This window comes from Myotis daubentonii, chromosome 2, assembly GCF_963259705.1.
Source record: "Myotis daubentonii chromosome 2, mMyoDau2.1, whole genome shotgun sequence".
Classification (NCBI taxonomy): domain Eukaryota; kingdom Metazoa; phylum Chordata; class Mammalia; order Chiroptera; family Vespertilionidae; genus Myotis; species Myotis daubentonii.
Window position 1 is genome coordinate 91,008,607 of NC_081841.1, and position 72,089 is coordinate 91,080,695.

The 72,089-nt window shown below is 40.4% G+C and overlaps 1 protein-coding gene across 8 annotated transcripts; it reads left to right on the forward strand.

The window, feature by feature from the left end:
- Positions 1–531: 531 nt before the first annotated feature.
- MRPL42 (mitochondrial ribosomal protein L42) lies at positions 532–29,322 on the forward strand. Of its 8 annotated transcripts, none has more exons than XM_059683790.1 (6): positions 532–623; positions 2,581–2,747; positions 8,960–9,023; positions 12,247–12,331; positions 17,541–17,704; positions 23,890–27,325. In XM_059683790.1, exons 2-6 carry the CDS (start codon positions 2,678–2,680, stop codon positions 23,975–23,977), a joined length of 471 nt encoding a protein of 156 aa, XP_059539773.1. In that variant the 5' UTR covers positions 532–623; positions 2,581–2,677; the 3' UTR covers positions 23,978–27,325. The 8 variants fall into 8 exon arrangements, with proteins under 8 accessions (XP_059539773.1, XP_059539771.1, XP_059539772.1 ...); XM_059683788.1 differs by having other exon boundaries at positions 2,638–2,747; XM_059683789.1 differs by having other exon boundaries at positions 541–630.
- Positions 29,323–72,089: the final 42,767 nt, after the last annotated feature.

The window sequence follows — 72,089 nt, forward strand, 5'->3', positions numbered from 1 at the left end:
TTGGGTGTGAAGTTAAAAGGGGGAAGTGAGAATCACCCATCAGCTCCCTCCTGCATTCTCCACACTGGGGATTAAGCCAGCAACTCCCCCAACCCCCACCCCGCCCCCCTCTCCTCCGCAATGTGCCCTGACTGGGAATCGAACCATGACTCCTGATTCATAGGTCGATGCTCAACCTCTGAACACACCGGCGGGACTCTAATTATTATTATTATTATTATTATTATTATTATTATTTTTAAATTTCTTTATTGGTTAAGGTATTACAAATGTGTTCTCATCCCCCCATTAGGGACTCTAATTATTAATATAAACTTAAATAGAATACCGGTTGCTACTCTCTAAAGATGTGTGCGTGGGGCAGCGATCTTGTGTTTTTTTGTTTGTTTTTTTGAGTGATGTGAGTCAAGTTGCTAGCAACTAACTGGAGCATGTTAGGTGGCTCCCGGTACGCCCCCCCCCCCCCGCCCCGCCCTGCCCCCGCCCCGCCCCCGCCCCGCAGGGAGCTCTTTCCCGCGAGACTACATTTCCCAGAATGCCCGGCGGCCAGGAAAGCACGTGGAGTGGTTGTCCTAGGACCCGGCTGGGGGAAGATGGCGGGCTCGCGGTGAGCAGACGTCAAGGTAACCGGTGCCTTTTCCTCCTCCTGTCAGGGAGTCCCTGAAAGCTGAGTCGGGCAGGCCTGGAGGTCTGCCCGCGGTTGTCGCGGCCTCCCGCCTGTGGTTCGCGGCTGGATACAGCCTCTGGCGCCGCCAGTCTCGGGCGTCCGTCCTGCCGAGGGGCCGGCGCGTGGCCGCGCGTGTCCTGTGAGTACCAGCGGCGAGCCTGCGCCCGGCGCCCAAGGACTCCTCCGCGCCCGAGTCTGTGGGATCTGCCCCCGGATGTTGGACCCCGCGCTCCTGGTAGCCTGTCCCTCAGACTCAGGGCCCTCCGAGGCTCTCTGCAGTCTTTGCTTCGGGGCTGAATCCCGGGCCAAGGGATTGACCCTCGGAATTACTCTCCCCGGGGTGACTAATCTGACCCCCCTATGGGTGAGCTGCCTCGGGGCTCGGGCAGAGGAGACCCCCCCCCCCCAAATGTCTTGTTCTGGGTTTGTGCTCAGAAAGCGGGTTTGCGTACCACTCTGGCCACCGACAAAGCACAGGTACGGTGGGCAGCATCGTCTGACCTCTCTGAACCTCTGAGTGTGCGGCATGAAGATGCCCACCTCACCGGCCGGTGGAAGGGCGCATGAAGGGTAGGAAGGTGGGTGGTAAGCTGGGAAAAGCACACTGTGAACTCAGGAGAGCGGTGCTCAGGCACGGACAGGGTTAGGAATGGACCTGCGAGGTCAGGCGAGCAGGCGGGACCGCGTGCGAATCCCGTGTTGCCCGTGTGGGGGAGGGGAGGAGAAAACAAGGGCTGTAGCCGTGCTTGTATTCTTTCATTCGCAGTAGCCATGGACGTTGTGGTTGTTTCCCCATTTACCATGGAAGAAACTGAGGGTCATTCAGTTAATAACTTGCCCAGTGTTTCCCAGTTTGCGACCGACTCTTGGAAGTTACTCATTTAAAGTTTGTACTTAGTTTCATAGTGAATCAAAATAAAGATACCTCTCATGGTTAATATGAGAGTGAGATGAAATGGTAATGAAAGTACCTTGGAAAATGAAAAACCGGTAAACATACAGGGTGGAGCTAAGGTAGGTTTACAGTTCATATGGAAAATAACAATACTCCTTCCTATATAATAAAAGCATAATATGCAAATCGGCTGAATGGTGGAACAATGGGTCAGCGGTAGGTGGGGCCAGCCAGCAGGCCGCTCCAGGCCAGCCAAGGCACATGCCAGCGGCCAGAGGGAGGGGACGGCCATGGGGGGCAGCGGCTGCGATGGGGCCACAGAGGGAGGACATCCCCTGAGGGCTCCCGGATTAATAGGGGGCGCAGGCCAGGCTGAGGCCAGGCTGAATTTTAGTGCAATGGCTTCTAATAAATAATAATATACGAATAAACTATCATGTACTCACAACTGTTGACCTACTTTTGCCCCACCCTGTATATAAGATGGTGAAATTATATTTGGCACTTTAGGGTGTTAATCATCTAAGTATTTTTTTTTTTTTAAATCAGTATTTAATAGGCCACGGATAGGCCTTGTTTAATACTTCCTTTAGTCGGAAACTGAATACCACTTTCAGAGCTGTAATAAGATCCTATGTATCGTACTTGGGACGTTGTACACAGACACATTAGCATATGAAAGAGGATGCTCTGTGTAGCATGTGTGAGTGACTGTTTCTAAGGGTAATTCCACATTTACTGAGCACTCATGAAGTGGAAAGAACTATACTAGGTGCTGAGAACTTTGCATTTAAGAGAAATTGTAAAGGACCTAGTTCTGGGGTTTCTGGTCATGTATTTTGATAATGTTGCTCTTATGTAACATGGAAATGGAAAGCTGTTTAAAAGTTTTGCTTTAGGTGATTGTGGTTCTAGGTAGTGATTCCTATCTTGTCCTTGTAATGGTCAATATATTGTGTCACTTTAATTTACCATAGGGAGCAGTGATTGATTTATTTATTCTTTATCTCTCACTCAGGGATGAAAATAGGTATGCCTAGAAGCAAATTTTAAAAGCATTTTCTTTTCTCTTCAGATCTTTTTCCATACCACCTGATAAAGCATCTTGATTCACCATGGCCATATCAGCAGTGAAATGGGTGCTATCAAACAGAACTTTTTTGAAACATTTCTTTCCGATCCAAAGTAAGTGAGTATTTAATGTTTAAAAAGAGTTTTAAACTTTTTCAAATATAGAAATATGTATTCATTATAGAAAGTTTAAAGCATTTACTTATTGTATGTCTTAGCAGGAGGACTAAGTGGACTCTGTCCCCGGTAGGGGGTGTGCAGGAGGCAGCTGCTGGCACTCGATCTTTCTTTCTCACATTGATGTTTCTTTCTCCCTCTCTCTTAAAATCAATAAAAATATATTTTTTAAAGTATGTCATAGAATAGTATCAATTGTATGATCCCATTTGTACATATAAAAGGTAATTTACCAATATATGTGTGTGTATACATGTACAAATGCAGAATAGAAAGTATGGACCAAGTGGATTATCTGTGTAGACCACAAGTGGGGTTTTAGCTGAGGGCAAGTGAAAGATTGATAAAGAGAAACAAACTTTCTCTGATTTGAGTCATATTTACTATATTTTCACATTATTTTTTTTACATATTTTTTAGTAATAGTAAGCATCAGTAAATAAAGGGCAAAATTACAATCCCATCTTACAAAGATAATCAGTGTTAATGTTTTGGTGTATTCTCTTTGTGTTTTTATATATTTAGCCATTTAAAAAATGTAAATTTTACCTACCATTTCTAAAGAAATGCAATGTAATGTGTGTTTTTTCCCCCCCAAATCTATTAATACATGTTTGAAAGCCAAAATATCAACCCAAATAAATAAGTAGATTATTAAAATCTTATTTCCCAGCCAACCTTACTTTCACCCTTTTTCCTCACTGTCTGAACACTATTCTCCCATTTCTAAAGTAGACATAGTGAGAGAGTTCCCAATGGTTTGCTTTTGCATGTTTAGCTACATCAGCCAAATTTTTTATTTTATTTTATTGATTTTAGAGGGAAAGCTGGGGGGCAGAGAGAAACATCAATTGGTTGCCTCCCATACATACCCTGACCCGGGTAACCCACAACCTGGGTATGTGCCCTGACCCAGGAATCGAACTGGCAACCTTTCCAAGCTTGGGCAGACGCTCAGCCATGTGAGCCACACTGGCCTGAGCAGCCTATCTTTTATGCATTTCTGCCTCATTTGAATATCTTTGTTTATGTTTCCTGTTTACTCTCATTTGCAATAGAGTGTTTATTGAGTTAAGGGGGAAAGAGTTTGAAGAGTAGGATTAGAAGTATAAGTAAAAATATAATGATCTGCCAAAACCCGTTTGGCTCAGTGGATAGAGCGTGGGCCTGCAGACTGAAAGGTCCCAGGTTCGATTCCAGTCAAGGGCATGTACCTGGGTTGCAGGCACATCCCCAGTAGGAGATGTGCTGGAGGCAGCTGATTGATGTTTCTCTCTCTTCGATGTTTCTAACTCTCTATCTCTCTCCCTTCCTCTCTATAAAAAAAAAAATCAATAAAATATATTAAAAAAAAATAAAAATAAAAATATAATGATCTAAGTAAACGGAGGAGGAGATTGCTAAGAGACTTTTGATGTAAAAATCAGAATCAAAACAAAACAATAGTCAGCCCTTGATTGCCTGGGAACATTTTTGTGGAGAATTGTGAGTGAGACCCCTGCTGCTTAGCCTCCCCTTTGCCCTGACAGAAACCCAGCCCCAAGACTGATGGAAAATCAGACCTAATCAGTTTTTACCTAATCCATGTCCTGAAACAGCAGTTAGTCCTCACTTGGGTTAATCTGTCCTAGGGTAAGTGACATTTGTCTATGTGTACTTTACCCACTAGATTGTAAATTTGTGCACTAATTTATTTTGGTTTCCTCAGTGCCTCTCATTCATGGTAGGTGATAAATAAGTGTTGAACTGATCTGAATGGATTGGAGTTGTCAAAATTTAACTAAAAATTAATGTAAGTTACCCCGGAAAATTGTTCCATTATCATCCTGGTACTCAGTGACTACCTGACTTCTTGCATCCTAAGCCCCTATACTGCATAATTTCTATTACTATTATTGGAGTATAGAATTAATATTATTGCTATTTTATACCAAAAGGAAGAATATTAATATTAGAGGCACAGCAAAACCATGATTAAGGAAGAAAATTAATGAGCAAAAATAAAAAGGCCTCCCTATATTTCAGAAGGAACTTCTTAAACCTTCCAAAATATACAGTCAGCATGAGAATGTGGAACATTTTCTCTTTTTTAGCATATTAAGTTGTTTGATCTTTACAACTTTGAAGATGAAGGAACTTGAGTTCTCTGGCCTTCAGAAACATACCCAGGGTTGTATAAGTGGTAAATGAGAATTGTGATCAAAACCGAGGTCTCCCCATCTTACTTTGTCCAATACACTTCCTGCTGTACCGCCTTACCTGTAGTAACTTAAAATATTGAACATGTGTAGATTAAGTGGGGTTATCACCTTTTATTTTTTAAAAAAAATAGAGAGCAAAACATGGATCAGTTGCCTCCATGTACGCACCCTGACTAGGGGACCAAACCCACAATTTGGGCATGTGCCCTGACCAGGAATCAAACCAGTAACCTTTTGATGCACAGGATGATGCTCATCCAACTGAACCACACCAGCCAGGCTTAGCTTTTATATATCTTATTAAAATGCAGTTAAGCATATTTATGTAACAGTAGCCCATAAGTTACAGAGAACTGACTCTTCATTGGAATTCTTTTGGGCACATTTAGTTGTTTTGGGTTGATTGATGTTAACTTGTCCTAATGATATATTTAGAACCTCTGGTACTTACTGTAACTAGAATTTTCCTCTTGATAAAATGTCATATGAGTTTTTCAAGTATTAATTATGCAGAAATTAACATTTTAGAGGCAGTTTGGCAGCCACTATTTTTTAGTAGCCACTACAGTATGAGGGACACATTAATGTACATGGTGTGGTTATTGGCCTTAAGGAATTTACTTAGATTTGTAGGTGAAACAGACATCTATAGAAACTAGAAATATCTGGAGAATGAGGTAGAATGTGATGTATGTCATGAGGGTACAGATGTCTGTAAGTGCAGAATAAGAATTATACAGAGTTTCTTGTTGAACTAAAGCACTGTTGTCTTGTGTTTTCCCTCCTGCCTAGTTAAGAACACTTAATAATGTGTGGCCTGCCCCTGCCACCCAACCCTGTTTCTTTCAGCGAGCATGTACCTCACCTAGCTGGTTTATATTCAAAGACTAAAAGTTCTTTTAAAATTAATCCAGGCATAATTAGGAAGATCCTCCATAGTGCAAAACAAGAAAATATAAATCGTGTGAATGTTTTTTTTACTTTATCCTCTGATTTCTCTTACTGACTGCTTCTTTGTATTAGCACAGTTAATTGAAAATTAATGAATCTTTTGAGAGATGAGGTTAGATTTCTAATTCTTTGTATTTTGTTTTCTTACATCAATGAATTTTGGGGTTGACATTTTGCTGAACATTCTTGTATGATAATAGTGAATTTTGTTAAGGTACTTTTTTTTCTTTGGGGTTAGAATTTATATTTAGACCTCTAAATATAATGTAATCCTTGGAGAAAGGGTAGGTATACAAGAAGGAAGAGACACATCTTTTTTACATATCTTAATACACCTCAATAACAGATACAGAAAAGATTGCAAAGAAGGTATAGCAATGTCATATGAAATGTTGGTTGTGGGATGTATATAATAGACAAGTCTCCCTTCTGTAATGGAGGTTGTTGCATGGGGAGAGGGTAAGGATTTTTATGCAAGAATAGCATTTGACTTCGAAGGATGAGTGATACTTGAACAAAGTGGGGATTGTGTTTCATACTGAGGAGCAAGAGGCCCAGTTGGGCGAAGGGAGAGAGAGATATATAGCCCAGATATATTTGGAGCTTTTAACTATACTGAGCTACATTTACATTTTTTCTTTATATTTAAAAGAACACCCTTTCCCTAAACAGGAGATCCTTTCAAATAAACTTTTTAAAAAGTAATTATGGCTCTTAAATTTGTAGGTATTCTAAAAAAGAAAACTGTGCTTTGAAATATGAGCATTTTGATTAATGGAAATTAATTTTGAACAATTTATTTTGTATTTTATTACTTAACACTAGAGGCCCAGTGCACAAAAATTTGTGCACTGGGGCGGGGGGGGGGGATCCCTCAGCCCGGCCTGTGCCCTCTCGCAGTCTGGGACCCCTCGGGGGATGACCACCTGCTGGCTTAGGCCCGCTCCCTGCGGGACTGGGCCTAAGCTGGCAATCAGACATCCCTCTGGCAGCCTGGGAGCCCTCGGGGGGATGTCCACTTGCCAGCGGGGAGCAGGCCTAAGCTGCAGTTGGACATCCTTAGTGCTGCTGAGGAGGTGGGAGAGGCTCCCACCACCACTGCTGTACTGGCAGCCATCAGCCTGGCTTGTGGCTGAGCAGAGCTCCCCCTGTGTGAGAACACTGGCCACCAGGGGGCAGCTCCTGCATTGATCAGTGTGTGTGATAGTGACCAGTCATTCCTAGTCGTTCTGCTGTTAGGGTCAGTTTGCATATTACCCTTTTATTATATAGGATAGAGGCCTGGTGCATGGGTGGGGGCCAGCTGGTTTGCCCTGAAGGGTGTCCCGGATCAGGGTGGGGGTCCAGCCTGGGTGCCTGGCCAGCCTGGGTGAGGGGCTGATGGCTGTTTGCAGCTGTTCACACCCCCTTCAGAGTGGGGGTCCCCACTGGGGTGCCTGGCCAGCCTGGGTGAGGGGCTGATGGCTGTTTGCAGCTGTTCACACCCCCTTCAGAGTGGGGGTCCCCACTGGGGTGCCTGGCCAGCCTGGGTGAGGGGCGGATGGCTGTTTTCAGGATGGCCACACCCCCTTTAGGGTGGGGGGATCCCACTGGGTTGCCTGGCCAGTCTGGGTGAGGGGCTGAGGGCCGTTTTCAGGCTGGCCAAGCCCCCCGGCGACGGAAGCTCCCAGCCTCTCCTTTTTTTCTTTTTTATTCTGAGATTTATTTACCTTCTACAGTGGGGCCTTGACTTACGAGTTTAATTTGTTCCATGACGGAGCTCGTAACTCAAATTACTCGTATGTCAAATCAAAAAGTGAATGAGTGAGACATGTGATGCTGGGCTGATGTTGTGGCGTTCACTGTGACGTTCACTGCGCCAACTAGCGGTGGGGTATCTGAAGCTGGCTCGTAACCCGAATTTTAGCTTGCAACTCAAAGCAAAAAATCAGCCAAGAATCGGGTCGTATCTTGAAAAACTCGTTAGTCCGGACACTTGTAAGTCAAGGCCCCACTGTATATCGAAACTTTGTTGCCTTCAGTGGAGCTCAGAGCCTGCCAGGAGGGGTGGGAAGCTTGTCTTCCTCCATCACTGGAGCAACCAAGCCTCCTGCTTGCTCCAGCTCCGTGGCTGCCGGCTGCCATTTTGTTTGGGTTAATTTGCATATAGTTGCTCTGATTGGCTGGTGGGCGTGGCTTAATGCGTAGCGAAGGTATGGTCAATTTGCATGTCTGTCTTTTATTAGATTAGATGCCCCCTTTATGAACTGTGCACTCCATTCACGTGAATGTTTTTAGAATACCCATATTATATTCTTTGTTACCTCTGGTCCTAAGCACTTGTTACTCCTTCTGCAAGCAACATTTTACTCATCCCGTACTAACTCCTATTTATTTACTCATCCTTCAGAATATCTTAGACATCATCTCCACTGAAAAGGCATTCTTGAGCCTATACAGTTCTGTTTTGTTTTTTAATCCTCACCTGAGGATATGTTTTTATTGATTTTTTTTTTTTTTAGAGAGAGAGAGGAAGGGAGGGAGGGAGGGAAGGAGGGAAAGAAAGAGAGGAACATAGATGTGAGAGAGAAACATCAACAGGTTGCCTCCCAAATGCTCCCTGGGGGATGGAACCTGTAAGCTAGGTATGTACCCTGACCAGAATCAAACCCACAGCCTTTTGGTGTATGGTAAGACACTCTAACTGAGCCACTTGGCCAGGGCTATACAATTGTGTTTATAACTTTTCTGTGTTCCCTTCTCTTTCCAAATACTTAATCCATCCTAACAGGGCTTATTTTTTTATTGGAAATTGTTCACTTGTCTGTCTCTCACCAGACTTGTACCCTTTCTTAGGGCAGGGACTGAATCTTACTTGTTGAATCCAGGGCCCTTAATACATGCCTACTTCATAGTAAATAGTTACTATCGATTGAATGAATGAAGCTATCTTTACATTTATGTGAGAACATATCCTCAAATTAACAAAGTCCATTTTATTTTTTTGGGTTTTTACAGATGGAGCTTTATACTGTGTTTGTCATAAATCCACATACTCTTCTCTTCCAGATGACTATAATTGGTATGTATTAAAATTCAATTGAAAAAATAACAGTCTGTTAGCTGTATCTGAATTGATTTAATTTTATTTCTTATTTGGGGTTTTTCTGCTTCTTTTTAGTATTCTTTCTTTCTTCTTCTTTTTTTTAAAAATATATTTTATTGATTTTTTACAGAGAGGAAGGGAGAGAGACAGAGAGTCAGAAACATCGATGAGAGAGAAACACCGATCAGCTACCTCCTGCACATCCCCCACTGGAGATGTGCCCGCAACCCAGGTACATGCCCTTGACTGGAATCGAACCTGGGACCTTTCAGTCCGCACGCCGACGCTCTATCCACTGAGCCAAACCGGTTTTGGCTAGTATTCTTTCTTTAATTTTGTTTTTTAAAATGATTTCAGTGATCTTGTGTACCCAGTCTATGGGCTTATAACCATTTCAAATAAAAATCATTACCATTGTATTTCAGTAAATACTTTATTTTAAGACAGACATACTGTTAGAAATGCTATCTTTTTTTCCTGAAGCATTCTTTAGAAGTTTCTTGAAAAATTTAGTTTTTATAGTTTTGTCTTAGGGTTTATATCTATTAGCTTATGCAGTTATTTATCTTATCTTTTGTTTGTCATTGAATAATACAAATCACAAATATTAATTCAACCACAGTTTATTCTAGTCACTATGCTAAGAACTGGGAATAGCATGAATAAGATGTTGTCTTTTTTTCTCTACAGCAGAGGCTGATGTGCAGAAACCAACATATTTTCTTAAGCTACATTTTTTTATTGCAAATTTTAGTAAAAATATATTTTCTTCCCTGTTGACACTATATAGTTTTTTTAAAAAAATATGTTTTGTTTTTCAGTTTTAAATGTATTTTTATTGATTTCAGAGAAGAAGGGTGAAGGAGAGAGAAATAGAATCATCAATGAGAGGATCATTGATTGGTTGCCTCCTGCATGCCCCCTACTGTGGATTGAGCCTGCAACTTGGGCACGTGCCCTTGACTGGAATTGAACCCGGGATGCTGACGCTCTATCCACTGAGCAAAACCAGCTAGGGCAAAAATATATGTTTTTATTGATTTTAGAGAGAGAAAGGAAGGGAGGGAGGGAAAGATAGAGAGGAACATCGATGAGAGAGAAACATTGATCGGCTGGCTGCCTCCTGCATGGCCCCCACTGGGGATTGAACCCAGAATCTGGGCATGTGCCCTGACCGGGAATTGAACCTCCTAAACAGGAACCTCCTGGTTCATAGGTCGATGTCCAACCACTGAGCCACACCCACAGAGTGACACTATGTAGTTTTAATTGTACATTTAGTAAGTGTCTAAGATAGTGATGAAATTAGACAAGGTCTAATTTGACCCTGAAAAGAATGAATCTTATAGGTGCATTTGATCCTTCATCAAAATAATTTGATAGATTTAATGTTCATTGTATTTAATCTTAAATGTTCATGGTATTTAATCTTAATAACATGGTGAAATAACCTTATCCTGTGTTAGCTAAAATACACTTTATAGTTTAATTGCTGGTCTTGCTCAAATCTGGTTGGTGTTGAAATACTAGAAACTTAAATTTATATATACCTAGGAAGCATATGTTTAATAAAAGCTGAATGCTGTGCTCCTTAGAATGTCTGTAGATCTAAGTACAATATTAGTTGCCAGTTTTTGAAAAAGAAACTTGGTAAGTTGGTACCTGAAAGAATGAATTCCAGTCAGAGCATTCCTGGAAGTGTTTAGAGGAATACTGCCAAAATGTGTTCTTCTGAGGGAATTAATGGAGAGAAGGGATAATATTCAGTAGTTCCCAAATTGGTTTGACCATAGAATTCTTTTTTTTTTTAAATTTATTTTATTGATTTTTTACAGAGAGGAAGGGAGAGGGATAGAGAGTTAGAAACATTGATGAGAGAAACATCGATCAGCTGCCTCCTGCACACTCCCTACTGGGTATGTGCCTGCAACCAAGGTACATGCCCTTGACTGGAATCGAACCTGGGACCCTTGAGTCCGCAGGATGACGCTCTATCCACTGAGCCAAACCAGTTAGGGCCATAGAATTCTTTTATTGGAAGTTTTTTACAGTTGTACTGTTTGTCAAAGGAACTTGAAATGCTGATCTAGACAAATGTTTCAATCTTTATGACTAGAAATTCAAGTGATCCTTTACCTGGAAGATTATGTACTTCGCTGATCTTCACCTTTAATAATTCAACCAAGTAATGTCCTCTGACTTTTTGAAGTTGTTAGATAAGAAAAAGAAGTTCTAATAATAGTGACAAACATGAAGGTCTCTTCCAAAGATCTGGATAGTCTAAAAAACAAATAATTTGAAGAGTACCTTAGATGTAATAATGAGTGAGGCCTTAGAGGTTTGTTGTGGTAGTAAACTGACATGTTTTGCGGGGTGGTTTGAGTTGTTATCTATTATATGGTACTAGAGGCCTGGTGCACGAAAATTTGTGCACTGGATGGGGGGGAGGGCGGTCCCTCAGCCCGGCCTGCCCCCTCTCACTGTCCAGAAGCCCTCGGGATGTCCTACTGATGGCTTAGGCCCATTCTCCATGGGGAGTGGGCCTAAGCCACAGTCTGGCCTCCCTCTACAGGAGGCAACTGGGCTGATCAGGGGAAGGCACAGCTCCCATCAACCCACTGCTGCTGCCACTGCCAGCCACAGCGGCTCTGAGGCCCGAGCCTCGGGCCTTGTAGCCGCCGGGGCTCATGGCTGCTTGAGCCCATGACAGCCCCATGCCTCGCAGCCGCTGTGGTTTTGTCTGGATGGATGTCCGGAAGACGTCCACCCTAATTAGCATATTACCCTTTTATTGGTATAGATCATATCAGTTTGCCGGTCCAGTAAAGTGGCATCTATTCTTCAGGGATTCATGAGTAATTAACCCATTGTATGCCATAAGCGTTTGTAGACATAAGCGCCACACGCCACGTGTGTCTATAAAAAAAAATGTTTTCCCTAAGTGACAGTCCTGACCAACTTTAAAATCATTTTTCATGAGAATTTTGAGCTGAAAATATTCAAGAACACCTGAATTGTGAATATTTTATCTATTTTTATAATATTCATTGCAAATTGATTTTTTTAATTCAAAATATCGTGGCGTGTTGGGATGGTTTTTGTTTTGGACGCCTGGCAGTTAACTGGTTAATTTTAGCACCCAAGAGTATCATTCTGCCTTGAATACAGTATACCTCTGTTTCTGAAACATTCTTTTCAGCAAAGTAGAACTTGCTTTGACATCTGATGGCAGGACGATAGTTTGCTATCATCCTTCTGTGGATATTCCGTATGAACACACCAAGGTATGTATGAAAAAATCATATAGCTTTAATTTGCTGTTAGAAGTATTCACATTTCCTGTGGTATCTAAAGAAGGATTTCCATGGGGAGCCATGGATGTTTTTTGTTTATTTGTTTCTCAACTAATAAATTGTAGATTGGACTGTACAAATAGAAACATTCTTTTTTAAAAAAAATATATTTTAATGATTTTTTACAGAGAAGAAGGGAGAGAGATAGAGAGTTAGAAACATCGATGAGAGAGAAACATCGATCAGCTGCCTCCTGCACATCTCCTACTGGGGATGTGCCCGCAACTCAGGTACATGCCCTTGACCGGAATCGAACGTGGGACCTTTCAGTCCGCAGGCTGACGCTCTATCCACTGAGCCAAACCGGTTTCGGCAGAAACATTCTTGAAAACATTTTAATGTTAGAATAAAGTATGTTCTTTCTGAACCCGTATTCACAAATCTCATGATGATAGTATATAACATTAAATAAAAATCCTCAAACAAACTAAAATAATAATATGAAATAAAATCCTCAAACATGACTTAAAATTTAGACTTGACTTACAATGACTCTTTTCTCCAGGAAGTAGGCCCTTTGAGTCTCTAGACCAGCGGTTCTCAACCTGTGGGTGGCGACCCCTTTGGGGGTCGAACGACCCTTTCACAGGGGTCACCTAAGACCATCGGAAAACACATATATAATTACATATTGTTTTTGTGATTAATCACTATGCTTTAATTATGTTCAATTTGTAACAATGAAAATACATCCTGCATACCAGATATTTACATTACAGTTATGAAGTAGCAACGAAAATAATTTTATGATTGGGGGTCACCACAACATGAGGAACTGTATTAAAGGGTCACAGCATTAGGAAGGTTGAGAACCACTGCTCAAGACCCTGGAAAGCATATTGTATATAAAGTTCCTAGTCATGTGTAGAAATACCAAGGAAGACTGGCTTTAAGAAAGTTAAAATGATTTGTATTTTTGCTTTTCTGGTCATTTATATTTGAATCTAGAGCATGTTGATTATCTTCCATAGATCCATGTAGAAAGATCCTTCTTTTTTTGCTTCTGCCTTGGTATATGTTTTATTAAAAATACTAATATTCTAGTCTGGCCAGTATGGTTCAGTGGTTGAGCATTGACTTACGAACTAGGATGTCACAGTTCAATTCCCAATCAGGGCACATTTGTGGGTTGCAGGTTCGATCCTCAGTAGGGGGTGTGCAGGAGACAGTCAGTCAATGATTCTTTCTCATCATTGATGTTTCTGTCTTTCTCTCCCTCACCCTTCCTCTCTCTGAAATCAATAATATATATATATGTATATATATATATATTTTTAAATATATATATTTTTAAAAACTAATATTCTAAAAATGTTTTCCAAATTTAGGATTTCTTGTTTAGGAAAATAAAGATACTCCACCAGGGGCAAAAAAATAATGATTGGAAAAATAAAGTAAAAATATAAGTACTAGGCAGTTCTTTTTGGTGATTGATGTAATGGAAATTTTTGAAAATCACATTTTTAAAATTCTTAAGAAATTAAGAAAATTCAGGATGACAGTTACGAATGTTTTATGAAGTTGATATTCAGTTTTATTTTAGTTTTTCCTTTTTACTGAAACATTCATGTACCCTTTCTTTGAAGTTGATCAAGAAGATCAAATACTGCCTAATAATCAATTCTGAGTCTGCCAGAGGCTCTTGGTATAGACTTCGAAGAATCCAGTAATTCCTATGTCTTTTATCTGTATACCCAGAAAACAAATCTCTTTTTACTCATATACAACAGAGAGAATTTGTGATGTGTTAGAATTGGGTCTGCTTGGGAATAGGACCGTAGACCATGAATATTTATTAACCCTTGAAAATCACTTAACTTCTTGATAATGTTTAAAACATTTAATTTTTAACAGTAAGTTTAATAACCTGAAAGAGAGGAAACTGTAGGTTCCATTCCCATATGTGCTGATACCTCTGTGGATCTGATAGTAGCTTGCAAAGACATTTATTAATATTTTACTTTACAAAAAAGAGATGATAAAGTGTCATAAGGAGCACTTTTTCTTTTTTTTAAAAAAAGTAGGTTTTTATTGATTTCAGAGAGAAAGGAAGAGGGAGAGGGGGGGAGGGTAGGAGGGAGGGGGGAGAGAGAAAGGAGAAAGAGAGAGAGAGAGAGAGAGAGAGAGAGAGAGAGAGAGAGAGAAATAAACATCAATGATGAGAGATAATCATTTATCGGCCTCCTACACGACCCACACTGGGTATTGACTGCAGCGTGGCCATGTGCCCTGACTGGGAATCAAACCATGACCTTTGGGTTCATAGGTGGACCCTCAGCTGGGCAAGGAGCACTTTTTCTTTAAAATACATTTATATAACCTTTTCTGTTTGAGGATATAAAATAAATGTTAATAGCTACCTACCATTATTGAACTCTTAGGTAATGAGAGACAGCTAAGCATACTCTATATCAGTGATGACGAACCTTTTGAGCTTGGCGTGTCAGCATTTTGAAAAACCCTAACTCTGGTGCCGTGTCACATATAGAAATTTTTTGATATTTGCAACCATAGTAAAACAAAGACTTATATTTTTGATATTTATTTTATATATTTAAATGCCATTTAACAAAGAAAAATCAACCAAAAAAATGAGTTCGCGTGTCACCTCTGACACGCGTGTCATAGGTTCACCATCACTGCTCTATATTATTTCACTTAATCCTCATCAAGTCTTTATTAGGTATCTATTACTTCTCTGACTTTACAGAAAGGGAAATGAAGAGCTTAAATAACTTGCTCAAGGTCACAGAACTAATAAGTGATAGAATCATAGGCTGAAGCCCAAGTCCTTTACCTCTTCATTATACATCCTCCTGATTCCCTCCCACACTACATTAAGTGTTTCCTTATTTCTGCTTCTGTCAAATTGTTACTTCTAAATCTAACTTTGAAGGCCTTTCATAATCTGGTTTCTTGAGATCCACATTTTTGTTTTTAAACCATTAAACGTTTACTTTTGTTTATTTTATTTTATAAAAAATATTTTTATTGATTTTAGAGAGGAAGGGAGAGGGATAGAGAGATAGAAACATCAATGATGAGAGAGAATCATTGATCGGCTGCCTCCTGCACGCCCCCTACTGGGGATGGAGCCCACAACCCAGGCCTGTGCCCTTGGCCAGAATCAAACCTGGGACCCTTCAATCCGCAGGCCCATGCTCTATTCACTGAGCTGAGCCAACCTGGTTAGGGCTGTATTTGTTTTTTAAATGTTTTTATTGATTTGAGAGAGAGAGAGGAAGGGAGAGTGACAGACAGAAACACTGATGAGAGAGAAACATTAGTTGGCCGTCCCCTGCATGCCCCTAACTGGGGGGTGGCGCCCAAAACCCAGGCATGTGCCTTGACTGGGAATAGAACCATCAGTTTTTTGGTGTAGAGGACAAGAACCAACTAACTGAGTCACACCAGTCAGTGAGATCTTTTTTTTTTAAATGACCTATTTATTTTGTGTTCTTACCTTTATTTCTTTACTCATAAGGTTTGGTTATCCCTTATAGAATACATTCTACCCTCTGACAAGTCTCTGATTTGGCTCCCATTCTACTTCGCACTGATATCTTTGTTACTTTGCATTTCTGATAATCTTGTGCCACCTTCATACATTTATATATTGCCTTTTAAAGAGGTCTTATTGTTTCATGTACATAAGCTAAGTAAATGTAAGTGTATGCTAAAACATTCTCAAATTACCATAAAGAATCATTTTTTGGCATTTCAGTCATCTAAACACATGGAAGTTTTTCCTGCTTCCATTATATATAAGAAATTTTCTGCCCTAACTGGTTTGGCTCAGTGGATAGAGCGTCGGCCTGTGGACTGAAGGGTCCCAGGTTCGATTCCAGTCAAGGGCATGTACCTTGGTTGGGGGCACATCCCCAGTGGGGGGTGTGCGGGAGGCAGCTGATCGATGTTTCTCTCTCATCGATGTTTCTGACTCTCTATCCCTCTCCCTTCCTCTCTGTTAAAAAGTCAATAAAATATATTTTTTTAAAAATGAAAAAAAGAAATTTTCTTCTTTTATTTTTACACAATTTTCTTTTTATTTATAAGGAAATCAAGTATATACTCACCGTGTCCAGGCTGTCTAGCCCAACCTAAGAAATGTAATCTTTTATTTTTTTTAATATATTTTATTGATTTTTTACAGAGAAGAAGGGAGAGGGATAGAGAGCCAGAAACATCAATGAGTGAGATCTATCAGCTGCCTCCTGCACGCCCCCCAGTGGGGATTCGCCCACAACCAAGGTACATGCCCCTGACCAGAATTGAACCTGGGACCCCTGAGTCCGCAGGCCGATGCTCTATCCACTGAGCCAAACCGGTTCGGCTGTAATCTTTACTAAATCAGTCTTCAAACCCACCCCTTTCCCATGCTTTTTACTGGCATTTCTTTTTTTTTCTTAATTTTTTTTATTGATTTTTTTAGAGAGAGAGGAAGGGAGAGGGATAGAGAGACAGACACATTGATGAGAGAGAATCATTGATCGGCTACCTCCTGTACACCCCTACTGGGGATCAAGCCTGCAACCCCGGGCATGTGCCCTAACTAGGAATTGAACAGTAGCCTCTTGATTCATGGGTTGATCCTCAACCACTGAAGCATTCCAGCCAGGCTCTTTTTTAAAAATTGAATTTATAGGGGTGACATTGGTTAATAAAATTATATAGGTTTCAGATGTACAGTTGTATACTACATCATCTGTATTTTGTGTTCACCACCCAAGGCAAGTCTCCAGAAATGTCCTTTTCAATGAAAGATTTTTCATGTATTTTACTTAAATTTTATTCAAGGTAGAGACTGTAAACTTTGAATTAAAAATAATAATAGACGCTATTTACAGTTTTAAGAAATAGAAATTAATATAATAGGTCTTTTTTATTGAGGGGAAAACAGAACTTTAAATAAGAACTTTATTATTGGAAAAGAAACCCAAAACTTGATGTGAGAAGAAAAGTATTTCTTATTCTTTAATGAATAATGCAACTAAGTGAAGCTCTGTTCTAATAATTCACCTATCCACCTTGAGGTACTGTAATGAATTCTTGAGAATCATAATTGTTTTATCATAAACTCTATCAAATGCTGGCTGATATTCCCATATTTCGATGCTATTTATTGCTGATTATTTTGTAGCCTATCCCTCGGCCAGATCCTTTGCATAATTATGAAGAAACACAGGATCAAATACTGAAAACCAGATTAGAAGTAAAAGATGAACACTTGGAGCAAGGACCCATGATAGAACAACTTAGCAAAATGTTCTTTACTACTAAGCACCGTTGGTATCCTTATGGACAGTAAGTTGTATTTTCTTTTTTTCAACTTGCACTAACACTGAAAGAACACGTAACTTACCTTGCATTAACACACTTCTGCATGGTGAAATTAACATTGAGGTATAATTGACATTAATTTCAGGCATACAGCATAATGATTTAATACATATATTTTCTTTATCCATTCATCCATTGACGTACACTTAGACTATTTCCATGTCTTAGCTATTATAAATAAAAATGCTGCAAAGAACATAGGGGGCATATATCTTTTTGAATTAGTAGTTTTGTTTTCTTTGGCTAAATATCCAGAAATTTCCTTCCCCTTCCTCCCCTCTCTTCTCTTTCCCCTCCTCCTCCTCCTCAAAAATCAATGAACATGTTCTTGGGTGAGGATTAAAAAATTTTTGTTTTCATTCTCTGATAGTCATTTAACCTATTGTTTTTATCTTCCTGATAATTTATTTTGTTTTGACCCCTTAATCCAGCGGTTCTCAACCTGTGGGTCGCGACCCCTTTGGGGGTCGAACGACTCTTTCACAGGGGTCGCCTAAGACCATTGGAAAACACATATATAATTACATATTGTTTTTGTGATTAATCACTATGCTTTAATTATGTTCAGTTTGTAACAATGAAAATACATCCTGCATATCAGATATTTACATTACGATTCATAACAGTAGCAAAATTAACAGTTATGAAGTAGCAACGAAAATAATTTTATGGTTGGGGTCACCACAACATGAACTGTATTAAAGGGTCGAGGCATTAGGAAGGTTGAGAACCACTGCCTTAATCCATTTCTTTAACAGATTTTGTTGCAAAAAAACAAAACTAGGGTACACAGCAAATAATTGGGCAGTATATAGTGTTCTCAATTCCTTTAGTAGTCTACAATTGCCCCTCTGTTAGTTTGTAAGTGCTAACATTTTATTACATTGATTCTGACCCCTATCTGATTCTGGCTTTAATGTGTTTTTCTCTCTCCGCTACCAAAATATGAGCTTGCTTTTTTCATTGTTTATGTTTGTTCTTATTCACTGTGTCCACCAATAACCAGCAGTGGGCTGGCATGGCACGTTTATGGCTCAACATGCTGTGGGATTAATGAAAATATATTTATTGAGATGTCCTAAGTGCTAGATAATCAGATGCACAATCCTTATTTTCAAGTTGTTTATTGGCAAGGAGGAAATGGAGAGTAAAAAACAAGAGTGGTTGAACCTTGAATTAAGCCATGGGGAATGGGAAAAAGGCTCCACTGGCAGAGAAAATATTATGTGTTAGAATGTACTGGGGAATTTGCAAGTAGTTCAGCTTGGATAAGACCCAAAATATGAGAAGGGAATGTAGGAAGGGCCTTATGAAGGATTTTATGTTGTGCTGAGGAGTTTATATCATATTTTCATTGCCAAGTTTTAAGAAGCAAACTGACATGCCCAAATTTTGTACATTAGAAAATCATTAACTAGGCTCTGGGATAAGGTGATATGTAGAAAGGTTGGAGTCAGAGACCCAGTAAGGAACTATTATAATAGTCCTGGTAAAAAATGTTGACGATATACCTGACTGGTGTGATTCAGTGGCTAGGCATCCACCTATGAACCAGGAGGTCAGGGTTGGATTCCTGGTCAGGGCATATATCTGGGTTATGGGCTTGATCCCCAGTATGGGGTGTGCAGGAGGCTGCCAATCAATGATTCTCATCATTGATGTTTCTATCTCTCCCTCTTCCTCTTTGAAATCAAAATATAATGTATGTATATTGTATATATATTTAAAAGACTGCTTTGGCTATTAGAGTCCTTTTGAATTTCCATATAACTTTTAGGATTATTTTTGTTCTATATCTGTGAAAAATGCCATTGATATTTTGATAGGGATTACATTGAACCTATAGATTACTTTGGCTATTATGGAGATTTTAACGATGTTAATTCTTCCCAACCATGAGCAAGGTATGTGTTTCTATTTAGTTAAATCTTCAATTTCTGCCCTGGCTGGTGTGACCCACTTGGTTGAGTGTCGTCCCATGCACTGAAAGGTTGTTAGTTCAATTCCCAGCCCAGGCACAAGCCATGGTTGTGGGCTTGTGCTGGGGTCCAGCCCCAGCAGGTCCAGGGGTCCCCAAAGGTGTGGATGGAGTCGGCGAAGAAGGAATGACACAGAGACAGCGTTCAGTTGATCAGCAGCCTAGCCAGGATCTCTAGCCAAGTTCTGGTCTGGATCTCCGGCCAAGTTCTGTTCAGGATCTCCAGTGAAGTTCTGGTTAGGATCTCCAGCCAGGTTCTGTGTCCATGTTCTCTTGCTAGGTTCTCCAGCCAGGTTCCCCGGTTCTCCAGCCAGGTTCTGTCCAGGTTCTCCAACCAGGTTCGGTCACCAGGTTCTAGTCAGGTTCTCTTGCCATGTTCTATCCAGGTTCTGTAGCCAGGTTCTGTCTCTAGGTTCTGTGGCCAGTTTCTGTCCAGGATCTTTTGCCATGTTCTCTCTCTAGGTTCTGTCTCTAGGTTCTGTCTCCAGTTTCTGTCCAGGATCTTTGGCCATGTTCTCTCCAGCGAAGTTCTTCTGTCTCTAGGTTCTGTGTAGGTTCTGTCTTCTAAGTTCTGTCTTCTAAGTTCTGTCTCTTGCTGTCTTGTTACATCTGTATTTATACCAGTTGATTCAATCCTATCAATCTCTATTCCAAAGGTTAGGGCGTTTCTTATCTCCATTCCAGGGAGTAAAGATTATGTAGCTTAAGCATGATTGTTCATAGTTAAAGTGATTAATTACCCGCCTGGCACTTAGTTGAGGGGTTTTATTCCCTCCCTAACTTCAGGGGGAAATCCCTACCTGGGGAAACAACCTTTCTCAGAGAGGAGACCTTGGTTAAAACACATAGTGCCAAGAAGGTGAGCAAACATTTTAAGAACAGTATGTCATATATGCTAGGTCCCTTGAAACAGCAAGGATGGACCGGCTCCCGGCAAGGCTTGTAGGACATAGCCAATTGATGCCTCTCTCTCTCACATTGATATTTCACTCTTTCCCTCTTCCTTCCTCTCTCTAAAAAAAGAAAAAAAATGAATAAAAGTCTTCAGTTTCTTACAATTTTCTAAGTACAGTCTTTTACCATCTTGGTTAAATTTATCCCTAGGTTTTTTGGCGCAATTGTAAGTGGGATTGTTTTCTTTTCTTTTCTTCTTTATTTTATTTTTTAAGTTTTTATTGAATTTGGGGAATTTTTTTTTTTATTATTATAAAAACCATGTTTCAACATACAAGGGATTCATTTTTAAACTCTCAATTTTAATTTCTAATACAGTAAATATCAATATAACCGTTTTCTTGATTTCTCTTTCTGATAGTTTGTTATTGGTGTATAAAAATGCAACTGGCCTGACTGGTGTGGCTCAGTGGTTGAGTGTTGACCTATGAACTAGGAGGTTTCAGTTTGATTCCCAGTCAGGGCACATGCTGATTCCATCCCCAGTAGGGGATATACAGGAGGCAGCCAATCGATGATTCTCTGTCATCATTGATGTTTCTCTTTCTCTCTCCCCCCCCTCCTTCCTCTCTCTGAAATCCATAAAAACATTTAAAAATGCAACCAATTTCTGAATATTAGTTTTGTATCCTGGTACTTTACTGAATTTATTTATTCTAGTAGTTTTTTGGTGGAATCGTTAGGGCTCTCTATATACAGTATCTTGTCACTTGCAAATGACAGTTTTACTTCTTCCTTTCCAGGTTGGATGCCTTTTATTTCTTTTTCTTGTCTCATTGCTATGGCTAGGACTCCCAGTACTATCTATATTAATAAAAGGGTGATATGCTAATTAGACCAGGAGACCTTCTGGACAAAGCCATGATGATGATAGCCGGGCTGAGGCAGAGGTGGTTAGGGGTGATCAGACCAGGAGTGAAGGGCAGTTGGGGGTGGGGAGGCATGTGGGGAGGCAGTTGGGGGCAAGCAGGCGGGCAGGGGGGGTCAGTTGGGGGCAATCAGGTCAGCAGGGGGCGCCAGTTGGGGGTGATCAGGCCAGCAGGGGGGCTTTGGGGGCGAGCAGGCTGGTGAGGGGGGCAGTAGGGGGCAATCAGGCTGGCAAGGGGAGGCAGTTGGGGGCGAGAAGGCTGGCGGGGGCGGCAATTGGGGGCAAACAGGCTGGCAGGCAGAGTGGTTAGGGGCGATCAGGTAGGCAGGCAGGTGAACGGTTAGGAGCCAGCAGTCCCGGATTGCGGGACTCACAGGGATCGGGCCTAAACTGGCAGTTGGACATCCCCCAAGGGGTCTCAGATTGGAGAGGGTGCAGGCCGAGCTGAGGGAGAATTCCCCCCACCCCCCCTGCCCCCCCCTCCCCGCAAGAATTTCATGCACTGGGCCACTAGTGTTGAATAAAACTTACTAAGGTGGATATCCTTGTCTTGTTCCTGACTTTGCTCTAGATTTTTTTCTTGTCTCAGGAATGCATCTTCTGTTTTGTGATTTTCCATAAGGCCTCTAACACAGTATTTTTAGTACAATGTGTGGGTGCTAAGTTATGGTGTGATGGAATATTGTCTTACCTAATTATCTTCACACCATCTTGAAGTTGTTCAATTTCTTTTTGAAATAGTAGTTTATTTACGGTAGTCTTCATGATGGCCAACTGGTAAATATCCCAGTGGTTCTTGGAAGTTTTATTCCCAGAGTTCAGCTATCAAGTTATGTGGGTTCAAGCCTAGCTGATAAGCTGCTGTCCAGGTTGGGGGTCCCTGCCACAGAGAGGGGCCTTGGAGAGCTCTCTTTATTGCCTCAATTCTATGGACATCCTTGCCCTTTTGAAGGGAGGAGGCTACGACTTGAAACTGGGCTCTTGTTTCCACGACTGCACCAGCCCAGGACCTGGCTGGTGAAAACCCATAAGTCCTAAAAACTAAGTTCTTATGGTTTATGGCTTGTGGTAAAAAGAGCAAATGTGTTATTTTGCATTTTCAGGAAAGTTATATTAATGTTTTCTTAAGTTGCATCAAATGAGCGTATAAGCAATGTCCCTTTGAAAAGAGGTTTAAAACCTTTCAGGTGCCCTGCCCTGACTCTTCAGTTTTCTCTTCCCATTCATTAACCACTGTCCTTTGTATGCCAGTGTCTCTGAGATGTCTCTAGGGGAAAGATGGGTAAGAGACAACTTTGTTGATACCATTCTTTCTTATAGTGCCTCCTTCCAAACCTCAGTTAGGTTATTTGCCCAGACTACCTCTCATGGTTTGTTTTTCATTGGCCTGGCCTCTGCTGGGCAAATCAGAGTTGGGATTGGAGGCCCCCTACGTCAACTTTTAGACCTACTTTTTTATATATGTTGGGTCTCCTGTTAAAAAGAGATTCTTATTTTAAACCTTTGAAAGTAAAAAATACAAACATAAGAAAATTTATGTGGGTTCATCTAATTTCCATTTGATCTAGGAAGGTCACAAAGGTATTCCTCATTATCTGATTCTTAATCAAGGTCAGCAAAAGATTTATGATACCAAGGTGTTGCCCCACTTCATTCAGTCATACAATACCTGCATCTAGTTATTGGCCTCACCCAAGGTGGGTGGGTGGGTAGGAGTGTAGGTAGTATGACTGTACAGAATTGATGCTAAAATAGTGGCCATTAAACGTTGGTGATTAGGTTATCTGAAGTAAAAATTGTTACTGCTAAATCTGTGAATTGGATTTTGCTTTTTCCTGATTCTAGTGATTTGTTTTAGGATGGCAATTCGGAGTCTTAGATTTGGGCTTTATACAGAGACTGAGTGCTAGAACTGTTTGAATTGTTAGTGTGGGAAATGACTAATGAAGAAATCCAGGACAGTGGGTTTGCGGTTAAATTGAACTTTTAGTTTCCTTCCCTCTGCCTTTGCCTGAATTACTTTTTTTTAAATTCAATTCTGCAAAGATTGATTTAAAAAATAACATATATATCCATGAGGCTCCTGCTGCTTCCTTTTTGATGATATCAGAGATAATGAAAAAAAATTAAACTGGCTTAGCTATTACATTATATTTACTTGAAGTCATGAAACTTCGAACATGAACATATTCTTTGAAAGGTACTGCTTATGTATTAGTAAATCCATTTGTTTTGTACTGCTTGCAGTAATTTGCTTTTGTTAGCCACTCTAACTAGTTTTTGAGGACATGATTCTGAGTTTCTTTGCTCTTCACAGCTAACCCTGAGGTATCTCTTGTTGGCCTTTAGTGTTGCCAGTATCTGTGCCCAAGTTCCTCTTGAGTCTTCAGTTGGCATGAAAGAAATCAAAAGTGATGGAGCATTCCTTACAGTATAAGTATTTCCAGAATACAACATTTAGCAGTGTTAACAGAGTTCCTGTATTTGAGCATGTTATTTTTCTCATTAATTCAAACTTAACAACTTTGTTGAAACTCTTATATTTCTAAAGTTCATATATTACCTTAGTTTTTCTTGCTGATGCCCTGATTCCTTTTCATCTCCCCAATCTCTAAATTTTTGAGTACCGTAGGATCAGTTCTTGGATCTCTCCTCATTTCTGTCTGATTCTTTAAGACAGTGATCTTATCCAGACTCATGGTTTTTAAGTACCATCAGAATGCTAATAGATTCCAAATCTATCTCTGGTCACTTCTCCTCTGATCTACAGACCTGTTTATCAGTCTCCTAATAGGTATCCCTAACTTACTGTGCCTATAACTGTACTTCTGCTGGTCCCCCACAAACCAGCTTCTTCTTTAGCCTTCCCTATCTATGTTAATGCCATATCCATGCTTTTAATTGCTTGGCCAGAAACCTTGATGCCACTCTTGGCTGTTCTCCGTCTCACACTCTACATCTTGTTTATCAGCAAATCCTGTTAGCTTTGTCTCCAAAATGTATCCCATTTGACTACTTATCACCTCTTACTCTGCCACCATCTCTTGCCTGGCTTATTATGTATAGTGCTGTTGCTGTTTCTGCTTTCACTTCCCTGTAGTGTATTCTTAGTACATAGCCAGAGTAACCCTGTTAAAACTTCTGTTAGTTCTTATAATTTTTCTCTTGAAAACCCTGCAACTGCTTCCCATCTCACTCAGAGAAAAGCTATAGGCCTTAACTAGTACCTACCAGAACCTACATAATCTGACCCCATTACCTTTCTACCTTCATTTCCTACTGATCCCTTCCTTGTTTACTCTGTTCCAGCCATATGGCCTCTTAACATGGCCTTCTTTTCACCTCAAAGCCATTGTACTTGCTGTTCACTCTGTGTAAAAAGCTCTTCCTGCTGATATCAGCAAAGCTAGCTCTCTCGCTTCCGTCAGGTTTTTACTCACTATAGCCTTCCCTGGCCAACTTATTTATTTTGTTTTCTGCATTGGAATGTAGTCTTCATGAGGGTGGGGGGTTTGTCTTGTTTTGTACACTACAGAATCCTTAGCACCTAGAAATAGTACCTGGCACATAGTAGATGCTTATATTTAAAAATGAATGAACAGATGAACGAGTGAATGATTCTGATTATTTTCTTTAAATTTATTGGGGTAACATTGGTTAATAACATAAATTTTATGTGTACAACTTTATAATACATCTCTGTATTCCATGTGTGCTCATAAATACGAAAGTAGTAAGTAAACACATTTCCACTAAATGTAAAGTGGAAAGAAAGGATTGGAAGGAGGCTGTATGGAAGATAAGACGGATCTGGAAAGTAAATCTAAATTTCTGAAATGTAGACCAATCCTGTAAATGTACAAATAACAATACTGTTTTATTTAAATAGCTAGTTTAGTATTTTCCATGGAGGAAACAAATATTAGCTGGTATCATTAGTAGGAAACAGATTTGGGAATTAGCTGCAGTGTGAACCAGGAGGTAAAGTTTTACTCTGGATTAAAAATTGTGGACACATATTCCAGATATCACTGAGTCATTATGTAATTTAAGAAGGGTAATGATATACCTATTGATTTCAGGAGCACTCTCAGCTTAACTCTTTTGTTATTATAGGGTGGGTTTTATTCTCTAAAGGGTCTTACTCTGGATGATAAGTTATAAAGATACTCTAAAATTAATGTACTTATTTCTGGTTAGTGATTGTAGCACAGAATGAAAATCCATGCATGATAAGACATCTATAAATGCTATTGGACTATTTGACATTGAGCATATTTTAGAACTTGACTTTGTTAGGTTTAGGGCTATCAGGGTCTCAAGCATTTTGAAGTCACTCTTGAATAGTGAAAATAGTTGAGCAATGTAAAAGCTGGATCACATTTAGTATTTTTTTAAAAATACATATTTTATTGATTTTTTTACAGAGAAGAAGGGAGAGGGAGAGGGATAGAGAGTTAGAAACATCGATGAGAGAGAAACATCGTTTCAGCTGCCTCCTGTACACCTTCTACTGGGGATGTGCCCACAACCAAGGTACATGCCCTTGACTGGAATCGAACCTGGGACCCTTCAGTCTGCAGGCTGACGCTCTATCCACTGAGCCAAACCGATTAGGGCACATTTAGCATTTTTAGGACCACAGACTTCACTGAGAATTTGATGAAACGTGAATCCATTTCCCAGAAAAATGCATATTCTAAATTTTATAAATAATTTCAAAAAGTTTATGATTTCCCAAACCCCTGCTGCATTGAGTGAATACCTTTGGGGATTCTATTGCATTAGTACTGTGCCAATATAAGTACGTGTAGAAATGGTTACATGATTTGCTATACGTATTTTTTTAATATAATTTTTTTCTATTATAGTTGACATTCAATATTATATTAGCTTCAGGTGTATAGCATAGTGGTTTATATAACTTACAAAATGATCCCTCCTAATAAGTGTTGTAGTACCTACCTGGCACTATGCATAATTATTATAGTATTATTGATTGTATTCCCTATGCTATACTTCACATACCTGTTACTATTTTGTAACTCTCAGTTTATACTTCTTAATCCCTTCACCTTTTTCACCCAGCTCCCCAACTTTCCTCTCATTCGTTCTCTGTGAGTGTATTTCTGTTTTGTTTTTTTTTTTTTTTAAATCCCACATATGTATAAGTGGAATCGTACGATATTTGTTTTTCTCTGGCTGACTTGTTTCACTTAGCATAATACCCTCTAGGTTCATCCATGTTGTCACAGATAAGGTGTATGTATTATTCTGTAACTTAATGTTCCATGTTAGTATATATAGATGTACTTACTTCTTTTTAAATTAATTTATAAATTTCACAAGTTTTTAATTTTTTAAAATAGTTTATTGAATTTTAGAGAGAGAGAGTAAGGGGGAGAGAGAGAGAGAGAGAGAGAGAGAAAGAGAGAGAGAGAGAGAGAGAGAAACATCAATGTGAAAGTGCAACATTGATAGATGGGCAGCCACCTGCACGCCCCCTACCGGGGATCAAGCCCACAACCCATGTATGTGTCCTGTCCAGGAATCAAATTGGCAGCCTTTCAGTACACACTGGCCAAGGCTATATTTCACAAATGGTTAAAAAAAGTCAACATCAGAAAAAATGTATAGGAAAGTTGCTTATATGAAACCTTAAAATAAGCAAAAAATGCTTTTGATATCTTTTTTGTTGTTGTTAATCCTCACCCAAGGATATTTTTTCCATTGATTTCTAGAGAGAGCGGAATGGAGGGAGGAGAGGGAGAGAGAGAAAGAGGGAGAGAGAGATGGAGGGGGGGGGGAGAGAGAGAGAGAGAGAGAGAGAGAGAGAGAGAGAGAGAGAGAGAGAGGAGAGAGAGAGAGAAACATCAATTTGAAAGAGACACATGAGCCACATCCTGACTGGGGATCGAACCTGCAACCCAGGTACATGGCCTTGACTGGTAATCGAATCTGTGACCCTTTGTTCTGCAGGCTGACACTGTAACCACTGAGTAAAGCAAGCCAGAGCTGTTTTTGATATCTTAATCATCACAACTAAAGAGCATAATATACATCTATCATCATTTATGGTATAGAAATCCTTACATTGTATTTTTTTCATATTAGATTTAAAAAGTTAAAGAAACAACCTTACTCAGAGCAACTTGCCAAAATCTGGTTTTAGGGGGATTTTTTTTAAGATAATTCATCAACAAAAACCACATGTACTCTGCAGAAATTTTCTTAATAGAGAAAATAAGGTAATGCAGACAAGCAAAAAGAAGAATTCTTCATGGTGAATTTACTCAAAGATGATCACTGCTAACAATGCATTTTATTTTACTTTGTATCTATACGTAAGTTGTGTTAGTTTGCTTTATATGGTTTTATTTATACTGTAACTTAAATTTGTATCCTGTATTTCCCCCGCCCCAATTAAAATTTTAACTACTTTTCTATATTGCTTTAGGATAGATTTCCAGAAGAGGAATTACTAGATCAAAAGTTATGACTTTTTTTTTTTTTTTTAATATATTTTATTGATTTTTTACAGAGAGGAAGGGAGAGAGATAGAGAGTTAGAAACATCGATGAGAAAGAAACATCGATCAGCTGCCTCCTGCACATCTCCCACTGGGATGTGCCCGCAACCCAGGTACATGCCCTTGACCGGAATCGAACCTGGGACCCCTCAGTCCGCAGGCCGACGCTCTATCCACTGAGCCAAACCGGTTTCGGCGACTTTTTTTTTTTTTAAATATATTTTATTGATTTTTTTACAGAGAGGAAGGGAGAGAGATAGAGAGTTAGAAACATCGATGAGAGAGAAACATCGATTGGCTGCCTCCCGCACATCTCCTACTGGGGATGTGCCCGCAACCCAGGTACATGCCCTTGACCGGAATCGAACCTGGGACCTTTCAGTCCGCAGGCCGATGCTCTATCCACTGAGCCAAACCGGTTTCGGCAGATGACTGTTTAAAAATTAAAAAATATATATATATTGCTAATACTGCTTTTCAAAAATATTTTACCAGTTAATACTTCAATCAATCAGGTCTAATATTGCTTATTTCACCACTCCTGTGCTTAGATTGGGCAGTATGAATTTAAAAATATTTGTAATTGCAAACAATAAAAGTTTCCTCACTTTTTAAATTTTCATTTCTTCCATATTTTGTGATATTGCACATTTTTCCATAAATGGATTACTAACTATAACTGTATCCTAGTGTATATTAAAACATACTTTTGGAGCTTGAGCCCTCCGTTTAGAAGAAAAAATCCCTTTTCAAATAAAACTTTAATAGAGCATGTTGACAGTGTGCTTTCTTTATTATAAAGATAATTTTTAGTTAATTATTAGGTTTTAACAATCATCCAGGTTGCCATATTGAAGTTATCATCAAGATCTGAATGAAGATTTTCCAAAATGTTTAATTAATAGAAAACAATTTTCACTCTGGGGAAATGTGGCTTATTAAGAACTAAATGAGATATAGCTAACAGCATATGTATGTAGTTTGATTTCATTGAGTACTAATTAATAGATGGCAAAATAATAGAAATTTGATATTTCTGTCAGAAACACTTTTACTAAAATAAATTATCTTAAATATTTTTTTCTTTTCAAGGTATCATACACGTCGTAGGAAACTGAATCCTCCAAAAGACAGATGATATTGAGGTTTTCAGTAAAATGCTGTCCTGTTCTCATTTGCCATTTGAGAAAATGCAATCAGATATATTCACTACTATGTTATATAGTAAAATAATAATAAAATGTCTTTTCATCTATTAGAATGTGTATTTCTTTATATGTATTAATTCTGGATTTGACATTCTTATTTAAAGAAACCTACTTTATTTTCCTTAGAGATATTAGTCTTCTATTTATTTTTATGTGACTAGTATGATGAAATATTCTACATTATGAACCACATATTGTTAGTAGAGTAAATATTAAAAATGTGCATGGTTTCCTTCTGAGGATTTCAAAATTGCCTTTAGAATGAAACTCAGAAAGTCTACTCAGAAAACATTTTATGTTTGGGAGCGAGGGGGTTGGCATCTAGGATATAATTAAATTAGTTACACTTAAATCAGTTACTACTATCTACTAGGTCCTTTACATACCTAGGTCCTTTACATACATCATTATTAAATTCTCACAATAATCCTTTGAAGAAAGAGCATCATCCTCATTTTATAGATAACGGACACTAAGGGACCTACCTGCCTAGCAAGAGGAAGAGCCAGGATCCAAACTGGTCAGTCTCCAAAGCTCTTTTACAGTGCATCATAACAACAAAGGGTGTTTTCTTTCACCCAGGAATGCACTTTGCTATAAAGACTATATTATGTAGATTGCTTGAAATTTTTTTTAGCTGTTTTAAATTTATGCTAGCTTTGGAACACACGCAATCAATATCACTAACCTAGTGTTATGAAAATGTTAATAGTATATCCTGCTGTTTTTTGTCACTACTGGCTTATACAAGGGTGGGCAAAAGTAGGTTTATAGTTCATATGGAAAGTAACACAATAATCTATGCTAATAGAGGAATATGCAAATTAGCCACGACAGTGTAACATTATGACCATACAGCAGGGACCTGAGACTGCATGGCACCTGGCCGGGGCGAGGGATCTCAGGCCGCGTCCCCACCTGCGGGGCTTTATGTTGGACCTCAGGCTGCGCCCCTCGCCTGGTGCCCGGCGGGGCTTGACGGGGATCTCAGACTGCACCCCCCGCCCCTGTGCCATTCCAGGAGACTTCAGGCTGTGCCCTCTGCCCCAGCGCCAGGCGGGGGGGGGGGGTGGGGGGGGCGCAGCCTGAGGGGCTTGACGGGGGAACCTCAGGCACCCCTCACCCGGCACCCAGCGGGGCTTAACAGGGACTTTAGGCCTCGCTCCCTGCCTGGCGGGGCTTGATGGGGGACTGCAGGCTGCGCTCTCCGCCCCAGCGCCACCAGGTGGGAGAACCTGAGGCTGTGCGCCCCCCGCCGGGAGGGGCTTGATGGGGGTGGGGCTGGCCGGGTCTTGGTCTCACCTAATGTGGGTGGGACCAGCTTGGGTCTGGGTCTCCTGCGTTTTTGAAGCACGTGCAGGTGGTGGGTGGGGACTTGACTCTAGGTCAGTGATGGCGAACCTTTTGAGCTTGGCGTGTCAGCATTTTGAAAAACCCTAACTTAACTCTGGTGCTGTGTCACATATAGAAATTTTTTGATATTTGCAACCATAGTAAAACAAAGACTTATATTTTTGGTATTTATTTTATATATTTAAATGCCATTTAACAAAGAAAAATCAACCAAAAAATGAGTTCACGTGTCACCTCTGACACGCGTGTCATAGGTTTGCCATCACTGCTCTAGGTCCTGCGGTGTGCCCCAGACTCTGAGAGGGAGATTTTTATATACATTTTACTAATTTTTCATCTCTGATACTTCTGTTATAGAGAAAGGACAAATAGCAATATTAAAATATTTCCTCTAATTCCCTTTTAATGTTCACAAATTTCGTGCACTGGGCCACTAGTCTATAGATATAAAAAGCCAGTGACTGGAATGCCATAATGACCAGAACGATCGCTCGCTATGACACCTACTGCAGCCAGCAAACTGACCTGATTGGGGGGGGCGGGGCCAGCAGCCAACCCCCACGGCCCTTCCCCCAGGCCAGCTCTACTCCATTGCCCACAGCCCCTCCCCACTGCCGATCTCCCCCCATCTGCCCCCACCATCCTATCAGCCTGTAGCCCCTCCCCCCAGCCACCTCTGCCCCCGATTGCCGCCCCACACTAATCGGGAGTGGGGCTGGCCAGCCAACCTCCCACGGCCCCGCCCCCAGCCACTGACCCCCTATCGGCTCACCCCACCCCATTCAGGGGCAGGACCAGATGGCCCACAGCCCCTCCCCACGGCCGACCCCACCCTCAATAACCCCCTTCACCCCAATCAGTGGTGGGACCCGCTGGCCAATCACCCACAGCACCTCCCCCCAGCCGGCCCGGCCCTAATCGGGCTCTGATCGGTGTGGCTGGCTGGCCACCTCCTGCCATCTCCTCCTCCCTACAGGCCCGGCCCCAATCCGCCCCAATTGGGGCTGGGCTGGCCAGAGCCCACCTGTGCATGAATTCGTGCACTGGGCCTCTAGTTAATAAATAATAATACAAGAATAAACTGTTTCACATACTCACTGTAAACCTACTTTTGCCTCACTGTATGTGGACCTTAATAGCATTGCTGCCCCTGTGATTTCTACTTATGAGGTGAGGAATCATATTAGAGGGTGAAAGGTACTTTATTAAAACTTCTAAAATATTTGTGAAGTTTTGAAAATTCATGTGAAAAATGATTTTACATTCAAAGTCTATTTAATCTAATTCTTTTAATAAAACTAGCTGAGGTTCAGGTGTTCAGTAAAATGTAAGGAATAGTGAATGGGAAAGGAAATAATGACCACTGTTACCAAAAGGAAATATTTTTAAGTAGTTTACTTTTTTTCATTAACATATTATTAATTTGGGGGGAAAGATGAAAGGAAAAAAAGTTGATAGAATTTGGTAATTAGAAATATTTACCAGTCATGTTTGGTCACATATCTTTGAAAAATAGTTTGGGTTTTTTAAGGTTGATTTATATCTAATGTTTTATACAGCTTGAGCTATGCCATGTTATAAAAGTAGAAAGAATTAAAAACTAAATGACATTTCTTTTTTTTTCAAGTACAAAGAGCTACTAAGAGATTATTCAACTGGAAGTTTCTCAAACCACACATTCATATATCAATGCTTTGGAGAATTAACTTTCTTCTTTTTTTTAAAAATATATTTTATTGATTTTTTACAGAGAGGAAGGGAGAGGGATAGAGAGTTAGAAACATCGATGAGAGAGAAACATCGATCAGCTGCCTCCTGCACACCCCCTGGGGATGTGCCTGCAACCCAGGTACATGCCCTTGACCGGAATCGAACCTGGGACCTTTCAGTCCGCAGGCCGACGCTCTATCCACTGAGCCAAACCGGTTTCGGCTTTTTTTGTTTTTTAAAAAAAGTATATTTTTATTGATTTCAGACAGGAAGGGAGAAGTTGAGAGAGATGGAAACATCAATGATGAGAGAGAATCATTGATTGGCTGCCTCCCGCACGACCCCACTGGGGATTGAGTCCACAACTGGGCATGTGCCCTTGACCAGAATCGAACCTGGGACCCTTCAGTCTGTAGGCCAATGCTCTATCCACTGAGCCAAACTGGCCAGGGCTAGCTTTAATTTTTATTATACTGGAAATACACATTAACACTGTAGTTCCTAGAATTTTGCTTTTCATAGGTTGCTCATTTTTATGTGCTAAATAAGTACATATTCCATTACCAACACGACCACCACCACCCCTCTGCTCCTTCTATTCCCCACTAACACTAGCATTATTTAGTCATTATGAAAGATCCACATGTTAGTCTGTTGTTTTTTTCCCCCAGATATTTAAAAATTACATAAAGTGGGACACCTATTTTAACAGAATAAATTTTGTTTCATGAAAAAATCGCTCCCCAATCCTTGTTCACATATTTCCATTGTGGAGGTGGATTAACACACCTCAAATTGATAAAGAGGGCTCTGGCTGTTGTGGCGTAGTTGGTTGGGTATCATTCTATGCACCAAAGATTGCTGGTTCAATTCATGGTTAAGGGTACATGCCCAAGTTGTAGCTGTGATCCCTGGCAGGGGGCATGCAGGAGGCAGCCAATTGATGTTATGCTCTCACATCAATGTTTCTCTTCCTCTCCAAATATCAATAAACTATACTTTAAAAAAAAATTGATAAAGAGCGTTGTTGGTGAAACCAACAGAAGGCATTCACCCATGGGTTCAATTGGAACATGCATTACCCAAAGGTAGTCGCTTTAGTGTGCTTAATAAACAGAAAATATTTGGATATTCTTTACGTAAGAATGACTAATAGAGTAAATAGCAGTAGTAAGATTAAGTGTTGAAATAATTTGAGGCGATTATTCAGTCTTCTGAATAATCTTCCCTAATACATGTGAGTAGTCATACTTTTTGCTAGGCCAATAGCAAAATATAGTCCCTTATTAGGGATGATAGTATCTACCTAACTAGTATATATTGAGATACTTAATTTTTCTAATGACATTGTTTTTTTTTAACCATGAGCGTAATATAATGCATCATTATTTTTAAAAGTTGGAGACTAAATAAATAAAAATTACCCATAATTGTCCAATACAAAGATAATATTTAACATTTTTGCTTACATTTTTCCCTTTGTTTCACTACATAAATATACTTCAAAAAAGTAAAATATGCCTGGCTGGTGTTGCACAGTGATTGAGTGTTGACTCATGCACCAGGAGGTTGCAGGTTTGATTCCCAGTCAGGGCACGTGCCCAGGTTTCAGGCTCAAACCAAGAAGGGGCGTGCAGGGCAGCAACTGATGTTTTGATGTTTCTGTATTTCTATCTCTCACTTTCAAATCAGTAAAAACATATTTTAAAAATCCTATATAATCAAGATATAATATGCAAATTGACTGCCACACCCTCACACAAGATGGCTGCCCCCATGTCACAACATGGCCACCCCCATGTTATCACAAGATGACCGCAGGGGAGGGCAGTTGTGGGTGATCAGGCCAGCAGGGGAGGGAGAGCAATTGGGGGTGACCAGGCCTGCAGGGGAGGGCAGTTAAGGGTGACCAGGCCTGCAGGGGAGGGCAGTTGGGGGGGACCAGGTCAACAGGGGAGAGCAGTTAGGGGTGACCAGGTCAGCAGGGGAGGGCAGTTTGGGGTGACTATGTCAGCAGGGGAGGGCAGTTAGGGGTGACCCGGCTGGCAGGGGAGGGCAGTTGAGGGAGATTGGGCAGGCAGGGGAGCAGTTAGATGTCAATCAGGCTGGCAGGGAGCAGTTAGGGGATGATCAGGCTAGCAGGCAGAAGCAGTTAGGGGCAACCAGGCAGGCAGGCAGGCAGGCAGGCGAGTGGTTGGGAGCCAGCAGTCCCGGTTTGTGAGAGGGATGTCTGACTGCCGGACATGAGGCCTAAACCAGCAGTCGGACATCCCTTGAGGGGTCCCAGATTGAAGAGGGTGCAGGCTGGGCTGAGGGACACCCCCTCCTCAGTGCATGAATTTTGTGCACTGGGCCTCTAGTAAGACAATAAAAAGAAATAGTATTTATTATGCATGCTAGTTGTAACTTGCTTTTTTCATTGAGTATCATGATTGTTTTTGCCATATCATTAGATACTCTGATTTAATGGATGCATATTATTTTATTATCTGGCTTGTCATAATTTAATTAACTCCCTACTGTTGAACATAATCATTGTTTCTGTTTGTTTCCTACTTTAACCCTTTGTGGTCCAATTTTATTTTTGGAATTCAAACAGTCTGGTCCAAAATAATTGACGGGATTGAATGTTGAACTGGTTTGTGGTGTTGACTTCAACCTCGATGTTGGACCTGATCCTAGTGCCTGGTCTGTCGAGTCAGCCTCCATGTTGGACCGAAAAGGGTTAAATAATGCTGTTATTAACAATCTGGTGGATACCTCTTTTTTTTTTTAATATATTTTATTGATTTTTTACAGAGAGGAAGGGAGAGGAATAGAGAGTTAGAAACATCGATGAGAGAGAAACGTCGATCAGCTGCCTTCTGCACACTCCCTACTGGGGATGTGCCTGCAACCAAGGTACATGCCCTTGACTGGAATCGAACCTGGGACCCTTGAGTCCATAGGCTGACGCTCTATCCACTGAGCCAAACCTGTCAGGGCCTCTTCTTTTTTTAAAGATTTTATTTTTTTACAGCAGTTTTAGGTTCATAGCAAAATTGAGCAGAAGAGATATCCTATGTCCCCACACATTATCACCACTTTTTACTAGAGTGATATATTTGTTACAATTGATATACTTATATTAACACATCATCACCCAGAGTCCATAGTTTAAATTAAATTCATTTTTGGAGTTGTATACTCTATGGGGTTTGACAAATGTAGAATGGCATGTATCTACCATTATAGTATCATACAGAATAGTTTCACTGCCCTAAAAATCCTATTTATTCCCTTTTTCCTCCCTACCCTTGATAAACACTGATTTATTTTGTTGTCTCTGTAGTCTTGCCTTTCTATAATGTTTTTGTTGGACTCATGGTATGTAGCATTTCAGATTGGCTTCTTTCATTTAGTAATATGCATTTAAGGTTCCTCTATATTTTTTGAAGGCTTGATAACTCATTTCTTTTTAGTGCTGAGTAATAATTCCATTGTATGGATGTACCATCATTTGTTTATCAATTCATCTACTGAGGACATTTTGGGTTGCATCCAAATTTGGTACTTGTGAATAAAGCTGCTATTAATATCCATGTTCAGATTTTTGGACATAAGTTTTCAATTTCTTTGAGTAAATACTAAGGAGCATGATTGCTGGATTATATGGTGAGAGTATGTTTAGTTTTGTAAGGAACTATCAGACTGTCTTACAAAGTGGCTGGCCCATTTTTTATTCATTTATACCAGCAATGATTGAGGGTTCCTGTTGCTCCACATCGTCATCAGTCAGTATTTAGTGGTGTAAGTGTTTTGGATATTGGCCACTCTGATCAGGAATCAAACCTTGACCTCCTGGTTCATAGGTCAACACCACTGAGCCACACCAGCTGGGTAGAATAACTTTTTTTTTTATTAAAAAAAAGATTTTAAATATAATGTTACATGCAATAAACCTTAATATCTCAAGAAAAGCTATCTTAAATATAATAATATTACATGCAATAAACATTAATATTTCAAGAATAAAAAGATTTTAAATATAATAATATTACCCAAACTAACATGGTATATCACAAAAGTTATAGGAAATATTAAAAATCTGCAAATAATAGGATTACTTCTATTATATTCTAGTATATATTTTCCCCCCTCTGACTCTATTTTTGTTCATAAGTTTATGTTGTTCATTTTATTCCACAAATGAGTGAGATTATATGATATTTATCTTTCTCTGACTGGGTTATTTCACTCAGCATGATGCTTTTAAAGTCTATTTTGTCGGATGTGAGTATTGCTACTCCAGCTTTTTTTTCTTTTCCATTTTCATGGAAAATTTTTTTCCATCCCTTCACTCATCCTGTGTGTATCTTTTGTTTTGAGGTGGGTCTCTTGTAGACAGCATATAGTTGGATCATGTTTTTGTATCCATTCCGCTACCCTACACCTTTTGATTGGAGCAATTAATCCATTTATATTTAGGGTTATTATTGAGAGGTACTTATTTATAGCCATTTTAATTCTGTATGGCTAGGTTTCTCTCTCTGTTTCTTCTTCTCAGCAATCCCTTACAGCAATTCCTTTAGCATTTCTTGTAATGCTGGCTTGGTGGTAATGAACTCCTTTAGCCTTTTTTTGTCTGGAAAGTTCTTTATTTGACTATGTATTTTGAATGATAGCCTTGCTGGATATAGTAATCTTGGTTTCGGATCCTTGCTTTCCATTACCTTGAGTACTTCATGCCATTCCCTTCTGGCCTGTAGAGTTTCTGATGAGAAATCAGGTGTTAGCCTTATGGATCAGGCAAAGACTCAAAGCCTTCAGAGACTGCCTCTGTCTACAGACTAATACAGTGATGGTGGACCTTTTGAGCTCGGCTTGTCAGCATTTTGAAAAACCCTAAGTTAACTTTGGTGCCGTGTCACATATAGAAATTTTTTGGTATTTGCAACCATAGTAAAACAAAGACTTATATTTTTGATATTTATTTTACATATTTAAATGCCATTTAACAAAGAAAAAGCAACCAAAAAAATGAGTTCGCGTGTCACCTTTGACACGCTTGTCATAGGTTCGCCATCACTGGACTAATAGGCTTCTGACTTGAATTGCCCCCAGGCAGTCATCCTCACGTGTAGCCAGAGTTTTTTGAACAGGATGGGGCAGTGCTTCTGCCTGGAGACTAATTGTTACTTTGAAATCTCTTAAGTGGCCCCAGGGCAAGGTGTTTTCCAATGGGGTGTGTCCACTGTCTTCTCCCAGATAAGGCAAATGTCTATGTGGGAAAGATGTCCTCCGCTGTGTGAGGGAATGACTCAGCCCAGGAAACGTGGGTGTCTGCCTTCTGAGCTCTATCCCCCGAGTCCCCAGTCCTGGGTTCTGCTCTCATAGCTCCAGTCCACTTCACCCTCTTTCTGCCAGAGCACACCGTGGATGGCTTCACAGGGAATTTTTGTTCATTGACCCTTTAAGAGGGTGCCCAAACTTTCAGCTGCCGCTCCCTGGCAGACAGCACCCCACTGCTTTTCACAGCTAGATATTGTGTGGGTACCCTCTTCAGATTTGGTGCTCTTTGCTGGGGAGCCCAGCTTGGGGATTAGATCCTAGAGTTCTCAGGCTACCTCCTCCCTCACCAGCTGAGATATCTCTCAGGGACTTCAGTTGCCTTCTGTGGGTGCCTGGCCAGCGCTTTCGCACCTCTGCCCCTCCTTCCAGTCTCTATGCGGTATCCACCTTCGGTTCATGGGTATCAGGATTCTATCCTGCGAGTTTTCTGTTGATTATTCAGGGAGCCTTTCCGTATTTCATTTGTAATTCCAGCTTGTTCCTGAGAGCATGTCCCTGTAGCATCCTCCTGCTCTGCCGCCATTGTTAATCTCCAAGAGTTCTTTGTATATGTTGATTAACAGTTCTTTATCAGATATGTCTTTTGCAAATGTTTTTTCCCAATGTGTGACTTGTGTTAATTTTCTTGATAGAGTTTTTCACAGAGCAGGGATTTTTAATTTTAGTGAAGTCTAGCTTATCAATAATTTCTTTCATGGATCATGCCTTTGGTGCTATATTTAAACCCAAGGTCATCTAGATTTTCTCCTATGTTATCTTCTAAAAGCTTTATATTTTGTGTTTTCCATTTAGGTCTGTGATCTATTTTAAATTAATTTTTGTGAAGTCTAAGAGCTCTTTCTAGACCAGGGGTGGGCAAACTTTTTGAGTCGAGGGCCACAATGGGTTCTTAAACTGGACCGGAGGGCCGGAACAAAAGCATGGATGGAATGTTTGTGTGAACTAATACATGTTAACACTGCTGCTGGTGAAGGAGCAGAGGGGAGAGCAAGAGAACCCTCCGCTCTTTCGGCTCCGCGGGCCGGATAGAACAGCCGAACGGGCCAGATCCAGCCCGCGGGCCGTAATTTGCCCACGGCTGTTCTAGACTCTGTTTTTCTTTGCATGTGGATGTCTTGGTCCAGCACCATTTGTTGAAAAGACTGTCTTTGTTCTGTTGTATTGCCTTTACTCCTTTGTCAAAGATCATTTGGATATATTTATTTACTTATTTAATTTTTTTAGTTTTATTGCTTAAAGTATTACAAAGGGTATTACATATGTGTCCTTTTTCCCCCCGCCCTTGATACTCCCCTGGCCTCCCCTACCCCCCCAGTGTCTTATGTCCATTGGTTATGCTTATATGCATGCATATAAGTCCTTCGGTTGATCTCTTACCCCCCTCTTCTGACCCCCTACCCTCCCCGGCCTTCCCGCTGCAGTTTGACAGTCTGTTTGAGGGAGCTCTGCCTCTGTATCTATTTTCGTTCATAAGTTTATAATGGTCTTTATTATCCATGAATGAGTGAGATCATGTGGTATTTTTCCTTCATTGACTGGCTTATTTCACTTAGCATAATGCTCTCCAGTTCCATCCATGCCGTTGCAAATGATAAGAGTTCCTTCTTTTTTACAGCAGCATAGTATTCCATCCTGTAGATATACCACAGTTTTCTAATCCATTCATCTACTGATGGGCACTTAGGCTGTTTCCAGATCTTAGCTATGAATTGTGCTGCTATAAACATAGGGGTGCATATATCCTTTCTGATTGGTGTTTCTGGTTTCTTGGGATATATTCCTAGAAGTGGGATCACAGGGTCAAATGGGAGTTCCATTTTTAGTTTTTTCAGGAAACTCCATACTGTCTTCCATAGTGGCTGCACCAGTCTTCATTCCCACCAGCAGTGCATGAGTGTTCCTTTTTCTCCACATCCTCTCTAGCACTTGTCGTTTGTTGATTTGTTGATGATAGCCAGTCTGACAGGTGTGAGATGGAACCTCATTGTTGTTTTGATTTTCATCTCTCAGATGATTAGTGACTTTGAGCATGTTTTCATATGTCTCTTGGCTTTCTGAATGTCCTCTTTTGAAAGGTGTCTATTTAGATCCTTTGATCATTTTTTGATTGGATTGTTCATCTTCCTTTTGTTAAGTTGTATGAGTTCCCTATAAATTTTGGAGATTAGGCCCTTATCAGATATGACATTGGCAAATATGTTTTCCCACGTAGTGGGCTTTCTTGTTGTTTTGTTGATGGTTTCTTTTGCTGTGCAGAAGCTTTTTATTTTGATGTAGTCCCATTTGTTCATTTTCTCTTTAGTTTCAAGTGCCCTAGGAGCTGTATCAGTGAAGAAATTGCTTCGGCATATGTCTGAGATTTTGTTGCCTTTGGATTCTTGTAGAATTTCTATGGTTTCCCGTCGTACATTTAAGCCCTTTATTCATTTTGAATTTATTTTTGTGTATGGTGTAAGTTGGTGGTCTAGTTTCATTTTCTTGCATTTATCTGTCCAATTTTCCCAACACCATTTATTGAAGAGACTATCTTGACTCCATTGTATGTTCTTGCCTCCTTTGTCAAATATTGAGCATATTGGTTCGGGCCAATTTCTGGGCTCTCTATTCTATTCCATTGATCTATATGCCTGTTCTTGTGCCAGTACCAGGCAGTTTTGAGAACAGTGGCTTTGTAATACAGCTTGATATCTGGTATTGAGATCCCACCGACTTTGTTCTTTCTCAGAATCGCTGCAGCTATTTGGGGTCTTTTTTTATTCCAGATGAATTTTTGGAGAGTTTGTTCTAGATCTGTGAAATATGCCGTTGGTATTTTAATGGGAAGTGCGTTGAATTTATAGATTGCTTTGGGTAGTATGGACATTTTAATGATGTTGATTCTACCAATCCATGAACACGGTATGTTCTTCCATCTCTTTATGTCTTCCTCTATCTCTTTTTTCAACGTCCTGTAGTTTTCTGAGTAGAGGTCTTTTACCTCTTTAGTTAAGTTTATTCCTAGGTAGCTTAATTTTTTTGGTGCGATGGTAAATGGGATTGTTTTTTTAGCCTCTCTTTCTGAAAGTTCACTATTGGTGTATAGAAATGCCTTAGATTTCTTGGCGTTAATTTTGTATCCTGCTACATTGCCAAATTCATGTATTAAGTCTAGTAGTTTTTTGATGGAGTCTTTAGGGTTTTGTATGTATAATATAATGTCGTCTGCAAATAAGGACAGTTTTACTTCCTCTTCCAATTTGGATGCCTTTTATTTCTTCTTCTTGTCTAATTGCAATGGCTAATACTTCCAGGACTATGTTGAACAAGAGTGGTGAGAGTGGGCATCCCTGTCTTGTTCCTGTTCTTAGGGGAAATGGTGTTAGTTTTTGTCCATTGAGTATGATGTTGGCTGTGGGCTTGTCATATATGGCTTTTATTATGTTGAGGTATGACCCTTCTATTCCCACCTTGCTGAGAGTTTTTATCAAAAATGGGTGTTGGATTTTGTCAAATGCTTTTTCTGCATCAATTGATATGACCATGTGGTTTTTTTCTTTCAATTTCTTTATGTGATGTATCACGTTTATTGATTTTCGGATATTGTACCATCCTTGCATCCCTGGGATAAATCCTACTTGGTCATGGTGTATGATCTTTCTGATGTACTGCTGGATTCAATTTGCTAAGATTTTGTTGAGGATTTTGGCATCTATGTTCATGTGGGATTTTGGCCTCTAATTCTCTTTCATTGTGTTGTCTTTAGCTGGTTTTGGTATTAGGGTGATGCTGGCTTCATAGAATGAGCTTGGAAGTGTTCCTTCCTCTTGAATTTTTTGTAGTAGTCTGAGGAGGATAGGTTTTAGTTCTTCCTTGAATGTTTGGTAAAACTCCCCTGTGAAGCCGTCTGGCCCTGGGCTTCTGTTTGCTGGAAGCTTTTTGATGACTGCTTCAATTTCTTCCATAGTTATTGGCCTATTGAGATTTTTAGATTCTTCCTGATTGAGTTTTGGAATGTTGTATTTTTCTAGGAATTTGTCCATTTCCTCCAGGTTGTCTAGTTTGTTCGAGTAGAGTTGTCCATAGTATTTTTTAACAATCATTTGTATTCCTGTGGGGTCTGTTGTTATTTCACCTCTATCATTTCTGATTTTGTTTCTTTGGGTCCTCGCTCTTTGCTTCTTGATGAACCTGGCTAGAGATTTGTCAATCTTGTTTATCCTTTCAAAGAACCAGCTCTTGGTTTCATTGATTTTCTGTATTTTTTTTTTGGTCTCTGTCATTTATTTCTGCTCTAAGCTTTATTATCTCCTTCCTTCTGCTCACTCTGGGGTTTTCTTGTTGTTCTCGTTCTAATTCTTTGAGCTGTATATTTAGATGATTTACTACCATTTTTTCTTGTTTTTTTGAGATAGGCCTGTAGAGCTATAAACTTCCTTCTCAGGACTGCTTTTATTGTGTCCCATAGGTTTTGGATTGTTGTGTTTTCATTGTCATTAGTTTCCAGGATGTTTTTAATTTCTTCTTTGATCTCATTGGTAACCCAATCAATATTTAATAACATGTTATTCAGCTTCCAAGTGTTTGAGTATTTTGGGTTGTTTTTACTATAGTTTATTTCTAATATCATACCATCATGGTCTGAGAAGATGCTTGGTATGATTTCAATCTTCTTGAATTTGGGGAGACTTTGTTTGTGACCCAATATGTGGTCTATTTTTGAATGTGTCCTATGAGCACTTGAGTAGAATGTATATTCCGTGGCTTTGGGGTGAAGTGTTCTGAAGATGTCAATTAAGTCCATCTGATCTAGTGAGTCATTTAGGATTGCTGTTTCTTTCTTTTTTTTTTTTAAATTTTATGAAATCTTTATTGTTCAGATTATTACATTTGTTCCTCTTTTTCCCCCCCCATAGCTCCCCTCCACCGAGTTCCCACCCCACCCTCTACCCTTACCCCAGCACTGTCCTCATCCCTAGGTGCACAATTTTTGTCTAGTCTCTTCCCGCACCCCCAGACCCCTTTCCCCCCCAAGAATAGTGAGTCCATTCCCTTTCTATGGCCCTGATTCTATTATAATCACCAGTTCATTCTGTTCATCAGATTATTTATTCACTTGATTCTTAGATTCACTTGTTGATAGATGCATATTTGTTGTTCATAATTTGTATCTTTACCTTTTTCTTCCTCTTCCTCTTCTTAAAGGATACCTTTCAGCATTTCATATAATCCTGGTTTGGTGGTGATGAACTCCTTTAGCTTTCCCTTATCTGTGAAGCTCTTTATCTGACCTTCACTTCTGAATGATAGCTTTGCTGGATAAAGTAGTCTTGGTTGTAGGTTCTTGGTATTCATCACTTTGAATATTTCTTGCCACTCCCTTCTGGCCTGCAAAGTTTCTGTTGAGAAATCAGCTGACAGTCGTATGGGTATTCCCTTGTAGGTAACTGAGTTTCTTTCTCTTGCTGCTTTTAAGATTCTCTCTTTGTCTTTTGCTCTTGGTAGTTTAATTATGATGTGTCTTGGTGTGGTCCTCTTTGGATTCCTTTTGTTTGGGGTTCTCCGTGCTTCCTGGACTTGTAAGTCTATTTATTTCACCAGGTAGGGGAAGTTTTCTGTCATTATTTCTTCAAATAGGTTTTCAATATCTTGCTCTCTCTCATCTTCTGGCACCCCTATAATTCTGATGTTGGTACGCTTGAAGCTGTCCCAGAGGCTCCTTACACTATCTTCGTATTTTTGGATTCTTTTTTCATTTTGCTTTTCTGGTTGGGTGTTTTTTGCTTCTTCGCATTTCAAATCTTTGCCTTGATTCTTGCGCTCCTCTGGTCTGCTGTTGGGAGTCTGTAGAATATTCGTTATTTCAGTCCGTGTATACTTGATTTCTAGTTGGTTCTTTATCATAACATCGAGGGTCTCATTAGAATTTTTGAGGATCTCAATAACTTTATCGGCGGCTTCTAGACAGTTCTTGAGAGACCTTAAAAGTGGGGTTCTGAACTCAATACCCTCCATTGACAGTTTTGTCCTGTTTCTTTGTCTCCGCATTTTTTATGCTTTCTTGGTGCACCCCCTAGTGGTCTTTGTGTGCAGTCTTGTTGTAGGTAAGCCTTGATTGTTGTAGTTAATACTAGGGGGATTTGACCTCCAGGCCAACTGGCTGTGAGAATCAGCTGTGTCTGCAGTGGGAAAACTTCTGTCCTCTAGGGAGGTGCTAATCTAGCCTTTGCCTGAGGCTATCTGGCAAATGGCTCTGGGCCGGGCTTGGGTGGGGCGGGTGGGTCGCACGGGATCAACAGAGTGGGTGGAGGGAGCAGTTATGGCTGCTGTCAGTCCCATCCCCAGAGGCTCTGCCTCTCAGAGTCCCAGCAACCGCTGCAAACCTCGGAGAGAAAGCTGCCTTCACATTCCGACCAATGCCAGACTGTCTTGCTTCTCCCGTTTGAGTCTGGGTCCCTAGAGACTCGCCCAGAACTGGAGCTCAGAATCTGAGACTCCCTCCGGATTGAAAACGACAACCGCACCCTCAGCTACCAGCCCGCTCTGCGCATACCTCCACACCTTTGTATTTTCCGCACTGTGCCTCCTCTGAGTCTCGTATGCTGTTCTCTTTCCTTCTAGTTGAAGAATTTCCCCTCAGCCAGTCTTCCTGTGGTTCTGGGCAAAGTCCGTTCCGTCTTTTAGTTGTATTTTGAAGTGGTTGTTCCGATTGCTGTTTCTTTGCTGATTGTTTTTCTAGAGGATTTATCCAGTGACGTCAGTGGTGTATTAAAGTCCCCTACTATGATTGTATTGTTGTCGATCTCTCCTTTGATATCTTCCAGGAGTTCTTTTATGCAGGGTGCTCCTGCATTGGGTGCATATATGTTTATCAGGGTTATATCTTCTTGTTATATTCATCCCTTTAGTATTATGAAGTGGCCTTTCTTATCTCTCGTTATGGCCTTCCCTTTGAGGTCTATTTTGTCCGATATAAGTATTGCTACCCCAGCTTTCTTTCATTTCCATTTGCCTGAAAGATATTTTTTCCATCCCTTCACTTTCAGTCTGTGTGAGTCCCTTCTCCTGAGGTGGGTCTCTTGTAGACAGCAAATGTATGGGTCATGTTTTTTTTATCCATTCAGCCACTCGATGTCTTTGGTTGGAGCATTTAGTTCCTTTACGTTTAAAGTTATTATTGAAAGGTACTTGTTTGTAACCATTTCTTTTTTTGTGTGGCTGTTTTCTTTCTGAGCTTTTTATTTCTTCTTTTTACACCAGTCCCTTTAGCATTTCTTGCAATGCTGGCTTGGTGGTGATAAACTCCCTCAGCCTTTTTTTGTCTGTGAAGCTTCTTCTTTCCCCTTCAATTTTGAATGATAGCCTTGCTGGATAGAGTATTCTTGGATTCAGTCTTTTGCTTTGCATCACTTTGTAAATTTCCATCCATTCTTTTCTGGCCTGATGTGTTTCTGTTGAGAAATCATTTGATAATCTAATAGGAGATCCCTTGTATGTAACTTTCTGTCTCTCTCTTGCAGCCTGTAAGATTCTCTCTCTGTCCTGAACATTTGCCATGGTAATTATGATATGTCTTGGTGTGGGTCTTTTCAGGTTCACCTTGTTTGGGACTCTCTGTGCTTGTGTGACTTTTTTCTTCCCCACCTCAGGGAAGTTTTCTGATATTATTTCTTCAAATAGGTTTTCTAATCCTTGTTCCTCTTTCTGTTGTTCTGGTACCCCTATTATTCATATGTTGCTTCGTTTCCTGTTGTCCCAAAGCTCCCTTAGGCACTCCTCCTGTCTTTTAATTTTTTTCTCCAATTGCAGTTCTTTTTGGGTGTGTTTTGCTTCCGTGTCTTCTAATTCACTAATCCAATCCTCTGCTTCTCCTAGTGTACTGTTGAAACTTTCAATGGTGTTTTTTATTGCAGCTATATCGCTCTTCATTTCTTCTTGGTTCTTACCTAAGTTATTTATTTTTTCATCCATTTCTTTTTGATTCTTACATAAGTTATTGATTTTTTTCATCTGTTTCTTCTTGTTTCTTGCATAAGTTGTTGATTTTTTCCTCCAACCGGTTTATGCACTCTAGGACCCTTAATTTGAATTCTTTTTCAGTCCTGTTGCATGCCTCTGTATCACTTAGCTGCTTTTCTGGAGAGTCCTCCTTTTCTTTCCTTTGGGGGTTTCTTTGTCTACCCATGTTTGATCTCACCATCATATCTAGATGTTGAGTCATTTAGTGGCTGCTCCCTGGGTGGCAGTGGCTCCTTGAGCTGTGGTTGCTCCTCTGGTGGTTGTGGTAGCAGTTGATCCTCAGGTGGCAGCAGCTCCTCTGGTGGGTGCTGTTCACAGCTGTGGTGGCTCTTCTGGCTGGTGAGGGGAGGCTTCACACACAGCTGCTGATCCTCAGATAGGGGGTGTGGTGATCAGGAGGCTGCTGTTGCTTGGATCTGCTGCGTTGATTTAAAGGCACAAAATACAACACAACAAGGCACAACGTACCAGGCACTGAATACAAATGTATTTACGATATTAATAACCCCAAATAAATGTGACCACTCGAGCTAAGAGAATTAGGGGATAAGGAAGAAAGAAGAGAAAAAGATAAAAGAGAAAAAACAAAAAAAAGGAGTGCAAGAATGAAATTGGGAAAAGGGAGGAAAAAAAAGTAAGAGTGAAAAGAAAGAATGAATTAGAAAAGCGGAAGAGACTATATGAGGAGAAAACTCCGATAGAACCGCCACTAATCCAAACAAATTCCAGCAAGAAATCCCTGGAGATGAATGCAAACTACAAACAACCAATAATATCAAGTGAGGCAAGGGAAAACAGAAGCACAAAAATAACTGGGGGGAGAGGCGGGGGTAAAACCAACAGAAAAATAAAATGAAAAAGCAAAACAACCTCATAAACAATCCTAAAAAAACTCAATATACTCAACAATCAAGCAAACAACAACAAAACAATAGAGATAGAAAAAGAAAAAAAAATTTGGATAGTGGAGAAAGATAAAGGAGAGGTGTATAAGGATTTAGTGCAGGGGATTGGAAATAGGATATATAAGTAGGGTGAAATTTTGACAGGGGGTAAAAAGAAGAAATAGGGCAAATCTAAAGCAGGAATCTGGTAGGAGAAACAGGACAACAAAAGGGAAAAATGAGGAAGAGGGTTTTCACATAGAGGTAAAATTGAAGTGTAGAAAAATGATGTTAAAGGAACAATCAAAATAGAATGTAGAACACTAATCCCAAAATAAAATAAAGAGAAAATAAAATGACACTTTAAAAAATGGTAAAATGGTAGCAGTAATAATACTGGTTAAAAATAAAAATGTAGTAATTAAAAGGGTAAAATCAGGTGATGAAAAAAGAAAAAAAATTGTTTTTTTAGTTAAAAGGTGAAAAAAGAATAAAAAAAATAAATAAAAATTTGCAGTAGTGAGGGTCCTTCGGTTCTTCTACTCTTCAGTCTGGCATTCCTTAGTCCTGCCAGGTATTCAGGAGAGTGTTGAAATTCCCTGCGATACACTGTTCCTCTGTGTTGTAAACCACCATCCTGATTTTAAAGCAGGCCATATTTGTTTCCCAGACTGCCTTAATTTGTGTTTACATAAGAGTTAGTTTGTGCCTCAGCCTCTGGGTGGCAGTGTTTCTGGATTGACCTCCAAGACTATACAGCCTCTCTATCCAATAGATGGGGTTTATTTTCTCTTTTGCACTTAAAACTGGTTTGAGGAAGTCCACTGCCCAGAGCTGGTTCTTTAACCCTTTGCGGTCGTTTGTCTACTCTCAGCCACCAAAGCTTTTTTACCGTTCCGGTCGTATGTCTGCTCTCAGCCACCACAGCAAGGAACTGTATGAATCTTAACTCTATTCATTTATGTATCATTTCATAATTTCTCTGAAAGCTCTTAAGTATCTAAGCGACCTTGTCATGAACCAAAACATTGCCCCGACAAATCGGAGATATCGAAACTCAATATAAACAAAGGCGGTCATTCCACACTTGCCATGCAAAACACTGTGGCGAGTCAGTCGCCTTTTGAGAGTGAAGAAATCGACAAGCTTCAGAGATACTTCGCAGAATTTCAAATAAAGCTTTACAAATTACGTTTAACTGTAATTAGGCATTCTCGCTTGTTAAGATATTTCAAAATAATACTCCAAAATGGCAAAAAGAAAGTTACCGAAAGAAGTGTACTGCAAATCTGAAAGTAACGATGAAGAGTTTTATTGTGGCACCTTGAATACTGACTCTGACGTAGAAAGTGATAACGTTTGTAGAGATTCTACTAGTAGTGACGTAGTTCCAAAAAAGAATTAATAAATCTTGTTTATCCTTCATAATCTTGCATGTTATGTATCACTGCTCTTTCTATGGAAATTAATTCCGACCAGTACGACACCCATGTCCAAATTTAATATGACCGCAAAGGGTTAATCGTTACCCAGCTCTGTTTCCCAGATTCCACGAAAACAACTTTCCCCTGCAGTCTCTGCCAGTGTCCCCAACTGGGAAATCCCATGCACTGGGTTTAATAATCAAACGCAAAGATTTAAGGAGAAGAGAAAGAAGAAAAGGAAAAAAAAAAAGAAAAAGTAAAAAAACAAAAAAAACAACAACAAAAAAACACAAGAGCCTGCGGAGTTGCGTGAATTTGCAACCCTGCACCTTCCAGCCCACGCAGTCTCTTCGCGCGCCCTCTCTCTCCTTACATTGAGTAGCCTGCACACTGGCAAAATCTGAGGTTGCCTTTTTGCATCCAGTCCAGCTATGGGCTAATTTTAAGCGTTCCCTTCTGCCAGCAGCCCTGTGGGAGCTCTTCCACACTCGCGGATCACGCTGGCCCCAAAGACCGCGGTCTTTGTGGGGCACAGACCTTCTGGTGCACACTCCTCTCCCCAACCTGAATTGCCAACTGCACCTTCAGCCGAGACCTGACCTTTCCGTGAGAAGCAGGACTCCACGTAGTCGTGCTGTCCCAGATCTGGTGTCTCTGGTTAGCAGCCGATCTCTGGATGCCGGGTCTTTGGGTGTACAGTATACGTTTCCAAAAAACAGCCACTCAAGATAGTGCGGTCTCCGCAGCTGAGCTGGCGCTCCGAGAGAGATTTCAACTGCAGTCTCCAACTTTCAATCTGCTTTCTCCAGGATTCCTCCGCCTTTCCCGGCTGCAAACTCTCAGCTGAATATCCTCTGCTTATTCGGGCTGTATGTTACCCGCTTCAGCTCCTCACCCTAACAGCTCCGGGACAAGGCACGGGACACGTCCGTCTATACCTCCGCCATTTTTCCCCCCTCCCATTGGTTATATTTATGTAGGTCTGTTTCTGGGTTCTCTGTTCTGTTCCGATGATCTATTTGTTCACCAATTCCACACTGTCTTGATGATGTTGCTTTATAGTAAGTGTTGAAGTTGGGTTGTGTCTGTCCTTTGACATTGTTCTTTCTTTCATTATTGATTGGTTACATTAATTTTCAAATGTTGAGCCAGTTTTACATACCAGAAACAAATCCCACTTGGTCATGCTATACAATTTATACTCTTACTAGGGGCCCGGTGCATGAAATTCGTGCACTGGGTGTGTGTGTGTGGGGCGGGGGGGGGGGGTTTCCCTCAGCCCAGCCTGCCCCCTCTCACATACTGGGAGCCCTCGGGCGTTGACCCCCATCACCCTCCAATCACAGGATCGGCCCCTTGCCCAGGCCGGACACCTCTGGCCTAGGCGTCCGGCCCGGGCAGCGGGGACCTGCAGTGGCAGCGGGGGCGGGGGGGGGGGGGGCCGCGATCGCGTGGGCTCCACCCCTGCCTCTGCAGGATGCCTCTGGCCTAGGCGCCCGGCCCGGGCAGCGGGGACCCACAGCTGCAGTGGCCCCGCAATCGTGGGCTTCGCTTTTGGCCCAGGCAAGGGACCCCTAGCTCCTGGGACTGCCAGCTTCGACCGTGCCCAGCTCCCATCGCTGGCTCCACCCCTACTTCCTGCTATCACTGGCCAGGGCGGCAAAGGCACCTGATTCTCCAATCATGGCTGCCCCCCAGCTCTTAGCTCCCCCCTGGGTTTCCGATCACTGTCAGTGGCAGGGGGCTTCTTCCTGCTTTCCCTTTCGCCTCCCTGCATTGTGCCTACATATGCAAATTAACCGCCATCTTGTTGGCAGTTAACTGCCAATCTTAGTTGGCAGTTAACTGCCAATCTTAGTTGGCAGTTAATTTGCATATAGCCCTGATTAGCCAATGAAAAGGGTATCGTCGTACGCCAATTACCATTTTTCTCTTTTATTAGTGTAGATATTTGATTTTCTAATATTTTGTTGAGGATTTTGACATCTGTTAGATACTGGCCTGTAGTATTCTTTTCTTGCATTGACTTTGATTGGTTTCCATATTAGGGTAATACTGGCCTCATAGAATAAGTTAGGAAGTATTTTTTCTATTTCTGTTCTCTGAAGGAAATTGTTGAGAATTGATATTATTTCTTCTTTAAATGTTTGGTAGAATTCACCAGTGAACCCATCTGGAGCTGATGCTTCATGTTTTGGTAGGTTATTAATTATTGATATAATTTCTTTAATAGATATAGGTATATTCAAGTACTCTATTTCTTTTTGTGTGCGTTTTGCCTAATTGTGTCTTTCAAAGAATTTATACATTTCATCTAAGTTATCAAATTTGTGGGTATAGAGTTGTTCATATATTTTTTCATTATCCTTTAAATGCCAATGGGATCTGTAGTGATGTTCCCTCTTTCATTTCTGATGTTAGTAATTTGTGTCTTTTCTCTCTTTTTTTCTTAGTTAGCCTGGCTAGTAGTTTATTGACTTTTACTGATCTTTACAATGAAACCAGGTTTTGGTTTTGTTGATTTTTTTTCCTATTCATTTTGTTTTCATTGATTTCTGCTCTAAGTCTTATTTCTTTTCTTCTACTTACTTTGGATTTAATTTGCTCTTCTTTTTCTAGTTTCCCAAGGTGGAAGCTTAAGATGATTGATTTTAGATCTTTTAGATCTTTTTTTTCTAATGTAAACATTCAGTGCTAAAATTTCCATTAAGCCCACTTTCACTACATCCTACAAATCTTTATAAATTGTTTTTTTTTATTTAGTTCAAAATACTGTTTAATTTTTCTTGATATTTCTTCTTTGACTGATGTGTTACTTACCAATGTGTTGTCTAATCTGCCCATATTTTGGGATTTTTCCAGCTGTCTTACTTTTATGGTTTTTGGTCTAATTCCATTGAAGTCTGAGAGCAGACACCATATGATTTCTTATGTTCTTTTAAATTTGTTAAGATGTATTTTATGGCCCAGAATGTGGTATATCTTGGTGAATGTTCCACATTAGCTTGCAATATGTATTCAGCTGTTATTGTATAAAGTAATCTATTATATATAGTTGATAGACGGTGTTTTTGAGTTTACTTATGTCCTTACTGATTTCCTGCTTGCTGGATCTGTTCATTTCTAATAGAAGTATGTTAAAGTCTCCAATTATAAGAGTGGATTCATCTATTTCTCTTTGCAGTTCTATCTGTTTTTGCCCCATGTATTTTGACATTATGTTACTAGGTGTGTACATGTTAAAATTGTTATGTCTTCTTGGAGAATTGATGCTTTTATCATTACATAATGCTTCTCGTTTTCCTGATAACTTTCTTGTTCTGAAGTTCACTCTGAAATTCAATTATAGCTATTCCTGCTTTCTTTTTAATAGTATTACTATGGCATACCTTTCTCTATTCCTTTATTTTTAATTTGTATGTGCCTTTATATTTAAAGTGGGCTTCTTGCAGAAAACTTGTACTTGGGTCCTTTTTTAATTTTAATCCACTCTGGCTATCACTTTCTTTAAATTGGTGCATTTAGACCATTGATGTTCAAAGTGATTATTGATACAGTTGGATTTACTATCTACTATATTTCTTATTGTTTTCTGTTTTATATTTTATGCCCTATTCTTTGTTCCCTTTTTTGTCTTCTACTCTTTTTCTGCCTTTTGTAGTTTTCATTAATCATTTTATGATTGTTTTCTCTCCTTAGTATATGTGTTATACTTTTAAAATAATTTTTTTTTTTTTAGTGGTTGCCCTAGAGTTTGCAATATACATTTGCAACTAAGCCAAGTCTACTTTCAAATAACACTATAAGGCCGTAGGTGGTTTGGCTCAGTGGATAGAGCATCAGCCCATGGACTAAAGAGTCCTGGTTCAAATACAGTCAAGGGCATGTACCTTGGTTGCAGGCTCATCCCTGGCCCTGATCAGGGCAAGTGCAGAAGGCAACCAATTGATGTGTCTCTCTCACGTCAATGTTTCTCTTTCTCTGTCTCTCCCTCTCTCTTCCACTCTCTCTAAAAATCAATGAAAATATATCCTTGGGTGAGGGTTAACAAAAATACACACAAAATGACAACCAAAAAAACCCCAAATAACACTATACTGCTTTGTGGGTAGTGCAAATATCAAACAAATAATCTAATTCCTTCCACCCATGCCTTGTATCATTACTGTCATTCATTTCTCTTAAATATAAGCATATCTATATATATAAAAAGCCAGCAACTGTAATGATGTAATGACCAGAATGACCAGTCACTATGACACCCACTGTGGCCAGCAAACTGGCCAACCTCCCACAGGCCCTCCTCCAAACCAGCCTGCCCCTGATTGACCCCCATACCCCAATAGGGGGCGGGGGTGTCCATACAATGTCCTGAAGCCCTTCCCCCTGTCCTGCCCCACCCCTGATGGGACCCCACCACCCTGATAGTCCCACAGCTCCTCCCTCTGCCCAGCCTCACCCCAGATATGCCCCCCCCCCCAGATCAGGGGCATGGCCAGCCAGCCAACTGCCCTTCCCCCTAGCTGCTGGCCCCCAATCGGCTCCCCCACCCCAATCGGGGGCAGGGCCCACTGGCCAATTGCCCATGGGCCCTCCCCCCCAGCCAGCCTGGCCCTGATCGGGCCCTGATTGAGGCAGGCCGTCTGGCCAACCTCCCACCATTTCCTCCTCTTGACAGGCCTGGCCCCGATCTGCTGATTGGGGCTGGGTGGGCCGGACTCCACCCATGAACGAATTTGTGCACTGGGCCTCTAGTATATAAATAAACATCTATATATATATATAAAAGGCTAATATGCAAAGTGTCCCTCGGGAGTTCAACTGGGAGACTGGGAGTTCAATCACTTGCTATGATGTGTGCTGACCACTAGGGGGCAGCGCAGAACATGGCGGGCAACTAGTGGTGGTGGCAGGGTGCTGAGGGAGCAAGGGAAGGAGGAGGTGGAGAGGAGGGGTGGTGGGGAACCTGATCGCCAGCCAGGCCTAGGGACCCTACCCGTGCATGAATTTTGTGCATCAGGCCTCTAGTATAAATATAATTGAATACATTGTTGCTATTTTTTAAACAATATTGTATGCTAGATTAATGAATAATAATAAAAAAGTTTTTATTCACTTACTAGAGGCCCGGTGCATGACATTTGTGTACTGGGAGGGGGGTCCCTCAGCCCAGTCTGCGCCCTCTCACAGTCTGGGACCCCCGAGGGGTCCTTAGCGCTGCTGCGGAGGCAGGAGAGGCTTCTGCCACCTCCGCTGCACTCACCAGCCATGAGCCCGCTTCTGGCTGAGCAGCACTCCCATACTGAGCCTGGGTTTGCTGTTCCTTAGCACTGCCATGGAGGCAGGAGAGACTCCCGCCACTGTCACTGCACTTCCCAGCTGCTAGCCCAGCTTCTGGCTGAGCGGCGCTCCCCCTGTGGGAGCACACTGACCCACCAGGGGGCAGCTCCTGTGTTGAGCGTCTGCCCCCTGGTGGTCAGTGTGCATCATAGTGACAGGTTGTTTGCCGTTTGGTCGATTTGCATATTAGCCTATTATTATATAGGTCTAGAGGCCTAATGCACAAAGATTCATGCAAGAATAGGCCTACCTTCCCCTGGCTGCCATCACTGGCTTCCCTCTGGCACCCAGGACCTGGGCCTTCGCTCTGGCCATCACCTCCTGCCTTTGCTCCAGGCTGGAGCCACCTCCCACCCACTCCGGCTGGCTCTGTGGCTGCCGCCCAGAAGCTGGCCCTCGGCGGCCTGGTGGGGCTTGTGGGAGGCTTGGCTTCCTTCATCACTGGGGTGACAGTGCAAGCCAAACGTCCCGCCTGAAGGAAGCCAAGCATCCCACCCGCTCCAGCCGGCTCCGTGGCTCCGGCCGGCGTCACCATCTTTGTGGCTATGGGTGCCGCCATATTTGTTGCAGAGTGATGGTTAATTTGCACATTACCCTTTTATTAGTATAGATTCCTTTTCCACTGTTCCTTTTTTTATGTGGATTCACATGTCTGACCTATATAATTTTTTTTCTCTAAAGAACTTTCCTTAACATTCTTTTAAAAAATATGTTTTTTACATGTTTTTATTGATTTCAGAGAGCAGAAAGGAAAGGGAGAGAAAGATAGAAACATGAATGATGAGAAAGAATAATCGATTGGCTGCTTCCTGCATGCCCCCTACTGGGGATCAAGCCTGAACCTGAGCATGTGCCTTGACCGGAAATTGAATCATAACTTCCCAGTTCATGAGTTGATGCTCAACCATTGAGCCACACTGGCCATGCTCCTTTAACATTCTTGCGAGGCAGGGCTACTGGCAACAAATTCCCTCAATTTTCATTTGAGAAAGTCTTTATTTCTTCTTTACTTTTGAAGGATGATTCTGCAGGGTACAGAATTCTAAGTTGGTGTCTTTTTGGTTTGTTTATTATTTTACTTTTAACTGTAATCATTTCACTCCATTTTCTTCTTGCTTGCTTGAAGGGAGGTGAGATATACTTCTTATCTCCAACCTTGATCAAAAGTTGTAATTGGCATTTTTTATGTGTATGATTATTTGATAAATGGCCATCTTCCCTACTAGACTGACTGTAAGCTCCATGATTTTACAAAGAACCTGACTGATTATGTGTACCACTATGTCCCTAGTGCCTTATATTCATTTGCTTGGTACATTCTTTGTACCACAGGCACCTAAATATAATTTTGTAAAAGAAATTGCTCTAATGAAGAAGATTTTAATCTAAGGATTCTATGAATGGGATTTGGAATTGTGGTATCTATGAAATTTCTGTAATTGTGTCAATTTTTGAGAATACATGTCTGTGTTTTCCTAGAGATAGTACTGTAATTTTTCAACAGTGCATAAAATAGTATGTCACATGATGCCCTAGTTCTTTTTTGCCTGCAGCTAAGCACATAATGACATTTGTACTGGAATGATATTGATATGCAAGATAAGACAGTGTGGTTTCCATATATTCTAAGAAACAGCCTTAATTAGATTCCAAGTATTTTTAAGAAAAGAAGAAAACAAGACGTGTGCCTTTGCTTTGGATGGCTCTAGCATTTTAGGCACACATTTTTCCCATTTCCAATGTGTATTTTTTTTAATTTTCAGAAATGAGTCAACTTGAATATCAGTGCACAAATACTGAAGGCATAAATAAACGTTGCTGTTGCTTTTTTGTTGTTGTTTGTTTGTATTAATCCTCACCTGAGGATATGTTTTTCATTGATTCTAGAGACAGAGGAAGGGAGGGAAAGAGAAACATCGATGTGAGAGAGAAACATCGATGGGTTGCCTCCTGTACACGCGCCAACTAGTATCAAACTACAACCTGAGTATGTGCCCTGATCAGGAATCAAACCCAAGACCCTTCGGTGCACAGGGCAATGCTCTAACTAACAGAGCTACACCAGCCAGGGTGCCATTGCTTATTTTGCTGAAGGTATAAATAAATGTCTCTATCACTTATAGGCAAAGGGAATGATTTCTTAGATTTTTTTTTCTGAGTTCAAAATGATTTGCAAATATTCTCATGCCAAAGAAATATTTTCCCATTACAGCCCACCCAATTTCCCCATACCTACTATTCTCTACTATACTGTTTAACCTTCAGAAAGTAATTTTTAAAAAATATGTTTTTATTGATGTCAGAGAGAGGAAGGGAGAGGGAGAGATAGAAACATCAATGATGAGATTTATCCATCAGCTGCCTCCAGCATGCCCCATACTGGGGATCCAGCCCACAACCTGGGCATGTGCCCTGACCCAAAATCAAACCGGTTCATGGGTCAATGCTCAACCACTGAGCCACACCAGCTGGGCTGAAAGTAATATTTTTTTTTAATGCACTGGGAAGAAATGCTAAGGAAGAACATGTAATGTGCTTTCTAGTTTTGTGCCAAGGCATTCACTTTGATTTAGTAACATCACCTCATTTATAGAGCAGCTTCCTGCAAGAAACCTGAAATCCTTCACAATCATGAGTGCTTGAATTCTTGTAATATTGCTTGTAATTAGTCCCTGTTTTAAATGGCAAAACTGAGGCTAAGTCTCACATTTACCTCTGGAAATCTCAAGTAGAGTCCCAATGTCTTCTGACTCTTTAATTCAACAGGATTATATCTTCTTTTTAATGTTCTTTCCAGGCAGCTAGTCATTTCAGCAAATTTCATTAAGCACCTACAGAGTTCAAACCACTGTGGATTTAAAAATGAGACCTCATTCCTGATTAACAAAATATATTGCGTAAACCTTCCTTTCTTTCCCCTCTAGTCAGAATTCACCTCTTTTAAAAACATTTTTATTGTTGAAACTATTACATATGTCCCCTTTCCCCCCCCATTGACCCCTTCTTGCCCTCCCCCATCCCCACCACAGGCCTTCACCACCCTGTTGTCTATGTCTATGGGTTATACATATATGCATATAAGTTCTTTGGTTGATCTCTTCCCACCCACCCACTTCCACCTTCCCTCTGAGATTCTAGTTTGTTCCATGCTTCTGTGTCTCTGGATCTATTTTGTTCATTAGATTCCACAAATGACTGAAATCATGTGACACTTGTCTTTCTCTGATTGGCTTATTTTGTTTAGCATCATATCTCCAGGTCCCTCCATGCTGTCTCAAAGGGTAAGAGATCCTTCTTTTTACTGCTGCATAGTAATCCATGGTATAAGTGTACCACAGCTTTATCCCCCGCTCATCTGTTGGTGGATACTTGGGCTTTTCCAGATCTTAGCTATTATAAATCGTGCTGCTATGAACATAGGGGTGCATACATTCTTTCTGATTGGTGTTTTGGGCTTCTTAGGATATATTCCTAGAAGTGGGATCACTGGGTCAAATGGAAGTTCTATATTTAATTTTTTTGCGGAAACTCCATATTGTTTTCCATAAAGCTGCACCAGTCTGCATTCCCACCAGCAGTGTACTAGGGTTCCCTTTTCTCCACATCCTTGCCAGCACTTGTCATTTGTTGATTTGTTGATGGTAGCCATTCTGACAGGTGTGAGGTGATAGATACCTCATTGTCATTTTAATTTTCATCTTTCTGATGATCAGTGACTTTGAGCATTTTTTCATATGTCTCTTGGTCATCTGTATGTCCCCTTTGGAGAAGTGTCTATTTAGGTCCTTTGCCCTTTTTTAATTGGATTATTTGTCTTTCTTTTGTTGAATTGTATGAGTTCCTTATATATTTTGGATATTAATCCTTTATCAGATGTATCATTGCCAAATATGTTCTCTCATACAGTGGGCTTTCTTGTTGTTTTGTTGATGGTTTCTTTTTCTGTGCAGAAGCTTTTTATTTTCATGTAGCCCCATTTGTTTATTTTCTCCTTTGTTTCCTTTGCCCTAGAACAGCGATGGCGAACCTTTTGAGCTCGGCGTGTCAGCATTTTGAAAAACCCTAACTTAAATCTGGTGCCGTGTCACATATAGAAATTTTTGATATTTGCAACCATAGTAAAACAAAGATTTATATTTTTGATAATTATTTTATATATTTAAATGCCATTTAACAAAGAAAAATCAACCAAAAAAATGAGTTCATAGGTTCGCCATCACTGCCCTAGGAGATGCATCCACAAACATTGCTACGAGAGATGTCTGAGATTTTGCTGCCTATGGTTTCTTCTAGGATTTTTATGGTTTCACATCTTAGATTTAAGTCTTTTATCCATTTTAAGTTTATTCTTGTGTGTGGTGTAAGTTGGTGGTCTAGTTTAGTTTCATTATTTTGCGTGTATCTTTCCAATTTTCCCAACACTATTTATTGAAGTGACTGTCTTGATTCTATTGTATGCTCTTGCCTCCTTTGTCAAATATTAATTGAACATATTGGCTCAGGTCAATTTCTGAGGTCTCTGTTCTGTTCCATTGATCTATATTTCTGTTCTCGTGCCAATATCAGGCTGTTTTGATTACAGTGGCTTTGTAGTTTAGCTTGATATCTGATATTGTGATCCCTCCAACTTTGTTCTACTTTCTCAAGATTGCTGCAGCTACTTGGGCTCTTTTTTTTGGTTCCAAATACATTTTTGGAGTGTTGGTTTTAGATCTGTAAAATATGCCATTGGTAATTTAGGGATTGCACTGAATCTACACAGAATTCACCCCTTATTCTGCTACACTCTAAAGCACATTGAATTACTCTTATACCACTTCAATTTGTCTTGAATTAGAGCAGTGTTTGTGCATAGTAACATGGTCAGTATGACAATTTGGATTGATCCCATTGGTCTTCTCAGTTGTTGCTATCAGCTGGCTCATAGAAGAGAGAATAGTTGAGCTAAAAGACAGACTTTTGGACACAGAGTTTGATTTTACAGATTTGGGAACTGATACTCAGTGAACTAATTGACTTTCTTAAGTTCACGTATAGCAGAACCACTCAGTGTCTTAAAACATTAAGGATGTTTTCATATGTATATTTATGTATACATACTAGTGAAATTTGCCTCCAATAACACATGTGCTCAGTGGTATACTGGTAAAGGTGTAACAACTGGCTCTGATTGGTATTGTTTGCCAATTTTCATGATGTAAATACTCTTATCATAGCTGATTTAAGCTACCAATAGTTTAACAACTGGCTTACAAGATTCTTAAAGTTAATAACTGGATCTCACAGGTTGGTGTGAACCAGCTCTAGCATTTCACTGGATGTGCTCCTGAAATTATACATATCCTGTTAAAATATTATGTTCATTTTCTCCCTCATTCTAGTTATCCATTCAAAGGCACTTCACCTTATTTTCTGATTGCCGGGGTTCTTGTTTCAGCATTAAGAGGGGTTCAGGAAATCTGGAGAAGGCTGTGCGTAGATTAAATAGGTGTCCAGAGACGAAATATAATTTTGAAAGGCATTTGGGGGTCAGAGGAGCCTAGTTTAAAGGAAACTAAGATCTCCTCGTCTCAGGACCACATGCTTTTTATTAACACAAATTGTCCTGAGGCAGAGATATACACATCAAAGGGTCAGGTTTGTATACACAGTCCATTGTCAGATTTGAGGAAATGCCTCCAGCTGTTCAGGTGTTTGGCTAGTAGGAGGCAAGATGCCCCAAGCTGTCTGGCAGCAAGCAATCATCCCTTTTCAGGTTTGGGGAAATGCCACCAGCCATTCCCAACAGGTGACAACATATGTGACTCAGCCCTTGTTGAGTCCCCAAGTTTCATCAACCTTTTGATGAAACTCTTGAAATTATGACATGCTAGAATTGGCTTCCGGCATCTGATTAATAGTTTCATGGAGAAATAAATTATTTCTTACATATCAGCGTCAGTCTTCACTTTTAGTTTCTTTTAAGAATTTAATGCTTGTGAGAGAGAGGGAACCAAGATGGCGGCATAGGTTAACGCCGGAGTTTGCTGCTTTGAACAACTACTTCAAAAGTGAAACCAAAAAACGGAAGGGACATCACCCAGAACCACAGGTGCGCTGGCTGAGTGGAAGTCCTACAACTAGGAGGAAAGAGAAACGCATACGGACACTCAGAGGAGGCGCAGTGCTGAAGTCAAATTCTGAGGTGCGGAGTGCGCGGAGCGGGCTGGCGGCGGAGGGCGCAGTTGTTGTTTTCAATTGGGAGGGAGTCGCAGACTCTGAGCTCCAGATCCGGGCGAGTCTTTAGGGACCCAGACTCAGGCGGAAGAAGCGGGACTGTCTGGCTTCGGTCAGAGCGAGTGCAGCTTTCTCTCCGAGCTTTGCAGCGGGTGCTGGGACTCAGAGAGGCAGAGCCCCTTGGGACAGGACTGAGAGCCGCCATAACTGCTCTCTCCGGCCCACCCTGTTGATCCTGTGCGACCCGCCCCGCCCAAGCCCTGCACAGAGGCATTTGCCGGATAGCCTCAGGCAAAGGCATTTGCCGGATAGCCTCAGGCAAAGGCTAGATTAGCACCTCCCTAGAGGACAGAAGTTCTCTCACCACTGACACAGCTGAATCTCATAGCCACTTGGCCTGGAGGTCAAACCCTCCCTGGAATTAGCTACAGCAATCAAGATTTATCTATAAGACTGCGAACAAAGACCACTAGGGGGTGCACCAAGGAAGCATAACAAAATGCGGAGACAAAGAAACAGGACAAAATTGTCAATGGAAGAAATAGAGTTCAGAACCACACTTTTAAGGTCTCTCAAGAACTGTTTAGAAGCTGCCGATAAACTTAATGAGCTCTACACAAAAACTAATAAGACCCTCGATCTTATATTGGGGAACCAACTAGAAATTAAGCACACACGGACTGAAATAACGAATATTATACAGACGCCCGACAGCAGACCAGAGGAGCGCAAGAATCAAGTCAATGATTTGAAATGCGAGGAAGCAAAAAACATCCAACCGGAAAAGCAAAATGAAAAAAGAATCCAAAAATGCGAGGATAGTGTAAGGAGCCTCTGGGACAGCTTCAAGCGTACCAACATCAGAATTATAGGGGTGCCAGAAGATGAGAGAGAGCAAGATATTGAAAACCTATTTGAAGAAATAATGACAGAAAACTTCCCCCACCTGGTGAAAGAAATGGACTTACAGGTCCAAGAAGCGCGGAGAACCCCAAACAAAAGGAATCCAAAGAGGACCACACCAAGACACATCATAATTAAAATGCCAAGAGCAAAAGATAAAGAGAGAATCTTAAAAACAGCAAGAGAAAGAAACTCAGTTACCTACAAGGGAATACCCATACGACTGTCAGCTGATTTCTCAACAGAAACTTTGCAGGCCAGAAGGGAGTGGCAAGAAATATTCAAAGTGATGAATACCAAGAACCTACAACCAAGATTACTTTATCCAGCAAAGCTATCATTCAGAATTGAAGGTCAGATAAAGAGCTTCACAGATAAGGAAAAGCTAAAGGAGTTCATCACCACCAAACCAGGATTATATGAAATGCTGAAAGGTATCCTTTAAGAAGAAGAAGAGGAAGAAAAAGGTAAAGATACAAATTATGAACAACAAATATGCATCTATCAACAAGTGAATCTAAGAATCAAGTGAATAAATAATCTGATGAACAGAATAAACTGTTGATTATAATAGAATCAGGGACATAGAAAGGGAATGGACTGACTATTCTTGGGGGGGAAAGGGGTGTGGGAGATGTGGGAAGAGACTGGACAAAAATCGTGCACCTATGGATGAGGACAGTGGGTGGGGAGTGAGGGCGGAGGGTAGGGCGGGAACTGGGAGGAGGGGAGTTATGGGGGGGGAAAAAAGGAACAAATGTAATAATATGAACAATAAAGATTTAATTTAAAAAAAAAAAAAGAATTTAATGCTTGTTAATAAGTGTTTAAAACTACTTGAAGGATCTGTCTTTAAGAGAACTTTAGATGAGTCCTTGAGTTTGTTATTTATTGTTAAGCTACAAATCTCTCCCAAATTGACTGGCTTAAAATAATAACTCTGTCCTAGCCAAGTTTTGCTCAGGGGTTACATAGGCCCTCGGACTGAAGGGTCTCTCGGGTTTGATTCTGGTCAAGGGTATATACCTCAGTTGCAGGCTCCATTCCCGGCCTCATTGGGGTGTATGTGGGAGGCAACCAGTCCATGTGTCTCTCTCACATCAATGTTTCTTTCTCTCTCTTTGTCTCTCCCCCTCCCTTCTACTCTCTCTAAAAAAAAAAAAAAAAAATCAATGGAAAAAGTATCCTTGGGTGAGGGTTAACAACAACAACAAAAAACAAAACAACCCTTTATTTAGTTCACAGTTCTTCTGGGTAATCTCCTGCTCTATTTTTGGAGCATTTGTTATAGATCTGTTGATCTGGTTGATCAGTCAGGTTGATCTTGACTGGGTTTGCCTCTGCATCTGCGGTCATTCATTGAGTCAGTAATGTCTGGTGATTGAGTGACTGTCACTTGGGACAATAAGGGGAACTATGTGGTTCTCATTATCCAGCAAGCCAGCCCTGGCTTATTCACATGGCTTCAGGGTCCCAAGGGTGCAAGACTGGAAGCCACGAGGCCTAGTCTCAGAACTGACACAACACCACTTCCACAAGGCCATCCAGGTTCAGGGGCTGGAGAAACAGAATATACTTTTTGAAGGAAGAAACAGCAAATACTTTGGCCATTCCATCACAATAGGAATCACCGGGTTTAAATTGTCATGTTTTTGTAGGACTGAGCTAACTGCACATGGTACCGGGGGCTCTCAATCAGAAATTGATTGGGGTTTTCTTTCCCAGTGTCCAAAAGAAATTTATAACTTTTACTTATAAATCATCTATTTTACTGATCACTCATTGATATGCTCAATAACTGATAATTTCCTTGTCAATTTTATATATATATATAATATATTTTTTATTTCAGAGAGGAAGGGAGAGGGAGAGAGAGATAGAAACATCAGTGATGGGAGAGAATCATTGATTGGCTGCCTCCTGCATGCCCCCTACTGGGAATCAAGCCCATAACCCGGGCATGTGCCCTGACTGGGAATTGAACCTTAACCTCTTGGTTCATACGTCAATGATCAACCACTGAGCCACACCAGGGGACTAAACCATATATTTTAATGCCGTCTCTTTTCCATACACACCAGTTAGCTAAAGGTAGGGTAGAGTGGGGCTGGAGAGAGAGATAACTGATAAGGCAGTATGGCCTAATTAACAGCTAGAGACCAAAATAAGATATTAATCATTTGGTAACTAGTGTGTGTGCCATTATTCAAGTTCAGAAAAAGAAGCAGTCACTGGGGATTACATTAGTTGGGGAAGGTTGCTTCATGGAGAAGCATTTTTGAAATCTACCTTACTAAGGTATAACTTATATGCAATAAAACGCACACATTTTAAATATATGGTTTGATGAGCTTTGACAAATATATGCACCCAGGTAACTGCTATCACAATCAAGATACAGAATATTTTTATCACCCCCTTCAAATTATCATGTTATTGCATGCCCTTTTGCTGACAATTCTCCCCAACACTGGCCCTAAACAATCATCAAAAGATAAGTCCAAAATCAAAAGACCTCTTTGAAAGAAAAAATAATGGAAAACACTGAAAAAAGCAGATATTCAACATTTCACACATAAACACTAATCTTTATAGACTGCATATAAAGTAAAACACTTTAAGTTGCTAAAACTTGTCAGTTGTCAAGATATCAGTAGATGTGGAGAAAAGGGGACCCTTGTGCACTCTTGTTGGGTACATGAAGTGGTACAGCCACTATGGGAAATAGTATGGAAGTTCCTGAAAAAAATTAAAAATAGGACTACCACACGATCCAGCATTCCACTTCTAGGTATTTATACAAAGAAAACAAAAACAATAACTTGAAAAGATATATGCACCTCTGTGTTTATTGCAGCATTATTTACAATATCCAAGGTATAGAAACAACCTAAATATGTATTGATGGATAAAGAAATTGTGTATATACAATGAAATATTCAATCATAAAAGGAATAAAATCCTGCCATTTTTGACAACATGGATGGATGTTGAGGGCATTGTGCAATGTGAAATTAATCAGAGAAAGACAAATATCTCATGATCTCTTACATGTAAAATCTTAAAACTACAAACCAAGCTCAAATGCAAAGAATAGACTAGTGGTTGTCAGAAGTTGGGAGTAGGGAGTGGGAGAAATGGATGAACTGTTTTTGTTTTTTTTTAGTTTAAATAAATCAAATAAAAAAGCAAAATACGAAAAGGGAACCAAGTAAGTGAGAGATTTTTTTCCCCATGCCAGAGAACTAACTCAGGGCAAAGAGTTTTATCTTGTTGCTCTTGGAGGAAAGTCCTGGGGAATCTAGCTCAAAGTCCTGAAAGCAAATGAAAACAATATGTATAGATCCGTCTCTATTTTAACTAACAAGGATGTGATTTGTGTCCTACCTCTAACCTCAGGACATTTTAAAAGTTGGGCACGGACAATTCTAAGTGGTATTTCCATGTTTCCTGTTTATTACAGTTACTACTACACAAAACAGACTTTGGTGCCTAACAGTCTTTCCAGGCACTAAGTGCAGCTATGTTAATACATTGGACACTTGGAGAGCCTGCATAAACTGCCTGGAATCCTGTTAGCTCAAAAGAAAGCTCCAAACTAGAATGTTGTGGAGGAAGGCTTCTAACCAGATAGTTCCTGATAGGTGGGCAAGAGTTAGCCAGAAAGAGAGCATTCCAGGCAGAAGGAGCAACATACGCAAAGGCCTAGGGGCAAAAGAGCATGGTGACCGTGGTTTTCAGAACTGTGGCAATTCAGTGTGCCTGGAGTGAGAAGTGTATGATGCGAAGTAGAAGAAACGAGGCTGTAAGTGCCTATCAGTAGATGAATGGATTAGAAAACTGGTACATCTACACGATGGAATACTACGCTGCTGTAAAAAAGAAGGAACTTTTACCATTTGCAACGGCATGGATGGAACTGGAGAGCATTATGCTAAGTGAAATAAGCCAGTCAATGAAGGAAAAATACCACATGATCTCACTCATTCATGGTTAATAGAGACCATTATAAACTTTTGAACAATAATAGATACAGAGGCAGAGCTGCCTCAAACAGATTGTCAAACTGCAGCGGGAAGGCCGGGGTGGGCTGGGGGGCAAGAGGGAGGGGGGTAAGAGATCAACCGAAGGACTTGTTTTTTTTTTTTTTTTTTTAATTAAATCTTTATTGTTCAGATTATTACATTTGTTCCTTTTTTTTTTCTCCCCATAACTCCCCTCCTCCCAGTTCCCGCCCCACCCTCCGCCCTCACTCCCCACCCACTGTCCTCATCCATAGGTGCACGATTTTTGTCCAGTCTCTTCCCACATCTCCCACACCCCTTTCCCCCCCAAGAATAGTCAGTCCATTCCCTTTCTATGTCCCTGATTCTATTATAATCACCAGTTCATTCTGTTCATGAGATTATTTATTCACTTGATTCTTAGATTCACTTGTTGATAGATGCATATTTGTTGTTCATAATTTGTATCTTTACCTTTTTCTTCCTCTTCCTCTTCTTAAAGGATACCTTTCAGCATTTCATATAATCCTGGTTTCAACCGAAGGACTTGTATGCATGCATATAAGCATAACCAATGGACATAAGACACTGGGGGGTAGGGGAGGCCAGGGGATTGTCAAGGGCGGGGGGGAAAAAAGGACACATATGTAATACCCTTTGTAATACTTTAAGCAATAAAAAAAAAAAGAAAGAAACGAGGCTGGAAAGGTAATGCCTCAGATATGTTTCAGGATATATTTCAGGAAGAAGTCTATTGTGAGCAAATAGGAAGTCAACATGTGCAAGAAAGCATTGTGTATGTAAAGGACAGACTTCAGGCAGGCCTGAAGGGGGAACCCACCAAGTCACTCTTATCTCAGTAAACAACTTTTTTTTTTTTTTTTTAAAGAATATGAATTTTACTTTTTATTTATTTTAAAATATGTTTTTATTGATTTCAGAGAGAGGAAAGGAGAAGGAGAGATAGAAACATCAATGATGAGAGAAAATCATTGACTGTCTGCCTCCTGCACACCCCCTACTGGGGATCAAGCCCGCAATCCGGGCATGTGCCCCAATGGGGAATTAAACCGTGACCTCCTGGTTCATGGGTCGATGCTCAACCACTGAGCAACACTGTCTGGGCATCAGTAAACAACTTTCATAGGTATATTGTATAAATAAGTTGTGGTATATGCTTACCATGGACAGTAAAAATGAATAAACTGTAGCAACACCACCCACACGAATGAATCTTAAACTATGAGCAATTTGCTCTGGCGGGTGTTGCTTGGTTGGTTGGAGCACTGTCTCATGCACTGGAAGGTCACAGGTTTGATTCTCAGTCAGGGCACTTAACTGGGTGTGGGTCCAGTCCCCAGTTGTGGGGCGTATGGGAGGCAACCAATCTCTCTCTCTCTTTTTTCTCCTCCCTCTCAAAAGGTAGAAGCTTAGGTGAACAAGGTTTCTACAGATTGTTATTACATGTTCCATAATTTAATAATTGCCAGTGAAGTAGGTGATTATCTTGATGTTGCACATCTGCAAAAAGTTGTCAAACCACTATGAGTTTGCTAGAATGTTTGAATGTTGTTTTTCATGAAAAGAATGTCTACATTTAACAAACTCAAAGGTATGGCATCATTTATTTAATCATAAGATGATTTAAGCCCGGCTGGTGTGCTCAGTGGTTCGACCTATGAACCTAGAGGTCATGGTTTGATTCTTAGTCAAGGCACATGCACAGGTTGTGGGCTTGATCCCCAATGGGGACAGTGCAGGAGGCAGCCAATCAGTGATTGTCTACCATCATTGATGTCTCCTTCTCTCTCTCTCTCCCTTCTCTGAAATGAATAAAGATATATATTTTTAAAAAGATTATTTAAATTTAACTATAAAGTTACAGGATACATTATTCTAACTAGAAATTAATGAAGAATTTAAAATGAATTTTGAAAATACAGCATCACTTGCATTATATTGGACAAAAGTAAAAATGAATATTCACACTATGCTAATATTATTTTAAAATCTCCATTCCCATGATCATTACTTTTTAACCATGGTTCTTTCTTATTTATGAATGATATTAAAGCAAAACATAGAAGCAGTTTAGATATACTTCATTCGCTGAGAGTAGCATTGTTGTTAATCCATCTAGATTAGATAGGTAAGAAAGAAACAAACTCATTTGTCAGGTTAAGAATTTAAGAATTGCCTGACTAGTGTGGCTCGGTGATTGAGCATCGACCTATGAACCTGGCGGTCATGGTTTGGTTCTCCGTCAGGGCATATGCCTGGGTTGTGGACTTGGTCCCTGGTATGGGGTGTGCAGGAGGCAGCCAATCAATGATTCTTTCTCATCATTGATGTTTTTATCTCTCTCCCTTCCTCTCTGAAATGAATAAAAATATATTTAAAAAAATTTTAGTATTTTTCTGGAGAACCAAGATGGCGGCATAGGTTAACGCCGGAGTTTGCTGCTTTGAACAACTACTTCAAAAGTGAAACCAAAAAACGGAAGGGACATCACCCTGAACCACAGGAACGCTGGCTGAGTGGAAGTCCTACAACTAGGAGGAAAGAGAAACGCACACGGACACTCAGAGGAGGCGCAGTGCTGAAGTCAAATTCTGAGGTGCGGAGTGCGCGGAGCGGGCTGGCGGTGGAGGGCGCGGTTGTTGTTTTCAATCGGGAGGGAGTCGCAGACTCTGAGCACCAGATCCGGGCGAGTCTTTAGGGACCCAGACTCAAACGGGAGAAGCGGGACTGTCTGGCTTCGGTCAGAGCGAGTGCAGCTTTCTCTCCGAGCTTTGCAGCAGGTGCTGGGACTCAGAGAGGCAGAGCCCCTGGGGACAGGACTGAAAACCGCCATAACTGCTCTCTCTGGCCCACCCTGTTGATCCTGTGCGACCCGCCCCGCCCAAGCCCTGCACAGAGGCATTTACTGGATAGCCTCAGGCAAAGGCTAGATTAGCACCTCCCTAGAGGACAGAAGTTCTCTCACTGCTGACACAGCTGATTCTCATAGCCACTTGGCCTGGAGGTCAAACCCTCCCTGGAATTAGCTACAACAATCAAGATTTAACTATAAGACTGCGAACAAAGACCACTAGGGGGTGCACCAAGGAAGCATAACAAAATGCGGAGACAAAGAAACAGGACAAAATTGTCAAAGGAAGATATAGAGTTCAGAACCACACTTTTAAGGTCTCTCAAGAACTGTTTAGAAGCTGCCGATAAACTTAATGAGATCTACACGAAAACTAATAAGACCCTCGATCTTATATTGGGGAACCAACTAGAAATTAAGCATACACGGACTGAAATAACGAATATTATACAGACGCCCGACAGCAGACCAGAGGAGCGCAAGAATCAAGTCAATGATTTGAAATGCGAGGAAGCAAAAAACATCCAACCGGAAAAGCAAAATGAAAAAAGAATCCAAAAATGCGAGGATAGTGTAAGGAGCCTCTGGGACAGCTTCAAGCGTACCAACATCAGAATTATAGGGGTGCCAGAAGATGAGAGAGAGCAAGATATTGAAAACCTATTTGAAGAAATAATGACAGAAAACTTCCCCCACCTGGTGAAAGAAATGGACTTACAGGTCCAAGAAGCGCGGAGAACCCCAAACAAAAGGAATCCAAAGAGGACCACACCAAGACACATCATAATTAAAATGCCAAGAGCAAAGGATAAAGAGAGAATCTTAAAAACAGCAAGAGAAAGAAACTCAGTTACCTACAAGGGAATACCCATACAACTGTCAGCTGATTTCTCAACAGAAACTTTGCAGGCCAGAAGGGAGTGGCAAGAAATATTCAAAGTGATGAATACCAAGAACCTACAACCAAGATTACTTTATCCAGCAAAGCTATCATTCAGAATTGAAGGTCAGATAAAGAGCTTCACAGATAAGGAAAAGCTAAAGGAGTTCATCACCACCAAACCAGGATTATATGAAATGCTGAAAGGTATCCTTTAAGAAGAGGAAGAGGAAGAAAAAGGTAAAGATACAAATTATGAACAACAAATATGCATCTATCAACAAGTGAATCTAAGAATCAAGTGAATAAATAATCTGATGAACAGAATGAACTGTTGATTATAATAGAATCAGGGACATAGAAAGGGAATGGACTGACTATTCTTGGGGGGGAAAGGGGTGTGGGAGATGTGGGAAGAGACTGGACAAAAATCGTGCACCTATGGATGAGGACAGTGGGTGGGGAGTGAGGGCGGAGGGTGGGGCGGGAACTGGGAGGAGGGGAGTTATGGGGGGAAAAAAAGAGGAACAAATGTAATAATCTGAACAATAAAGATTTAATTTATAAAAATTTTTAAAAAACACACAAGAATATTAATATGCATGGTATTGATTTTAAGTATGCACATAAAATGGTCCATTCTAGAGTTACTAATTTGTTGGGGTCCAGCCCCAGCGGTCCAGGGGCTCCCAAGGGTGTGGATGGCATCGGCGAAGAATGAAGGACATGGAGACAGCGTTCAGATGATCAGCATAGTCAGGTTCTTTTTTATTGTCCTATTACAGCTGTATTTATACTATTTGATTCTATAAGCATACCTCTACAGTTACATCATGGTATGTTTTGGGTCCTCCTTTGACCTTTTACAGTTCCTTGTTTTCTTATCTGACCTTTGCTAAAAATCTTATCTCTATCTAGCTCTGTTGATTTTAACCTTATCTATTGTCTATGTTTCTACATTCTATTCTAAAGGTTAGTCTCTGTGTTTCATTATAAGGGCTAGTATGATTTCTATTCCAAGATCACTATTCTACTGCTCTATTGTTAAGCTATAAGGAAATAACTGAAGGAGATTTTCCTATTCTATGGCCTAAGTAAAGGTTATGTCCTTTTAGCCTAGCTGGTGGTCTTCCTTGGGACTGCCTTGCGTCGGCAGGTTTTTAGTGGTATAGGCTTTGGTACTTTCTCTGGTGTTATTGCTAACAGTCTTAGTCTAAGTTCCTCATAAGTAGTACATGGTATTTCTGTAACATTAGGGGGTTTTACTGATTTATTCCCTTCCCTAGTCCCGTTAATCCCTAACTCCAGGGAAACATTCCCACCTGGGGAAACAACCTTTCTTGGGGAGGTGGCCCTGGTTAGAACACATAGCGCTAAGAAGGGGAGCAAACATATTAAGAACAGTATGCCATATACGCCAGGTCCCTTGGAACATATGCTGTGCAGATGTTTCTTCCCTGCAGCGACTGTGTGAAGCAGCAAGGATGGAACGGCTTCTGGCACTAATTTACTCATAATTTCTTCAATTACAATGAAAGAACAAGAAAAACTGAATTATAGAAATGTTCTATATTAATCTTAAATGCACATTTTCAATGAACAAGTTTTTTTAACTATTACTTTCTATTTCCCTTTTATGTTTGTCTATTTCTTGAAATTTAATTTTACGTTCATTGAATTAGATAATGAAAAATCTGAGCTTACATTTTTGTTTTTTTATTTCTACTAGTTTAATTTATTGTAATTTATACAAGTATTGAGCCACAATGGATTAAAGGACTGTCTCTTCATCACAGATGGTTTGAAAACTCCTGTTTTACAATATACTTTCCAGATGATTATTCAACTTTGGTTGGAACCCTTCTAGTTCATTACCTTTCCTGGGAGCTAACTCCATTATTGGATAGTTCTGATTATTTATTTCCTTATATTGAGTGGAAATCAATCTTTTTATGGTTTATAATCCTCAGACTTGATCCTGTTCCTAGAACTATACAAAATAAATTTATTCCCTCTTACATGACAGCTCATTGGATATTTGTAAAGAATTGTCATATCCCTCTTTATTTTTCTTTAAGCTCCATTTTTTCTGAATATCCATATGATATGGTTTCCACAACCTCCCTGTCCTGATTGCTCTCTTCTGGACATACTCTTTTATAATGTCTTTCTTAAAATGTATTACACTGAACTGAACTTCAGAACATAATTTTCTTGATCTGAACAATATATTTCTGTTAATGGTGCCAATAATGCATTAAGTTTTTTAGTAGTCATTTCACTCAGTTGATTTGTATTGAATCATAATTTCTCAGGAGGGAATCAAAATATCAAAACAGTCTCCAAATTCAGCTTATTTTTTTACATTCTCCTATCCTTCTGATTCCTTTTAGAGAGAAAAGAAAAAAGTTTATTTTTGTTGCTAACCTCACTGATTTTTAGTTTTACCATTTAAAGGTTGACGACAATGCTGGTAATGTAATCAAAGCAGGGATGTTATACTTAGAAACTTCATTCTGGCTAAGGGTAGAAGTTAAAGGCTCACTGGAGCAGGAGCAAGATGAAATGTTCGAGTGAACTGGTAAATGACGTAATTCGGATGACAAATGATAATGGCCTGGATTAGAGAAGCAGAAAAGGAGATTGAGAGAAGGGGACACACAGAGTTATTTAGGAAGTGAAATTAATAGGACTTAATAACTAATTTATATAGGAATGACTGTAATGAATGAAAAGGGGTGAAAAGCAGCTCTTGGTATCTAGAAGCCGATCTGGCATTTACAGCTAGACAATGTTATTTTCCTTTTGGACATAAAAATCTCACAGAATACCAATATCAGAAAATATTGTGAGATCATAATAATAGGACACAAGACAAGTTCAATTCATAATTTTGTCTAAGCATAAACAAAAGCAGGTTCATTGGGCCAGCTACAAAATATCAAATGCCCCCTTTTTGCAGCTAAACCTTCTTTCCCAGTTATAGTGTTATCCTTGCTCTGGACTGTCCTTCTTGTACGTAAGATGTACTGATCCCAATCATAAAATGCTCCTTTTTTCTGGAAGCATCCAATCTAGAGTAGACCTCTACTTCCTGAGACCCTCTCTCAGATCACTCAACAAATCCCAAATCCTGTAAGTTCCTTCTAACATTGTCTTGCTGAGTCCCACGGCTGACTATGTGTACTCATCTTTTGCAGTGAGTAATAAAGGCAACTTCAGCTAGAGATGTGTTTCTGGTGATCTCAGTGGGTTAACTAAGTGGCGATACCTAGGAGGCGATTGTATAGATATATGGTTCTGGAGCTTAAAAGAGATGCCTGTGCTGAATCTATTTCATCTTTACCCTTACATAAATATACTGAGAACTATATATTTGAGGGCCACTGCTTATATAATAATTGAAACTGTGGGATTAGCTAAGATCACCAGGGAGGAAATCTAATGAAAAAAGGACTGAGACAGAACCCCAAGGAGCACCTATATTTTTGAGGTGGGCAGAAAATGAGATACCTAGAAAACACTTTTAGAAGGCCTTGCCATTGAGGAAAGAAGAGAATCAGAAGTAGAAAAAGACCCAGAATTAGAAAAGGAGAGTTTCAAGAGGGAGGTTGAGATTAATAGTTTTATACACCGCAAAGAAGCCTGGTAATATAGGAGCCCTTCTAGCTGTTTGACATGTCCCCGTCAGTTTTTGAGTACCTGTTTACTTTCTGGCACATTAAGATGTTTCAGGCTCCTCTTAAACTAACCTCCCCTAGCACTGGAATCAGACATTTGTCTAAGGACTGCTTTTTCCTGAGTGGACAATGGCATTTAGAATCCAAGATCTGGTGTACCCCTTTTTTTGTGTGTTTTGTTTTAAATATATATGTTTGTATTGATTTCAGAGAGAGGAGA

What these genes read in the sequence shown, in the direction of transcription:
- MRPL42 (XM_059683790.1), top strand. Translation starts at nt 2,678, where the DNA reads ATGGCCATATCAGCAGTGAAATGGGTGCTATCAAACAGAACTTTTTTG. An exon ending in TTCCGTATGAACACACCAAG is followed by an intron (nt 12,332 to 17,540) that starts GTATGTATGAAA and finishes ATTATTTTGTAG; the next exon opens with CCTATCCCTCGGCCAGATCC. An exon ending in CGTTGGTATCCTTATGGACA is followed by an intron (nt 17,705 to 23,889) that starts GTAAGTTGTATT and finishes GTTGGCCTTTAG; the next exon opens with TGTTGCCAGTATCTGTGCCC.